General features: G+C 46.9%; 1 non-coding gene across 1 annotated transcript; it reads right to left on the reverse strand.

The window, feature by feature from the left end:
* Positions 1-28,841: 28,841 nt before the first annotated feature.
* LOC123163337 (small nucleolar RNA R71) lies at positions 28,842-28,945 on the reverse strand. Its single transcript, XR_006481855.1, has one exon. It is a non-coding gene; the product is annotated as a small nucleolar RNA R71 (small nucleolar RNA).
* Between the last annotated feature and the right edge of the window lie 43,144 nt (positions 28,946-72,089).

The raw sequence follows: 72,089 nt of genomic DNA on the forward strand, positions 1-72,089 counted from the left end.
ACCCCGCTCGACTTCTTATTCACCCTAGCTCTCTGTCCAGGAGTTGCAAGTAGTTTCTGGTGTTTGTAGCCTACTGGAGGCCGTGGACAGCGCTGACCGTAGGGGTGGGCTGTGATGCGGTAGGTACGTGGCACGGTGTACCGAATACCCGTTAGGTATCTCGGGAACCCTGTTCACATCGTTCGGGGCCGTATGGGAAACCTCGGCCGGACTCCCTGCGGATGGAACCTGAATAGGCGATAAACCTGGACTAGAGGCTTAAGTGTTTAGGTAGGTCGTGGTCTACACCCACGTCGGCTTTCGCTTGAAGTCTGCCGAGCACATGTCGTGTGCAGACGCTAAGTGGTGGAAACATGTATGAAGAAGTACACCCCTGCAGGGTTATCATAATCTATTCGAATAGCCGCGTCCGCGGTAAAGGACTACTTGGTTGCCTATACAGTTCATAGACAAGTAAATGGAAACTACTAAAAGCCTCAAGATAAGTGTGAGTGCCGAGGATGGCTCTTCCGTAGGAAGACGGAGGTGGATCCTCGGTAGTGTATTGAAGTGGTGAGTAGTGGACTCGTGTGCGCAAAACCATTTCAAGTTGGAGTATCGTAGGATAGCCTAGCCAAGAGTCAAAGCTGGCTTGCTGCAATAACTCCACCAACCCTTCTTGATACTATGCATGTATGTAGGATCTGATGTAAGTCTTGCTGAGTACCTTTGTACTCATGTTGCTATAATCTACATTTTTACAGAAGACGCTGCAACCCCTTCTGATGGGTTCTATGTAGACGTTGACATCAACGAGTAGGCTAAAGACCCAGGTGGTGACCCTGAGCTTGTGAAGGACCACGTAGTATAGCTAGGCTTTCCAAGCCTCTTTTATTTTACTAGTTGTCTGTACTCAGACAAGTTACTTCCGCTGCTGGTTTGTATGACTGTATGACTTGTATGTTGGGTCGTGAGACCCGTACCTTTGTGTATGTTATGTATGGCTCCCTGAGCCTTAAATAAAGTACTTGTGTCATAGAGTCATGTTGTGATGCTTCGTTGTATTTGCACATATCGAGCATATTGTGTGTATGATTGAAATGCTTGGTATGTGTGGGATCTGACTATCTAGTTGTTTATCTTTAGTAGCCTCTCTTACCGGGAAATGTCTCCTAGTGTTACCGCTGAGCCATGGTAGCTTGCTACTGCTCTGGAACACTTAGGCTGGCCGGCATGTGTCCTTCTTCGTTCCTGTGTCTGTCCCTTCGGGGAAATGTCACGCTTTGAGTACCGGAGTCCTGTTAGCCCGCTACAGCCCGGTTTACCGGAGTCCTGCTAGCCCAGTGCTACAGCCCGGACCCACTTGCTGATGACCGACACGTTCGAAGCTGGGTCATGGATGCCTGTCCCTGTAAGTCTGTGCCACTTTGGGTTTACGACTAGTCATGTCAGCCCGGGCTCCTTATCATATGGATGCTAGCGACACTATCATATACGTGAGCCAAAAGGCGCAAACGGTCCCGGGAAAAGGTAAGACGACACCCGTGGGGATACCGTGCGTGAGGCCGCAAAGTGATATGAGGTGTTACCGGCTAGATCGATGTGACATCGAGTCGGGGTCCTGACAGCGTTGGCATCAGAGCCGGACTGCCTGTAGGTTCTCCAAGCCAAACTGGTCGATGTTGAGTCTAGAAATTCTTTAGTTATATGTAGGGGAATTGTTTGTGGGTTGGAACGTAAGGCTCTTTTTACTCCTTATACCTTATGACATTCTGATCTGAGTCAGTCCATTCTTCCACCGGGGGTTAAGGAATTAGGATCTGTTCTCTCTATCAGGATCACGTGTTACTAATCAGTAGTACCTTATAAGTTTGATGGTTACAAGCCTAGTTCAGTTCTACTACCACATTATGTTGTTAGAATGGTTTCAGAACTTTGATATGATGATGTTGAGTGTGTACGAAATCCTTTGTCAAATGTCTCAAAATCCTTTTTGAGCATTTACAGCTGTTATGCTGCCGAAATTTTGCTAGAAATTCTAATGCCTTTGCATTATGATTGTGCTTTCAGATGGCCACTCGCGACCTCAATCAAGTGGTTCGCCTGACTCGATGCCTAGATGTACCCGGCCATACTGCTAAGTTGGTCAGGGTAATGACTGAGGCTGGATACCGCTGGTATCCCGAGTACACGGTCGAAGAGCAATTCCGAGACTTTAATCAAAGCCAGTATCTCTGCACTGTCAGGATATTTCCATCTTATCCTGGATCCACCGAGCCTCTTCACTGCTCCTATGGACTCGGGGTTACTATTGAGATGGCTGTGCAGGACGCCGCCTACTCTATGATGACCATTATGCGAGTCAGATCTGGTTTATTTCGGGACTCTGATTTCCGGTATATGCCAGGATCACTTCCGGGAGCACAAGGGTATCTCCAGGCTATCTATGCTGACTCCACTCAGGAGGATTCACGGACTCGCACCACTGCTGAGATGCTCGAGGATAAGGACCGTGAAAATCGGGCCTTAAGGTTAGAGCTCTTCAATACCCGTGCTGACCACTGGGCCACTTTGACTCGGTTCGCACCGGCGGTGCAAGCTGGATATTCAGATATGCGCGATCTCTATCCTGTGAGATCTGCTCTGCCAGACGTGATGGTTTGGCGTGATGTAGGAGGCATCACCCCACCTCGCGGTCCCCGCAGGCCACCGTTTGTTGGTCCAAGGCCTCATCCTAGCCCCTATGGTCCACAAGCTCCGCGAGACCGTCTGTTTCCGGATGATCATGTTGAGCTTCCAGGCTATGGAGGTGACTTCTACGAGGACTACTACGGATCGGTCTGAGTTAGTGGTAGTATCACTAGTTCGCACTAGCTGTGTCGTCTATCGTCCCGCGTGACTCGTGGGATATGACCTAGTTTGTACTCTTTCCGGAGGTGTAGAAAAATAATGTATAGGAGCTTGGAATGCCTCCGATGAGATGTAATCCTCTTTTCACCGTAATAGTACTTTGTTTGGTCTTGTACTAAACCCTGTATGGTGTGTATGACGATGGAATAAAAGAAGCAGTTTCTGTATCTACCATGTCATACGGATGATCATCTTGCATTCCGATTTATTCCTTACATTATGTATCCTATGTCGGAATTTTACCATCCTGACTAAATCATTGTCTTGTTTACCTAGGATGGTCAACACGCGCGCTAACCCTGCTTCCCAAGAGCAGGCCGAAGGCAGTGAAGCCAGGGATGCAAATCTGCCTCATCCTCCTTCACTAGCCGAGGTTATGATGGAAGCTGAGAGAAACAAGCGGGAGACCAACCGTTTGTTGGAGCGTATTGAACAGAATACAGCACACCATCAGAGGGCTAACGTGGTGTCACTCAGTGATTTTATCAAATTGCATCCACCCACGTTCCACCACTCCGTCGAGCCTCTCGACGCTGATGACTGGCTTCGCAGTATCTCTCACAAACTGCGTTCCGCGCTGGTAGCGGAGGCTGACAAGGTCACCTTTGCTGCATATCATCTTGAAGGCCCCGCCAGTCTATGGTGGGAGAATTATGGAGCTATGCGCCCAGCGGGCCATGTCACTACTTGGGCTGAGTTCAGCGAGGCTTTCCGTGAACATCACATTCCGGAGGGTCTCATGGACCGTAAACGTGAAGAATTTTGCAGTTTCACCCAAGGCCGACTTTCTGTGGATGCTTACAGCAGGGAGTTTGGTAATCTTGCACGATATGCAACTGAGGAAGTGTCTACTGACGCCAAGAAGCAAGCAAGGTTCCGTAAGGGCCTTAGTCCTGAGCTTCGCCGCGACCTCCGTCTGCATGAGTGCACATCTTTTTCGAAACTTGTCAACAAAGCCATCAGTGCTGAAACTGGTCAGACTGACTATGACGCAACACGCAAGCATGGACGTGACATGGGTTCCTCATCCGGTGCTGGTCCTCAGAAGCGTCGCGTGTGGGTACCCAACACCGCCCTGCCACCCAGGTTCACACCGAGGCCATCTTTCCAGGCGCCTCGCCCCGTTCAACAGTCTGCTCCAGCCAAGCCCTATGGGGGTCCAACCAATAATGCTCCTCCACGTACCAGTTCCGTGACTTGTTTCAAGTGTGGGGAATCTGGTCACTATATGCGTGAGTGTCCCCAGACCAACCCCAATCAATCTGCTAAAGCTGTTGGCCGTGGCAAGCCGACAGGAAAAATATTCCACGCCAAGCCGGTCACCGCTTCACGTGGCCATGTCAACTGTATCTCTGCCGAAGAAGCTCAAGAGGATCCCAACGTCGTTCTCGGTACGCTTCTTGTTAATTGCCACCCGGCATCTGTTCTTTTCGATACAGGAGCCTCTCATTCTTTTATATCTGAAAACTATGCTCGCTTGCATAACGTCGCATTCGGTGATATGCCAACCTCTATGGTAATTCAAACTCCGGGATCCAAATGGCAAACTTCTAGAGTAAGCCATGGAAATGAAATCCAAGTCGACAGACTTGTTTTTCTCGCATCTTTGATAGCCCTTAAATCTTCAGATATTAATATCATTTTGGGTATGGACTGGATGTCAGCTCATCAAGCCAAAATTGATTGCTTCTCTAGGACTGTTCAACTCACCCATCCTTCGGGGAAGATAGTCAATGTCTTGACCCGAATAGCCAAGCGACAATTATATTCTCTTAACGCCAGCCCTTTGCCAGACCTTGAGGACGTTCCGGTAGTCCGTGACTTCCCGGATGTCTTTCCAGAGGAATTGCCAGGTGTTCCACCTGACAGGGATGTTGAGTTCGTAATAGACCTCATCCCAGGAACCGTTCCGATTGCTAGAAGACCCTATAAGATGGCACCCCTAGAACTAGCCGAGCTTAAGAAACAACTCGATGAGTCCTTGAAAAAGGGTTTCATCCGACCTAGTTCATCTCCGTGGGCTTGCCCCGTCCTATTCGTCAAGAAGAAGGATGGTACGGACCGGATGGTTGTAGATTACCGACCTGTCAATTTGGTCACAATCAAGAACAAATATCCACTTCCCAGGATCAACGACCTGTATGATCAGCTCGCTGGATCCTCAGTCTTCTCCAAGATGGATTTGAGGTTGGGCTACCATCAAATCAAAATCAGAAACGGGGACATTCCTAAAACGGCCTTTGTTACTCGTTATGGCCAATACGAGTACACCGTCATGTCCTTCGGTTTAACCAACGCTCCAGCCACCTTTTCTCGGTTAATGAACTCAATCTTCATGGAGTATTTGGATAAATTCGTCGTAGTTTATCTCGATGATATACTCATCTACTCCAAGAACGAGGAAGAACATGCCGAACATTTAAGGCTAGTGTTGAAGAAACTTCGAGAGCATCGCCTTTATGCCAAATTTTCTAAATGTGAATTCTGGTTGTCAGAAGTGACCTATCTGGGTCATGTAATATCTGGTAAAGGTATTGCTGTTAACCCTGAGCGAGTTCAAGCCGTCCTTAATTGGACTCCACCTGAATCGGTCAAGCAAGTTCGGAGTTTTCTAGGCTTAGCGAGCTATTGCCGTCGCTTTGTCGAGAACTTCTCCAAAGTTGCTAAACCTCTAACCGAACTCCTCAAGAAAGATAAGAAGTTCGAATGGACTCCACAATGTGAGCACAGCTTTCAGGAACTGAAAAGACGCCTGACCTCTGCTCCCGTGCTGGTACCGCCAGACTTCTCCAAGGACTTCGTTATCTACTGCGACGCCTCGCGACAAGGACTAGGTTGCATTCTCATGCAAGATCGACACGTAATTGCTTACGCTTCACGGCAATTGCACCCACATGAGGAGAATTATCCTACTCATGATCTAGAGCTTGCAGCCGTAGTCTATGCACTTAAGACCTGGCGACATTACCTCCTCGGTAATCGTTGCGAAATATTCACTGATCACCAAAGTCTGAAGTACATTTTCACCCAACCGGATTTGAATCTCAGGCAGAGACGTTGGGTTGAATTGATCACAGACTTCGACTTAGGAATAACCTACACCCCAGGGAAAGCCAACGTCATGGCTGATGCGCTAAGTCGTAAATCTTATTGTAACAACCTGATGTTACAACAAAGTCAACCGCTTCTCCATGAGGAATTTCGGAAGCTTAACCTTCACATTGTACCTCAAGGTTTTCTTTCCACCTTGGTAGCAAAACCTACTCTTACGGATCAAATCATCGCTGCCCAAAAGCGAGATAAGGGAATATCTAAAATCAAAGAGAACATTGCTAGCGGAGGTGCTAGTTGTTTCTCCACCAATGATCATGGTGTTGTGTACTTTGAGAACCGTCTAGTGGTTCCCAAGAACCAGCATCTACGGCAGTTGATCCTTAAGGAGGCTCATGAATCTCCTCTCACCATTCATCCCGGTAGCACTAAAATGTATCAGGACCTACGCCAGAGGTTCTGGTGGACTAGGATGAAGAGAGAAATTGCTCAGTATATTGCAAATTGCGACGTCTGTCGTCGTGTAAAAGCAGAGCATCAACGGCCTGCTGGCACCCTTCAACCCTTAGCTATTCCTGAATGGAAATGGGATAAAATTGGTATGGATTTCATTACCGGTTTTCCCAGGACCAAGAGAGGGAATAATGCTATTTTCGTCGTGGTCGATCGTCTTTCCAAAGTAGCCCATTTCTTACCTGTTCGTGAGAGTATAACCGCTAGTCAGCTGGCAGACTTATACATCTCCCGAATAGTGTCTCTCCATGGTGTTCCTTTGGAAATTAACTCGGATCGAGGAAGTCTTTTCACCTCTCGATTTTGGGAAAGTTTCCAAAATGCTATGGGAACTCGTCTCTCCTTTAGCACCGCTTTCCACCCTCAGTCGAGTGGTCAAGTGGAACGCGTCAATCAGATTCTAGAAGACATGCTTCGAGCCTCTGTTATCTCTTTCGGAATGGACTGGGAGAAGTGCCTTCCATTTGCCGAATTCGCTTACAACAACAGCTATCAATCTAGCTTGGGTAAAGCCCCTTTTGAAGTTCTCTATGGACGACGATGTCGAACACCCCTTAACTGGTCAGAGACCGGGGAAAGACAATTCTTTGGCCCGGATATGATTCAGGAAGCAGAAGAACAAGTTCGTATCGTTCGTGAAAAGTTGAAAACAGCCCAATCCCGTCAAAAGAGTCAATATGACCGAAAGCATAAGGCTATGACTTTCGAGGTTGACGAGAAGGCTTATCTTCGGGTCACCCCTCTGAAGGGAACCCATCGTTTCGGTATCAAAGGCAAATTGGCTCCTCGTTACATTGGACCTTTTCGCATTCTCGCCAAACGAGGAGAAGTTGCCTACCAGTTGGAACTACCTCCGCACCTCTCCAGAGTCCACGATGTCTTCCACGTTTCTCAACTCAGGCGTTGCTTCTCGGATCCTATCCGTGGAGTGGACCACGAAACGCTTGATCTCCAAGATGATCTTACATATCGAGAGTACCCCATTCGTATCCTCGATCAAGCCGAACGTACCACGCGACGTCATAATATCAAGTTTCTCAAAGTTCAATGGTCGCACCATTCTGAGGATGAAGCAACTTGGGAAAGGGAGGATCGTCTTCGACTTGAGTATCCCGCCTTCTTCCCGGAGGAACCCAAATCTCGGGACGAGATTCTTTTGAGTGGGGGTGAGTTGTCACACCCTAGCTAGTCATGCATTAGAGTGTTGCATCATGTTTACTTTTCATCAGAAACTTGAAATGGGGATGACAGAACCCCCAGTCCCCTCTGAAACCAACTAGGGTTACTAAAATAATTTTTCAATGAACCTGAAATGCCCTTCTAAAATGCCCATCATTTTTGTCTTGGTTCAGAACCTCTGCCAAAAGTGGTGCACATTTTCCTAGGCCATCCTAGGGTTTTTGAATTAAATCATAAATATTTGAATTTGGGCATTTAAAATAATATAAAATATTTAAATGCTCAAATATCTCCAAACTAAAATGTTTCATGTTGGAAATAATCCAACTATGGGCCAGGAGCATAGTTTGGTGATTTTTGAAGTTGCCTAGGTATTTTATTAAATTCAACAAAGTTGCAGATATATTAAATAAAAAACAGAAACAGAAAAGAAGGGAAAAACTTACCTGGCGCCACCGCAGGCCCACCAGCCAGCCCACCTGGCCGGCCCAGCCCGGCCACCGCTCCAGCGAGCTGCTTGGCTCGCCAGGCAGGCAGCCAAGGTGCTCGGCGGCGGCACCGCAGCTCGCCACGCAGCTGCTCGCCGCCTCGCCGCCTCCCTCGCCCGGCTAACGCCGTGAACCGGCCTCCCTCTCTCCCCCGAACCCCCCAGACACCCCCTCTCCTCTCCAGCTCCTCCCCCTCGCACGCCTCAGCCATGGCCGACGCCACCGTCGCCGCACCACCGTCGTAGCCGTGTTCCCCGTCGTCTCCACGCCGCGCCACCCTGTCCAGAAGCTCCGCCGTCCTCTACTCCTTCGAGCTAGCCGAGCCCCGAGCGCTCGCGTGCCCCGAAGCCGCCGCACCGACCTCGCCCGAGCTCGCCGTCGCCGGAGATCCCTTTCAACGCCGTCGCTGCCTCAGCTCGTCCCCGACCCCGCCGGTGGCCTCTACGGGAGCGCTGTGAGCCTAGCTACTCCTCCGACCCTCTCTCTCTCATTCCCGAGCCGTGTAGCCACCGCACGAGGATCACACGCCCGCACCGTCGCGGACCTCGTCGCCGACGTGCTTCCGGCCACACTCCGGCCACAAGATGGTGTCCATCTTACTCACCGAGTTCCGCAGCACCTAGCTAGCCACTCCCCGAGCCTCACCGACCCCTCTAGCGCCAAGTTCATCCTTCGACCGAACCCCGGTGGCCGCCAAAGTCGTCGCCGGCGCCAACTCCGGCCACCCCGACCCCAACGGGCTCCGCCAAGAGCTGCGGGTTGTCCTCAGCTCCACTCCGGTGGCCTCCGCGGTCCATTTGGTGGCCGAAATGGCCAAAACCACTCCCGCCGCCGCGTCGGGCTCGCCGGCGACTAAACGCCGGCAGCCGACTTTGACTTTGACCACGGGTGGGCCCTGGTTGACTCCCCTGAGTCAATGACAGGTGGGGCCCAGCCCTGTTAATTAAACAGGATTAGTTTTAATTAAATTTTAATTAAAATAATCACCCTGACATGCGGGACCCACTGTCAGGTTTGACCCAGACCTGTTCCGTTGACCTGCTGACGTCACACTGACGTCAGGCTGACGCAGTAATTGATTTTCTGGATTTAAATTAAATCAGGAAATTCCAGAATATTATTTAAACTTCAAAAATTCATAACTTTTATTCTGTAACTCCAAATTGGACAAATTATATATGAAAAATGATCAGAAAAATCCAATCTATCCATCTGTACTATTTTCATGCATGATCAAACAAGTTAAATTGATGTTTTAAGCAGAACAAGGAAAAGGCACTTTAAAAGGCCATATTTGAATTTGAAATTTGAATCTTTGATTCAAATTTGTTCAAACCCTTCTGGTTTAGTTGCATTAGCCCAACACACTCATATTGCCATGTTTCATGCATGCATCATATTGTTGCACATTGTTTGGTGATGCTTGTGTATCGATGTCCTTTGCGACAGGTTCTGTCCCCGAGGAGTACCGTGATTACCCTAACGAAGAACCGTATCAGTGCATCGAACCATCAGGCAAGCAACCAACCAATTGATCATATCGATACAATCCCATGTTCTCGCTCCTGCTCTCTTTTACTGCATTAAGACAACGCGATTCAAACTGCTGTGTGCTACGGTAGTTGAACCCATTTCCTCTGCATGACCTGTCATTGCCACAGTAACTAGATGAAACCCACTAGCATGTGTAGGAGTTGATTGAGCCCTATGTGTGTGCTGTTCCTACCTTGCTATGCCTGCTATGCTTAGAGTCGTGTCAGGTCTGGTTCATCTGGGTGATGGGCTAGAGTGAAATGATTATGTCGGTAATAAGAGTGGTGTGGTGAACACGATTTGGTAAAGGTATCGATGAGAGGCCATGTAGGAGTACATGGTGGGTTGTTTCATTGAAGCCGACCTTAAGCACTGAGATCTGTATGTGTGATTTAAGAATCAGCTACTACCATACATTGGGCCCTGAAATATGACCCCGCTCGACTTCTTATTCACCCTAGCTCTCTGTCCAGGAGTTGCAAGTAGTTTCTGGTGTTTGTAGCCTACTGGAGGCCGTGGACAGCGCTGACCGTAGGGGTGGGCTGTGATGCGGTAGGTACGTGGCACGGTGTACCGAATACCCGTTAGGTATCTCGGGAACCCTGTTCACATCGTTCGGGGCCGTATGGGAAACCTCGGCCGGACTCCCTGCGGATGGAACCTGAATAGGCGATAAACCTGGACTAGAGGCTTAAGTGTTTAGGTAGGTCGTGGTCTACACCCACGTCGGCTTTCGCTTGAAGTCTGCCGAGCACATGTCGTGTGCAGACGCTAAGTGGTGGAAACATGTATGAAGAAGTACACCCCTGCAGGGTTATCATAATCTATTCGAATAGCCGCGTCCGCGGTAAAGGACTACTTGGTTGCCTATACAGTTCATAGACAAGTAAATGGAAACTACTAAAAGCCTCAAGATAAGTGTGAGTGCCGAGGATGGCTCTTCCGTAGGAAGACGGAGGTGGATCCTCGGTAGTGTATTGAAGTGGTGAGTAGTGGACTCGTGTGCGCAAAACCATTTCAAGTTGGAGTATCGTAGGATAGTCTAGCCAAGAGTCAAAGCTGGCTTGCTGCAATAACTCCACCAACCCTTCTTGATACTATGCATGTATGTAGGATCTGATGTAAGTCTTGCTGAGTACCTTTGTACTCATGTTGCTATAATCTACATTTTTACGGAAGACGCTGCAACCCCTTCTGATGGGTTCTATGTAGACGTTGACATCAACGAGTAGGCTAAGGACCCAGGTGGTGACCCTGAGCTTGTGGAGGACCACGTAGTATAGCTAGGCTTTCCAAGCCTCTTTTATTTTACTAGTTGTCTGTACTCAGACAAGTTACTTCCGCTGTTGGCTTGTATGACTGTATGACTTGTGTGTTGGGTCGTGAGACCCGTACCTTTGTGTATGTTATGTATGGCTCCCTGAGCCCTAAATAAAGTACTTGTGTCATAGAGTCATGTTGTGATGCTTCGTTGTATTTGCACATATCGAGCATATTGTGTGTATGATTGAAATGCTTGGTATGTGTGGGATCTGACTATCTAGTTGTTTATCCTTAGTAGCCACTCTTACCGGGAAATGTCTCCTAGTGTTACCGCTGAGCCATGGTAGCTTGCTACTGCTCTGGAACACTTAGGCTGGCCGGCATGTGTCCTTCTTCGTTCCTGTGTCTGTCCCTTCGGGGAAATGTCACGCTTTGAGTACCGGAGTCCTGCTAGCCCGCTACAGCCCGGTTTACCGGAGTCCTGCTAGCCCAGTGCTACAGCCCGGACCCACTTGCTGATGACCGACACGTTCGAAGCTGGGTCATGGATGCCTGTCCCTGTAAGTCTGTGCCACTTTGGGTTTACGACTAGTCATGTCAGCCCGGGCTCCTTATCATATGGATGCTAGCGACACTATCATATACGTGAGCCAAAAGGCGCAAACGGTCCCGGGCAAAGGTAAGACGACACCCGTGGGGATACCGTGCGTGAGGCCGCAAAGTGATATGAGGTGTTACCGGCTAGATCAATGTGACATCGAGTCGGGGTCCTGACACCATGGGCGTCACGCCCATAAAATGTTGGAGGGCTCGCGGTCCTACTGTATTAAATTCCCACAGGCGGAGGGGGCGACGTTTGCAGGGCAGTATGCGGTGAATCAACATAACCTGCGTCACTTTGGCCAGATTGGTATCTCTTTCTAGGAGATCTCGAATGCGGCCCTGCAATAAGGGCACGTCCTTGGACGGCCCCCATTTAAGCCTTTTATTGGCCCATGACGCTAGTTGTGGTGGGGGACCTGAGCGAAAGGCAGGTGGTGCCACCCATTTGGTGCCCCTGGGAACTGTGATATAAAACCACTCTCGTTGCCATAAGCTGAACTCCTCTTGAAAGGTGCCCTCGGGCCACGGATCGTCGGCAATCTTGCTTATAACAGCACATCCGCACTCCGCGTGCTGCCCCTCGATCATCTTCGGCTCTACTTTGAAGGTTTTAATCCACAATCCAAAGTGAGGAGTAATATGGAGGAAGGCCTCGCACACGACAATGAACGATGAGATATGGAGGATGGACTCCTGAGCTAAGTCATGAAATTCCAGCCCGTAATAAAACATGAGCCCCCTCACAAAGGGGTCAATCGGGAATCCTAGCCCCCGAAGGAAGTGAGACGCGAACACCACGCTCTCACCGAACTTGGGAGTGGGAATAACATGCCCTTGAGCAGGCAGCCTATGCGAGATTTCGCCGGTTAGATACCTGGCATCTCTTAGCTTTAACACGTCTTCTTCTATAATGGAGGAGGTCATCCACCGGCCTCAAAGGTTGGAGCCGGACATCATCGGAGGTCCGAAGCGCTTGAATCTGGAGCTTTGGGTGTTGGATCTCAAGGCGAGAGGTGGAGTTGATTGAGATTGAAATAAAGGAGTCGAGCCTTAGTCTCTTTATAAAGAGGTTGAATACCAAGAGCCCTCCCCGTGACCGTTTGGGACTCGCCTTTGATTGAAGAAATATACCAACAGGCACGGTTGGGTTACCCACGCCCGTATTGATGAGAACCCCGGAATAAGGGGACACGATCTCTGCTTTGACAAGACGTGCCAAGGAAACCGCCTCGCTAAACGCGCTGAGGTGGGACAGTAAAGCGATTCGAATAAAGGCTTGGTCGTGGCATGATGTCACGCTGCGGAATACGTCAGCAGATTAGATTTGTACAAATATTATTCTCTCTACGGTGGTATGTGGAACTTATTTTGCAGAGCCGGACACTATCCTTGTTCCAAATCTTCTATGAAGTATTCGGAGGAGGAACCCGCCTTGCAATTCCGAAGACAATATGCGCACCGGACTCATCGTCATTGAAGCCTGGATCAGGGGCTACTGAGGGAGTCCTGGATTAGGGGGTGTTCGGATGACCGGACTATGACCTTTGGCCGGACTCCTGGACTATGAAGATACAAGATTGAAGACTTCATCCCGTGTCTGGATGGGACTTTCGTTGGCGTGGAAGGCAAGCTTGGCGATACGGATATGTAGATCTACTCCCATTGTAACCGACTCTGTGTAACCCTAGCCCTCTCCGGTGTCTATATAAACCAGAGGGTTTTAGTCTGTAGGACAAACAACAATCATACCATAGGCTAGCTTCTAGGGTTTAGCCTCGCTGATCTCGTGGTAGATTTACTCTTGTACTACCCATATCATCAATATTATAAAGCAGGAGTAGGGTTTTACCTCCATCGAGAGGGCCCGAACCTGGGTAAAAACATCGTGTCCCTTGTCTCCTGTTACCATCTGCCTAGACGCACAGTTCGGGACCCCCTACCCGAGATCCGCCAATTTTGACACCGACAGCCGCATTGGTCCTCGACCCCATCATTGACGGATTCCACCTCACAAGAGTCCTTATGGACGGTGGCAGCTGCCTGAACCTGCTTTATCAGGATGTAGTGCGCAAAATGGGTATCGAGCCCTCAAGGATCAAACCCACCAAAACCACATTTAAAGGTGTCATACCAGGTGGAGAGGCCTGTTCTACGGGCTCAATCACACTGGAAGTAGTATTCGGATCTCCGGACAACTTCCAAAGCGAGGAGTTAATCTTCAACATCGTCCCATTCCGTAGTGGTTATCATGCACTACTAGGACGAAGCGCATTTGCTCGATTCAATGAGGTACCACACTATGCATACCTCAAGCTCAAGATGCCAGGACCTCGCGGGGTAATAACAGTCAATGGAAACACAAAGCGCTCCCTCCGTGCAAAAGAGCACACTGCGGTCCTCGCAGCAAAAGTACAGAGAAGCCTTCTTAGGCAGACCTCTAATTTGGCAATAAAGCCTCCGGACACCGCTAAGCGTGTCTGGAGTACTCTACAACAGGATCATCTGGCACGCCTTGAGCTCGCCTAGCAGTTCAGCCTCCGCCCTATTCCCAGTAAAGCGGAGAAATTCGTGTCGTGCATACATAATTACGCACTTAAAATACCATGGGCATAGGCGGAGGCACAACTATAATGCGGTCCACAATGCGGCTAACCCGCCCAAGGACCTTCATCATTTTCTTCCTTTCAGGTCCCTATTTTCGGGAGGCTCTTTCGATAGTCTGACTATCGGACACACAACGGGACAGAAACACCAAGGAGACAAGAAGCTTCGACGTACAAGGGAATCCCCAAGTGGTTTCTGATATCAATCACTATAACTGTTTTACATACCCACATGCAGCTCGCTCTTGTTTAAGGACATGTCAAACAGTCCTATTTTGCTTATCGCACCACTTGTACACATACGCCTTGACATATTATTCAAATAACAATAGAAAATAATGTACAACGTTAGCTTACTATTACATTAATCTATCCTTTTCCTTGAATGCCTATTTATTACAAATTGCACCCGTACATTTTGGTACGTCCAGCTCGCCAGGGGCTTCAGTGTACCCCATAACACGGCAAGAAAAGTACGAACATTTTCGACAGTGCGGCACCCCGAACTTATAGCATTATATGCATTAGCTCTGAATGACTTCTTGGGTCAATAGTTGGGTTTGCCCGGCTCCGATGTTTTGGTGCCGTACGTTCCGCTATATCGGCTAAGGTAGCACAGGGAGAACTACTACGATTGTGTCCCGGTTCTTCCGGACGAGCACCTCAGTAGAGAAAGCCAAAAACTGATTTTCATGATGAGGCGAGAGTTGGTCGCTGTTCGAGAGGTCTCAAATCCTTAAAGATTTTTTCCTCTTTGGGCGAGGAATCGGCCTAGTCCAATTTCGGCATGCATAGCGCCCCAAGTTCGGCCTTCCGAATACAAGGGGCTACGCCAAAATTTAAAATTATAGACTTCTATGCCTAAGTGAGAGTGATAAAGTTGTATAGTATGATTGCCTTGTTCGTTGCTCTAAACACCTCCTTAAGGACCAAAAATTTGGATAAAGAGTGTTTATATTTATCCCGAACACCCCAGTACCAGTTACATGGGGGAAGAAGCCGACGACTGGCCAACTCTCAGATTTTATAAACGGCCGCACAGAAGGTAATATTTTAAATCAACAAGCGTTATATAGCGCACATGAACTCGTTTTCATACTACAGGATCAAATGAGTACATTCATTCAAATATTACATCCTTAGCACATTCCTCCGACACAAGGCGGGCGCCCTTCATGTCACCGTCATAATACTTTTCGGGGTGGCGGTGCTCCTTGACCTTCAGTGGCCCCTCCGTCACCAGCTTCTCGGCGTCCATCTTCGCCCAGTGCACTTTCGCGCCGGCAAAGGACCTTCGTGCACCCTCAATGCAGACTGGCCGCTTTATAACTTCGAGTCCTGGACAGGCAGACACAAGCCGCTTCACCAGGCCGAAATAGCTGCTGGGCAGGGGCTCGGCAGGCAACATCCGGATTATGGGATCCTTCATGGCCAGTTCGGGCGCCCTGTGTAGTTCGGCCAGTTGCTTCAGCTAGTCACTCAGGGGCATCGGGTGTTCGGCCCCAATATACTAGGACCAGAACTACTTCTCCGTTGAGCTCCCTTCCTCAGCTCGGTAGAACTCTGTGGCATCAGAGATGCTGCGTGGCTAATCTGTGAATGCTCCTCGAGAGCTCCAAATTTGGGTAAGTAAAAAGAAAGTCTCCTTCACATGCTTGCTTTGCATATTGAATGCCTTACCCGCCACAACATTCTTGGCCGCTTGAACCTCTTGGAGGGCCTTTTGGGCTTCATCTTTGGCATCATGTGTGCTCTAGTAGGCCTTCGCAAGCTTGGACTCTTGCGTCTTAGTGTCATGCTCCAAGGACTCGTATTTTTTGACGAAGTCCTGGAGCTCTTGCTGGACCTCGTCAACCCGGGCCTCTTGTTTCTTGCGCTCAGTGTGCTCCTTGGCCGCTCTGTCTTCAGCCTCGGACAGCGCCTTCTTAAGGGCCGCCACCGGTCATGGCCCCTATTAAAATTCATGACGCTTCTATTAGCATCAACAACTTTTCCTTTATATGACATACAGACGGGGTATTATGTACCTTTGTTTTCCTCGAGCTGCCTCTTCACGAGGCCGAGCTCTTCCTCGTTCCGCTCCAGGTCCCGCTTCAGTCTGGAGACCTGTGGAGTACGAGCGGCAGCGGCCAGCAGCGACACCTTCTTATTCACATAGACATACTATGATTAGACTCCTGTGGACGTTATTTGATCCTCTGTTCGGCCCTTCTTTCCGAACACCAAACATAGCATCAGGGGCTACTGTCTACACTGTGATATTCTCTCATAATTTGATTACTCACCTCAAAGCCTGTTAGGAGGCTTGCGTAGGCATCGGTCAATCCGCTTTTGGCGGACTGAACCTTCTCGATCACCCCACTCATGATGGTGTGGTGCTCTTCGTCAATGGAAGCGCCGCGAAGCATTTCCAGCAAGTTGTCTGATGCCTCTGGATAGACAGAGGTCAGTGGCACAGGTGGCTCGCCCCCCTTAGTAAGGGGCTGCCTACCTAAATCCAGAACCACTGGAGGTTCCGGCGCAGTATCCGACTGGGGGCCAGACTTGCTGCGGCCCCCGTCATCAGAATCCATGGGGGTCTTCCCCCCATGTGCCCGGCGTCTGGGACTTCGCCTTGGGGCGTCTCCAGAACTGTCTCCGCCTGGTCCGGTATCCTCTGAGACAACACCTCGGTGTTGTCCGCGGGGCGGGGGGTGGTGTTCGTTGGGAGTGAATAGTTGTTCATTGCCGATTGGCTCAAAGATCCATCTGAGGAGGACAGGTCGATGTGGGCTTTGGATGGACTACACAATCATATTTGACATGATAAGAAGCAATAAAGCAAAATATACCGGGAGTATTCTAGTGTCCGGACACTTACGACTTTGCCAGGGGCTTGTCCCTGGGCAATCACTCCTTGTCGTTGTAGGCGGCTGTTGTGGAGTGGTCCAGAGGGAGGGTCTTTCCCTTCTTGAACCTTTCGGACTCCCCAGATGGGGTGGCCTTCCTTTTCTTCCCCCCTGGTTGGGGGGGAGGGCTTCCTCTTCCTCCTCCTCGTTTTCGCTGGAGGAGCGCGCCTCGGTGTCTTCGTACGATGAGTCTGACACAACCTTATGCCGGAAACCTTTCCTGGTCCCCATGGCCTTCTTCTTGGCCTTCTTCTCCGGCACCTCATAGGGCGCCGAAAATAGCATCTCCGTTAAGAGAGCCGTTGCTGGATCCTCATGTAGTACAGCTGGACAGTCGATCCTCTCCGCTATCGCTAGCCAGTCCTGTTAAATTGGCGTGGGGGCTTAGATTCCTCCCACGAATATACCGGGGAAAGGAACATTTTGTAAAGTATAGAAAGCTTACCGGATTGGCGGGGCGCTTTGCGCTGAGTCCGCGATCCTCGGCAATGGGAGGAGGTACCTCGGTGGCCTTGAACAACACCTTCAACGTCTTTGTGCGTCGTGTCGAAGAGCTCTCGCAGCGTCTGGTGTTCAGCCGGGTCAAACTCCCACATATTGAATGCCCGTCTTTGACACGGAAGGATCCGGTGGAAGAGCATGACCTAGACCATGTTGACAAGCTTGATTTTCTTGCTTATCATATTCTTGACATAGGTCTGGAGTCCGATCAGCTCCACCGGCGAACCCCAGGATAAGCCCTTCTCTTTCCAGGAGGTGAGCCGCATGGGGATGCCAGATCGAAATTCGGGGGCCGCCGCCCAGTTGGTGTAGCGCGGCTCGGTGATGTAGAACCACCCTGATTGCCACCCCTTCACGGTCTCCACGTAGGAGCCTTCAACCCAGGTAACGTTGGGCATCTTGCCCACCATGGCGCCTCTGCACTCCGCTTGCTGGCCGACCACTACTTTCGGCTTCACATTGAAGGTCTTCAGCCAGAGGCCGAAGTGTGGCTTGATGCGGAGGAAGGCCTCGCACACGATGATAAACAACAAGATGTTGAGGATAAAATTGGGGGCCAGATCATGGAAGTCCAGCCCGTAGTAAAACATGAGCCCGCGAACAAATGGGTGGAGGGGGAATCCCAGTCCGTGGACAAAGTGAGAGAGAAACACTACCCTCTCCTGGGGCTTCGGGGTAGGAACGATCTGCCCTTCGGCAGGGAGCCGGTGCGCGATGTCTACGGCCAGGTATCCAGCCTCCCGTAGCTTCGTGATGTCCTCCTCCTTAATGGAGGAGGCCATCCACTTGCCTCCCGCTCCGTACATGCTTGGAATGGCTTTGCGGAGAAGGTGAGAACTTGGGCGCTGGAGCTCGACCATGCGAGAATGGATGAGCAAGGGAAGAAGAAGGCGTGGGTGAAAAACAGGAGTCCTTATCTCTTTATAAAGGCATTAGAAATTGTACGCCTACCACTTGCCCCGTAAGATCGTTTATTCCCCAAGCGCCACGATTGATGGCGCGGTTGGGTTATCCACACCCGTATTGATGAAGAATCCCATGATAAGGGGACACGATCTCTACTTCGACAAGACGTGCCAAGGAAACCGCCTCGCAACACGTGCAGCAGCTAGGTTGAGAAAAACGGTTCGAATAATGACCGGGCCATGGCGTGATGTCACGCTGTGAAAAGTTGTCGGCAGATTAGATTTGTGGAATATTGTACTCTCTATGGTGGTATCTGGAAATTGTTTTGCAGAGCGGGACACAATCCTTGTGTTCAAAATCTTCTATGGAGTATTCGGAGAAGGAACCCGCCTTGCAATGCCGAAGACAATCTACGCGCCGGACTCATCGTCATTGAAGCCTGGTTCAGGGGCTACTGAGGAAGTCCTGGATTAGGGGGTCCTTGGAGAACCGGACTATATACTTTGGCCAGACTGTTGGTCTATGAAGATACAAGATTGAAGACTTCGTCATGTGTCCGGGTGGGATTCTCCTTTGCGTGGAAGGCAAGCTTGGCAATTTGGATATGTAGATCTCCTTCTCTGTAACCGCTCTGTGTAACCCTAGCCCCCTTCGGTGTCTATATAAACCGGAGGGTTTAGTCCGTAGGACAACAACAATCATAATCATAGGCTAGCTTCTAGGGTTTAGCCTCTATGATCTCATGGTAGACCAACTCTTGTAATACTCATATCATCAAGGTCAATCAAGCAGGAAGTACGGTATTACCTCCATCGAGAGGGCCTGAACAAGGGTAAACATTGTGTCTCCCGCATCCTGTTACCATTAGCCTTAGACGCACAGTTCAGGACCCCCTACCCGAGATCCGCCGGTTTTGACATCGACACCTGCATCTACTACTATTACTCCACACATCGACCGCTATCCAGCATGCATCTAGAGTATTAAGTTCATAAAGAACAAAGTAACGCATTAAGAAAGATGACATTATGTAGAGGGATAAACTCATGCAATATGATATAAACCTCATCTTTTTATCCCCGATGGCAACAATACAATACGTCCCTTGCTACCACTGCTGTCACTGGGAAAGGACATCGCAAGATTGAACCCAAAGCTAAGCACTTCTCCCATTGCAAGAAAGATCAATCTAGTAGGTCAAATCAAACTGATAATTCGAAGAGACTTCCAAAGATAACTTAATCACACATAAAAGAATTCAGAGGAGATTCAAATATTTCTCATAGATAAACTTGATCATAAACCCACAATTCATCGGATCTCGACAAACACACCGCAAAAAGAGTTACATCGAATACATCTCCAAGAAGATCGAGGAGAACATGGTATTGAGATTCAAAGAGAGAGAAGAAGCCACCTGGCTAATAACTATTGACCTGAAGGTCTGTGGTAAACTACTCACAACTTATAGGAGAGGCTATGGTGTTGATGTAGAAGCCCTCCATGTTTGATTCCCCCTCCGACGGAGCACCGGCGAAGGCTCCAAGATGGGATCTCGCGGATACAGAAGGTTACGGTGGTGGAAATAGTTTTTCATGGTCGCCTTTGATGTTCTCGGGGTACGTGGGTATATATAGGAGGAAGAAGTAGGTCGGTGGACGCCCGAGGGGCCCATGAGATAGGGGCACGCCTAGTAGGGGGGCGCGCCCTCCACCCTTGTGGCCTCCTTGATTGCTTCTTGACTTGCAATCCAAGTCCTCTGGATCACGTTTGTTCCAAAAAGATCGCCCCCGAAGGTTTCATTCCTTTTGGACTCCGTCTGATATTCCTTTTCTTCGAAACACTGAAATAGGCAAAACAACAGCAATACGGGTTGGGCCTCCGGTTAGTAGGTTAGTCCCAAAAATGATATAAAACTGTAAAGTAAAGCCCATAAACATCCAAAATAAGTAATATAATAGCATGGAACAATCAAAAATTATAGATATGTTGGAGACGTATCAGTTAGCTGCTGAGATGTCGTATCATCCATGCACCACGTGCATCCGCAATATCCATGGCACACCTGGCCTACGACATACCTGTAACCAAGATAGTCATGCACGGTCGTGATCAGCGTGGCTCTCATGTAGAAATACTCGCCTTTGCTGGCGTCCCATGTCTTGGCCGGTGTTTTCCATAACGTGTCTAACTCCTCTTGAAGTTGCCCCAGATACAGATTAATATTATTTCCTGGTTGTTTCACCCCTTGAATCAGCATGCTCATGTGAATGTACTTCAACTTCATGCACAACCAGGGGGGAGGTTGTACATCCATACAAACACGGGCCATGTGCTATGGTTGGTGTTCTCGTTGCCGAATGGATTCATGCCATTGGTACACGCGCCAAGAACGATATTCCTTGCATCACATTTGAAATACCGATAGAAGCCGTTCAACGCTCTCCACTGGCTTCCATCCTTGACGTGTCTCAGCTTTGGATCATCTCCATCATCGGGCTTCTTCCTCTCTGTGTGCCAGCGCATTAGCTTTTCTTCCTTGGGATCTATGAAATACCGCTAGAGACGGGGAGTGATCGGTAAGTACCATACAACTTTCTGGGGACATTTTTTCCCGGCCTTCTTGTATCGAGAAGCATTGCACACCAGACAGCTTGTTTTTTTCCTTGTGCTCCTTCCGATAAATTATGCAATCATTAATGCATGGATGGTATCTAACGTGCGGCAGATCAAGAGGGCACACGATCTTCTTGGCCTCATCAACACTAGTAGGACATAGATTCCCTGTGGGAAGAACATCCTTTAGGTACTTGAGATGCTCATCAAGGCTAGTGTTGGTCCATTTTTTTTAGCCTTTGTCTTCAGGAGTTGGAGCATGAAACTCTAGCGGGTCACCTCAGGATTGCAACCATCATACAATGGAGTGTTCGAATCTACCACCAGTTGCTGCAGCTTAGCCTCCTCTCTAGAAGCAGCTCTCTCAGTACTCATCTCCTTGCGAAGCAGTGCTTGAACATGAGGGTCCCGCATGGAGTCCATGTTCTCTCCACCGCCATGTCCGGCCCCTTATCCTCCGCCATGTCCGGCCCCTTCTCTGCCGCCACATCCGGCCTCTTCCCTGCCGCCATTATCGATCATCTCTTCGTCTTGCCCCGTGTTGTCAATGCCTGCCCCGCCGACATCCTCAACATCATGATCCTCATATTCAATTATCCACCGAGTATGGCCATCCATGAAACCAGTCATGAGAAAGTGCGCTTCAACACGACCATCGTCATAGGGGTCGAGCCAAACTATTCCTTTGCATTTTCGACACGGGCATAAAACCTCTGTCAGGTTATTTTCTTTCATGTCCTACACTGCCGACCGCAACCACCTGTCCACCATCGTTCCACTGACAATCGTGAATGTCTGCACGGTAATAATAAACAAATTAACTATAAAAATGTGTGCATGCATTCATCAAAGTCATACAAAAATTCGGCATGACCTTCCCTAAAAATTGGACATATAGATCTAGAGTTTGCCCAGAATTCACCGAAACGGAAATAAATCGACATTTCGGCAACATAGGCAACTCAAAAGCACAATTCGGCATCAACTCATGTCGCACACACAATTTCCATCATATCGCCCAATTATCATATCACACACACATACACATATTTCCATTCTTGCAAAATCATGGAATTTTAATCACCTCTCGAGATTGAGCACACGGTGGAGATGATGATGTACGGAGATCAAAAGTGCACAACGCTCTCCTTGACAAAGATAGATCTAGTTAGGGGGAAAATAGGTCACTTAACTAAATGCTACATCTACCTAGCTAGCTAGTTTGGGAGGAGACAACTTCAACTAGTGGAGGGGAAAGGAAAAAGAGAAAGGAGATGCATTAATGGAGGTGGTGTGTAGTTAGCTTGGAGTAATGAAGAGAGAGAAAGGTAGGTAGAAGAGGGAGAGTAATGGGGGGAGAAGTATTGAGGAAGAAGAAAAGTGAGAGAGAGAGGATGTGGGAGGTAGGGGAAAGGGAAGAGAGGAGATGGGGGAGGGGGGGACGGGGAGGGGAGGACGAGGAGGGCAAAAAGGTGGTGATGTGTTGCGTCTTAGCAGTAGCGCGAGCGGGAAAACGCGCTACTGATAAGAGCGTAGCAGCAACGCGCTTTACACACATGCGCTACTGCTAAGTGGGGCCAACCATGTGCCCAATTTCAAAATTAGCAGCAGCGACCAGAGTAAAAAGCGTGCTAGTCCTATTGCATTAGCAGTAGCGTGTGTCGTGACACTACACTGCTGCTAAACTTAGGTTGGTGGGTACTATCGGTCGATTTTTGTAGTAGCGCGGTTTCGCCCACACGCGCTAGTTCTAACTTTGTATCAGTAGCGATTGTTTTGGACCCGCGCTACTGCTAATTAGCAATAGCGCCTCTTTTTGTGCCGCGCTGCTGCTAAGATTCTGTGTATAAGGTTTTCCCTAGTAGTGCTCATTTGCCCTAGGTTGTGAAGCAACCCATATTTCTGTCCATCCAAAAATTCCAAAATAATTCTCATAAATTGTTTGGGTCATATGTTGCTCAAATATGTAAAAATACTTCCTTGGCCAGTGCAAAAATATTCCTCCAATATTCATTCTTCTATTCTGTCCTGAATGGCATTTTGTGAAGGAAGTGCCCTTCATCTTATCTTGTTTGCTCCAAAACTTTTTGGGTATTTTTATATGTCCAAATCATTGCATCATGCCAAAATTCAACTTCATTTGCCCAGCCAATCTTCCTTAGTGATTTTTCAAAGCCATTGTGAAGGAAGTACTAGCTAGAAGTATCCAAACGAGTTGAAATTTGGCATGCCTCTTAATGTGCTCATATCATTGCCCTCCTCCAATTTTCAGCCCTATTATGTGAGTACAGGATCAAATTTTTGATTCTGGCAATATTTTCAGGTTGTGAAGCAAGTGTATTTATATTGCTTTTCATTAATTCTGAGAAATTACCAGATCATGCTCCTACCTATATCACATCTCTCCACCAAATTTGGGACCATTTCCTTAAGCCATTTTCCCTCCAAAATTATTGCAAGTTTCTGGTCAATGGAGATGTTTGTGAAGCAAGTATCCCTTTGGCAAGTCCATTTGGTATGAAACTTTTACAGCATCTTCATATGACCAAATAACCTTGCCTTGCCAAATTTCAGCCCAAATTCCTTCTCTATGTGAGTGTATCATCCAAATCCATTTTCTGGACCAAATATGCACTTACAAAGCAACTATATTTATTCTTGGTCCATTTGTTCTCAAAACCTCTAGGATTATAGTCCTTCCTTAGCTTAACACCCTAGACATCATCTTTGTCTCATATCTCCTCCTTGTTGATCACTGCATCATGATTCAGATTGATGCAGCAAAGTTTCAGTGAACCCTCACATCTCTCCAGAGCCGCTTTACTTGATCTTTCACCTCCCTCAGCCTCAGTGATGTAGGGACTAATCACTAGACATGTGCATGCAGTCACTCTTGTCTTCTTCTTGCCAATGCCCGTGGTGACTGCCGCCCTGGCATACCAGTTCACGTGCTCTGGCATCATCCAACGTGTTCTACGTAACGTGCAGCTCAGCATTGATGGTTTTCTCGCGTCCGCTGGTGCCGACCTGACCCCCCTTCCTCTCCCGTCACCCTCGAACCTTTCCCCCTCCAGGAACTGCCTCGCCAGAGCTAGCTGACGCACGGCCATGGGAGCACTATGCTCGGTTTGGCTCCGAGCTCCTCCCATCCGTTTACTCTGCTCCCCCTTTGTCGTGGAATTTTCACGTCAGATGTCCTAGTGAAAGGACTTAGTCGTGGAGCCATCATAACTAGGAATCTTAAAGGGGTTAATCGGGACAAAGGACACGAGGTTTATACTGGTTCGGCCCCTTACGGTGAAGGTAAAAGCCTACGATCCAGTTTTGAGTGGGATTGCTTATAACTCGATAACTAGGGAGTAGAATCGTTTGACCTAGCTCTCGATCTGATGTTACTTGCCCTGAACCGCCGCCGGGTCGTCCCTTTATATATAGAGGTCAACGCCCAGCGGCTCATAGACTCCCGGCCGGCTCATAAACAGTGTCCTTCTTGGTCTCTTAACTATTCTTGCCTTACAATATAAGTCACTTACATATGGCAGTTTATCACTACGGGCCATAAGTCGCCTCTGGGCTTTGGGCCCTTAACTGAACTGCCATCTTCAGCCTTGGTCTTGGGCTTCAAGAATACTTGTGGGTATAACCCAACCCCTCCTGGGCGGGTCATACCAATAGTTATATCCCCAACATTAGCCCCAGATTGATTTGGACTGGTTCATGTCAATCTTCAATACTTAAGAAAAATCTTCTGCTCTTTACTTACGAAAATTTTGCAACCCGCCATGACGTCATCCTCTGGATTTGTGGAACCCGCCATGACGTCACCTGCCATAAATGCACGTTTTGTTCAATGTATCCCAACGGATCTTTATCTTGATGACCATCCCAAAAATCGAGGCGTCCTTGTAGTTGGATAACTTATGTTTTCGGCCTCCTCGTTTTTCATGCTCTTTTAGTGGTCCTTCCTTATAAATAGACCCGACCAGGTCTTTCTTCATTCTTCCCTTTCCTCATATTCTTCCTCTTGCCCCCCTATTGTCGCTCGAGCTCCGCTGCCGCTGTAGTGCACCTTCGTCTCCATCGAATTTGGCCACTGTATCAACCTGAATCCATCCAGAGAAACGGCGGCTCCCCTCCGCAACAGATCTACCGCCGTAAGGTTTCCCCTTTCCGCATCTTACATCCATGCTAGGGTTAGCGAGTTCCTCTGTACAGTTCGTAGTTCTTCTCAGTTCTTCGTGTTTCTTTTGTCGTGGCTTCTTTTGATCCAACAGTAGCATAGATCTCATGTTGTAGCTGTTCCGCATCCATTTTAGGCACTAGCAGATCCTCTTTCTTTGTGAAGAATCCTCATTAGAACGCATGAACTCCTCTGTACGATGCTTTTAGGTCTAGAAATTTTTCTTTTCTGAACAGCCATTTGTTCCAAAATAATAGTTGTAGTTTGTGAAACTTGTTTATGCAACACTTAGGCAAAAATTTGTACTTGTTAGATCCATCTAGCCATGGCGACTCTTATCACCGGTTTAAAATAGGCAATGCTCAATTGATAACCTTGACCACTCATGGCGATTTAAACAGCTTTAATGACTTATAGAGCCTATGGCGGCTTAAATAATCTTGACATAATTATCCTTATACCATTAGGCCCCTTCATAGGCCGCCATAGTTTTGAATATGCACCGTAATGTTTTTTCTTCTCCGGCTTAGTTTTGAACCGGTACTTTTTACTCTATTTTAGGCTTTCATCACAATGGCATCGAAAGCACCCACTTCCTGCAACTGGGTCAAATCCATTGTCACAGACAGCACACTTGACGATTTTGTGAAGACCGGTTACCTGCCGAAGAAGGAGATCATGTCCTATCGTGCTCCTAACCCAGAAGAGGAATTTCCTCAGCCGAAAACGGGAGAGGTTATTGTTTTCACGGATCACATGACCCGGGGTTTCTCTCCACCCGACTCAGAATTCTTCAGAGATGTGTTGCACTTCTTTAACCTTCACCCACAAGACATCGGACCCAATTCCGTGTCTAACATCTGTAACTTCAAAGTATTCAGTGAACTATATGTTAGATAAGAACCCAACAACTTACTCTTCAGAGAGCTATTCTACTGGAACCGCCAAAATGAATGCGCCAGCGGCCAGAGCTTGGAACTTGGTGGTGTATCGATTAAACGCGTAGGGACGTAATGTTTCCTTATGCCAACCCACCGAGTCATCCCAAAGACTGGAATCGGACATGGTTTTACTGCCAAGACACCTCTTCGGCTGGTGAGAACCCTCTACCCGGCTTTCGTGCTCTACGTCTTGGGCCCTACTACCAGCTTCCTGACAAGATTACAGCCGCTGAACGCAAAACACTCGCCCCCACCTTAGCTAAGATCAAAGCTCTTGTGGGGAACGGGTTAACTGGCATCGACTTAGTCTTGGTTTGGCTCGCCTGGCGGGTCATTCCATTGAGCCGCCGCCCCGGCTTGATGTGCACCTACACAGGTAAAAAGGATGACCCTGTACGACACAGCCCTGAAGACTTACGTGAAGATGTCATCAATGATATGACGAAGTCCATTTTGAATGAGAGCCTAGTGATAAGCACATTTCATATATATAATTTTGGCATACAAATATACCATTTGTTGAGTTCTGACATTAATTTTTGCTATGAAATACTGAATATTTGGATGATAATCATATAAGAGCATGTTGACTAGTGAATTATTTCTTTTGCAGAAAAGTGCGAGAAGGCACTATAAACTTCAAGATTCAGTCGATTGCCAAATGCGATGAGACTTGGGGCTGGAACGAGAGAACGAGGGACCCGAGCGAGAAGAAAAGAAGTATCCAGGGGCAAGCTAATGTTGGAGGATCATCTTGAGAAGAAAGGAAGTAGGAGGGCCAAAGTGAAAAAATGGCAGATCACCGGAGGTCAAAATCCCTAGACGCCTTGATTCCCAAATCGGGCCTGGCATCTCACCTCTCTCCCTCACCCTTCCTTCTCCACCTCCGGCCACCGTCGCGGCCAGGCCAGCGTAGCGGTGCGCCACCCAGCCATCCATCCATTCCATCTCCACCACGCACCACCAGCACCATCTCCTTCTCCTCCCTGAATCCATCCATCTATCCATCCACCACGCCATCACATCACCAGCACCCCTCACTCCTAGCACCATTACTCCACTTCCTCTACTTCCTTTCTTTTCTGAACCACAACGCCTTCTGTTGCTGCTCCCTCTCTCAACGCCTCCTGTTGCTGCTCTTCTTGCGACCCTGCTTCTGCTCCTTCTTCCCTTACCTCGCTGTTGTTCTTCTCTTTCTCTCTGTACCTTGCTGATGTCCCATCTCTCCTAGCGCCGCTGCTGCACTTCTTCTGAAGACCTCTCACCACGTCCCTGCTGCTGCATCTTCCTTCTTCTCTGAACCCAAACTGCTGCTGCTTCTCTTCTCTCTTTACTTCTTGCAAAATTCTGTAAACTGCTAGGTGAACTTGTGTACTGTTCTGATTACTTAACTTTCTGTAAGGTTTAGACTTTGTAAAATTCAGAATTGAGATGTGTATGGTGTGTAATGTTCAGATTTGACTAGTGTAAGCATCTTGTTATTTGTTCAGTTTGGTACTGGTATAATATAGTACTTGTTATGTTGGATCCGATTAGTTGAGGCCTTGTTAATTTGAGAGATTATTGATCTATTAGAATTTGCTTCTGTGAATTAGTATTCTGTTAGCATATGAATGTGTTCACCCCTTGTGTGTTTGTTCCTTACTGAAATTTATTCCATTGTCCATGTGTTAGCTCTAGTACATGTGCTATATAAATACATGTGTGTTTGTGGTGTAAACCATCTATATTGAGTCTTATAATCTTGTTTCTCCCATCTCTTACATGTTAGATAGTCATTTGTGTTCACTTCCCTTTTGTCGATAATGTCCGTGTTAGTATTTTAATTTCTCAAGCATTACAAAAATACCAAAAAGATTGTTGAAGATAATCTGAACCTTTCTATACTTTATTTTGCATTTTCTTTGTCGACGATCTCTGGGAACGACCTTGTTAGTTTAGGTTTTATTTTCTGCATTCATCTCTTAAAATTGTGTTACCTAGATTTAGCCGAGCATAGTCGTTGTCGCCTAGTCCCTGTGGAGAACACGACACTCGTAGTTTGGGCGTAAAAACCCTGCTATATTACAAACGATCATTTTGGCGCCGTTGCCGGGGAACTAGTGTCAAGTGACCGTGTTAGGCTATAGACTAGGTTTATTTTAGTTCCGTGTTTAATTCGTCGTATATTTCATTTTCTGCGTTTCTTTTACATATTTTTTTCCTTGCTGTTGCTTCGGCTTATTAGGATACTAACATTCTGACTAGTATTTACTGTTTATGAGTGTGCGTAGGAAATCTGAACTATTTACAGGTTGATTGATAGTTACACTTGGTGGAGATATGGCGATGCTTCGTGATGTTTGGATACCAAGCAGCCAATGCTATTTCACAGGGCCACTTTGGCCGTCTTTTGAGGCAGAAAATTTTGAGCTAAAGCCTGGTATTATTGCTTTGGTTCAACAACAACAGTTTGGAGGTCTATTCACTGAGGATCCCTATGAGAACTTATACCGAGTCATGGAGTATTCAGGTACAGTATGTACCATGGAGTTCCTCAAGATGCTATCAAGTGCATGCTGTTCTCATTCTCTCTCCGGGATGATGCTCGTGCTTGGTATCGATCCTTGCCATCAAGATCATTCAGTTGGAACGAGATATCACAAGCTTTCTTGGATAAATATTTCCCAATACACAAGCAGTCAGCAATTCGAGATGAGATCCTCAGCTTCGTTCAGCGTGAAGGCGAGAGCTTGTATGATGCTTGGGAGAGATAAATGGCTTTATTCAGGAGATGTCCTAACCACGGGCTCGAGAGATGGTTAGAGCTGCAGATATTCTATAGAGGATTGACTTCGAACACTCGAGCTTATGTCGATATGGCAGCGGGTGGAGCTATTACAAACAAGACACTTGATGAAGCTTTTCTGCTGATTGAGAGCATAGCTTTCCACCAACTTCAGTGGTACAATAAGAAGCCCACATCTGATTCATTGGTTTGCTTGCAACAAAACACTACACCCAAACCACCAATTCTTACACAAAAGCATGAGCCTCTATCTCAGTGTGACAAGGTTGAGCTTGCATGGATTATATTTGATGATGATGACACCATTCTAGTTGACACACACGCTACAGATCATCTGGATACTAGTGTTGGAGATTCAGTTTTGCATTGTGATGATTCTAACATGGATCAGCCAGAGCTGCAGTTCGTTGCTTTTGATATTGAGGAGCCACCTTTAGTTGATATTGATCATGTGCTGCTAGAGCCAGATATGGAGAAGTTCGCCTTTGATGATGTTAGCTGCATTGATTCTTCAACACTTGATCCTGAGATGGAGAGCTTCATGGTTGATTATGGTGAGGTGGATTCAGATGTCAAGGAGTCAAGCTCTATTTCACTTGTTGACACGAATCCGGTGGAAATTTCTACTACCACACCTCACTTGGTATCTTCAATGGAGGTAGTCCTGAAGCTTCTTCCTAACTATCTCAGGTATGATCTCAGCTTTCTCAACAAGATATGCCATATCATGGATACTGCCTATGCACCATGTGACTTGTTGTTGATACATGTTCCTGACTTGCTCAATAGATATACTTATATGATAGGGTACTCTATTGATGACTTAGAGGGCATTCTCTCTGTCACTTGTATTGGCTTGGTTGTTGAGTGTTCTTTCAGGTTGATGCTTGTGTACCATTTACTGTGAGTTGACCGAGTTCGAGATGACATTCCCTGGGATCCTGGTGGACTCGGAGCATGGGGATGAGGAGAAGCAAGGGGGCACACACGAGGAAGGGATAAGCTGGAGCGGGCATGAGGATAGAGAAGCAAAAGGAGAGGAGCTACAGTTGGTGAGGTGATCGAGCGAGTGCTACATCATCAAAGCCTGGTGAGCTGTTTCATGACCCATTTCGAGTATATCATCCATTGATACATGCTGAAATCAAATGTTATTTTGGTTGCTTAAGCCATTTCTTAAATGTCGTCCCACTGAATTTTACCTTTGACATATGATGCTTGATGTGAATATGTGAACTGAATCCTGAATGCCTTGTAAACTAGTGATCTACATACTGCTTTTTTTGCTCAAACTAGTGAAAGTTATTAGTTTTGAGTGCTCAAATCCCTAGTACACTAGAAAACTTAATCATTTTCTGCTTTTACCTCGATACACCTAGATCATTAAGAGTCAGATGCTGAGTTTGTGCCTAATGTGTTCCCATTGAGAGCAATCATCTAACCACTATGGATTAGTATGCTATGTTCCCTGGATCGGTAGCATGTGAACCAGACATGGAGAAGTGATGATTCCTATTTTTGTGCTTATGCGTTGTTCATTTAAGATAAGTAATAATGAATAAATAAGTCTGACTACCTACAGTAGCATGTCATGTTCCTGGGATCGGTGGCATGTGAAATCAGGTTAGCTTGGGCAGTAATTAATAATAAAAAAATGTAATTGTCGAACCAGGTGTATACCATGTTCTCGCGATCGGTGGTATGTTCCTTTGGGGAGACAAACAAAAAAACTAAACTAATAATTGGTCGATCCAGGTGTATACCATGTTCTCGGGATCGGTGGTATGTTCCTTTGGTGAGATCGATAAAATATTATCATTGCTTTACTTCTGTAAATAAGTGATTTGATCACAAGTTTATGTTCTTTTTTGTGCTCGGGATCATGCTCTCTTTAGGAACCTTTGGCACAATCATCATTTGAACTTGTTGATCCACTTTTATCATTGTAAAAGTTTAATATGATTGAGTCTACTAGTATCCTATTGCTTTGTAGCACTCTTGACCATTGATTTGCACTAGTTAAATTCAAAGCATGCATTGTTTAGAGATCTACTTCACTTGGCATTCTCTAGTCAGCTCACTATTCACTGTCTAGCTATTTTCATATGCCTTTACTTGACGACAAGTAAAGATTTAAGTGTGGGGGAACTTGATAAGCACATTTCATATACATAATTTTGGCATACAAATATACCATTTGTTGAGTTCTGACATTAATTTTTGCTATGAAATACTGAATATTTCAATGATAATCATATAAGAGCATGTTGACTAGTGAATTGTTTCTTTTGCAGAAAAGTGCGAGAAGGCACTATAAACTTCAAGATTCAGTCGATTGCCAAACGCGATGAGACTTGGGGCTGGAACGAGAGAATGAGGGACCCGAGCGAGAAGAAAAGAAGTATCCAGGGGCAAGCTAATGTTGGAGGATCATCTTGAGAAGAAAGGAAGCAGGAGGGCCAAAGTGAAAAAATGGCAGATCATAGGAGGTCAAAATCCCTAGACGCCCTGATTCCCAAATCGGGCCTGGCATCTCACCTCTCCCCCTCACCCTTCCTTCTCCACCTCCGGCCGCCACCGCGGCCAGGCCGGCGTAGCGGTGCGCCACCCATCCATCCATCCATTCCATCTCCACCACGCACCACCAGCACCATCTCCTTCTCCTCCCCGAATCCATCCATCTATCCATCCACCACGCCATCACATCACCAGCACCCCTCACTCCTAGCACCATTACTCCACTTCCTCTGCTTCCCTTCTTTTCTAAACCTCAACGCCTTCTGTTGTTGCTCCCTCTCTCAACGCCTCCTGTTGCTGCTCTTCTTGCGACCCTGCTGCTGCTCCTTCTTCCCTTACCTCGCTGTTGTTCTTCTCTTTCTCTCTGTACCTTGCTGATGTCCCATCTCTCCTAGCGCCGCTGCTGCACTTCTTCTGAAGACCTCTCACCATGTCCCTGCTGCTGCATCTTCCTTCTTCTCTGAACCCAAACTGCTGCTGCTTCTCTTCTCTCTTTACTTCTTGCAAAATTCTGTAAACTGCTAGGTGAACTTGTGTACTGTTCTGATTACTTAACTTTCTGTAAGGTTTAGACTTTGTAAAATTCAGAATTGAGATGTGTATGGTGTGTAATGTTCAGATTTGACTAGTGTAAGCATCTTGTTATTTGTTCAGTTTGGTATTGGTATAATATAGTACTTGTTATGTTGGATCTGACTAGTGGAGGCCTTGTTAATTTGAGAGAATATTGATCTATTAGAATTTGCTTCTGTGAATTAGTATTCTGTTAGCATATGAATGTGTTCACCCCTTGTGTGTTTGTTCCTTACTGAAATTTATTCCATTGTCCATGTGTTAGCTCTAGTACATGTGCTATATAAATACATGTGAGTTTGTGGTGTAAACCATCTATATTGAGTCTTATAATCTTGTTTCTCCCATCTCTTACATGTTAGATAGTCATTTGTGTTCACTTCCCTTTTGTCGATAATGTCCGTGTTAGTATTTTTATTTCTCAAGCATTACGAAAATACCAAAAAGATTGTTGAAGATAATCTGAACCTTTCTATACTTTATTTTGCATTTTCTTTGTCGACAATCTTTATGAACGACCTTGTTAGTTTAGGTTTTATTTTCTGCATTCATCTCTTAAAATTGTGTTACCTAGATTTAGCCGAGCATAGTCGCCGTCGCCTAGTCCCTGTGGAGAACACGACACTCGTAGTTTGGGCGTAAAAACCCTGCTATGTTACAAACGATCACCTAGCAGATTGTGGTTAGGTGGGCCTAGCCCCCTTCTGCTAAACTAACCCGGCTCCAAAGGTAAGCCGCCCATGTGAACAAATTACTTTGATTTTTCGATGTTTCACCCATACTCATACCTCTGCTAACTCAAGCGGGTGATAGATTCTGGAAGGTCAAATATGACCTTGAGGCTGCAAAGAAAGCCAGGAAGGAGAAGAAAGCCGCCAGGAAAGAGGTTGCCAAGAAGAAGGGCAAGAAAGCCACCGCCTCTGACTTGCTTTGGCTAGAAGATTCTTCTGAGTCGGACGTAGCTGTTGACTCTCTTGGCTCCTTTTTTAACCATCTTATGGACACCGATTATCAGCAGGAGGACACAGGAGCCAGTCGTAACAAGGCTGAAGAGGTAACTATCATTTCCTCCGACTCCGAGCCTTTGCCAAGATAGAAAATTCATAGAGTAACCTAGAAAGTAAGATTTTCACATCCCTTAGCTGATCAAGATCATCAATTTCTTTTGAAGCGGCAGATTCATGAGAGCCGGAGGCAGACCCGGACTAACAAGGATGCGTAGCTCTCCTCCGGCTTGCCAAACACCCCAAAGAAGCGCCGGAACGAGGTCACCTCTGATTTAAATCTCTTTTATCCTTTGGCGGTTCTCACTCGTCAACCACTCAATTCTTCTGACTCGGATAATCAGGAAACTTCCCCTTCCTCCGGCGACTCAATGCAGTCCAACCTGCCGGCTTTCAAGACCGCACTAGGGTAATGATAATCGACTTATCCTATATTCATTTAAATTCATTGCATTTGTACTAACCTTTTGATTTTATGCAGTGGACAAGCCAAACCGAGCAAAGGGATCAAGAAGAACAAGCCGGCTGAAGACACGGTCGTGACCGAGCCAGTACTTGGAACAGCCGCACCTGAATCGTCAACTCATGAGCTGCCACCTGAACCTGCTCATGATATACCAACTCCAATTGCTGACACGCCTACTGAGCGAGCCGTTGATGGCTCAAAAAACCCGGAAGCTCCTAGCCCGGTCAGGACGGATGATCCTCAAAATACTGATGTCGAGATCACCAGAACCGGCTTTGTTGAGCCAGGAAGGCCAACTGTACTGGCCAAGTGCTCCGCCAAGTAAGAGCTTCTGGAACACCGCCGGGTCAAACTTGATGTCACTGACTATACACACCTGAGTATTGAAGAGGTCTTTTCCGGCTATATGAGTCAAGTGCACAGTAGCAATGATATTGAAATTAACATGGTGAAGCAGATGCACCAGAAATTTGAGGTACAACCCTTTCTCTGTACTTAGTTGTCTTTACTATGCCAGCCCCCAAGTCTATTGCTTATAATGAATACGGTTGTAGACTTTAGAAACAAATTTAGTGACATTAGTAACATATATGGACAAGATATGTAAGAAATCCGGCTTACTCCGTAGTTCCCGAGGGGCGGCTTAACCAGTATGGTTGAACCGGTCCTTCATATGGTCGTATTTAACATAACATTTGAAACTTATAAACAGCAATATGCATTAGCCCCCAAGTGCCAAGTACTCTTCCTTGCAAAGTGCTTGGGACTTACTGTCACGAACCGCCACGTTAAGTAAGATTCTTCGGTAGACATTAGCCCTCAAGTGTCAAGTGTTGTTGCTTGCAAAAGGCTTGGGACTTAATATTGCATAATGTTTGTCCTGATTCTTGACCCGGTATTTGTATAGGCCGCCACGAGTCAACTTGAATCGGAAGTGTCTGATCTGAAGAACCGCCTTGAGGCACAAGAGACGAAAAACCAAAGAGCTGACTCCAAGTTTAAATTCAGCGTTTCTGAACAAGAAAAGTTGAAGAAAGAATTTGAAATGGAGAAAAAGGCCTGGGCTGATGAAAAAATTGCGTTGATTAATCGAGCTGAGAAGGTGGAGGCAGCTCTTGAAGAAGCAACCGGTGAATTATCCGGGTTAAAACGCCATGTCTCTCAGATGGTCTCAGCGATCTTTGGTAAGTCCCCCTGCAAGTGTTAAATTCTTGAACCTTTCAATTGATCATACAAATTGGAACTGACTCACCTGACAATGTTATGCATGCCCCAGAAGTTCAAATCTGAACCAAGATATGTTGATCAAGCTGAAAGCGGTTTATACGCTGGTGGAACAACAGTACACCGGATCTCAGCGTGCCTTAGCCACTGTGGCTTTGTCAAATGAAGTGCCTACCCTCCTTGGCGGACGTACTAAAGAAGCTTTCCGTGCTACCCCAACGGTTCCATGAACTAAGGCGGCCAGCTGCAAGAGCCGGAGCGGTGAATGCTTTAAGCCGGGCCAAGGCTTGGCTACCAGAGTTAGACCCGGCCGACATCGCTATTGGATATCCAAGCCCGATGGAGGATGGTACTTCATTTGAACAGGAAGACTTTGCCACTTGTGTGAAGGAGGTACGCCCCGTGGCCACCCTGATAGCTGACGAAGTGGATCTCACCATGTACCAGGCGGGTTATGACGCAGAGAACCAGAGAATTCCAACGCCCCACTATAAAGTGACAAGTCTGATCCCCCCACTCTGTAAGCATACCTTCGCCCCTAAAGTTGACCCTGCCAGACTAGTTGATGATGAAGCTGAATTTGAAGCTTTGAACAACATTGACTGGTCATCATCAACCTTCCAGGAAAGGGAACAGGACGAAGAAGCGGAGAGGGATAACCCGAATGCTTTAGGCCAACATGAGAGTTAATCTGCCGTGGCAGCTCATTCCTTTGGTGTGCTGAAAAACAATATGAAGCATTTGGACTCGGGGAGTCCTGTAATAGAATAGAAATAACTTTGATTTGGCCGTGCCATCGTGTACGTTTTTGGTGCTTAGTACTATTAAGCCACCATGTTATATTCACCCGTGTTATACTTTTCATCTGTTTCCTTATGCTTTGACCAAGTCTTGTAACTGCCTTGCACATAGAAATAGATCACAAGATCCCTTGGCGGCTTAACCTAAGGCGGGTCATAATAACTTGATATTTTTAAGATAGAAAAAAATCACATATAATCTTGTCGTAACATATAATGTTGAAACACAACTATAATCTTATACCTGTGACCTTTTTGAATTTTCCCTGCCGACTTATATGACCCAGTCAGTAAGGGTGATAACCCAATCTTCGGAAACCAGTATTTCCAAAGGTATAATGATTCTCATATATCGGCGACTTACCAGCCAATATCAAGCCTGGTTAAAATTAACCACACTTGTACTTTTTACACCTCAAAAAAGTCTCAATTCAAATAAAGGTTGCTTTCAAAGAAAAGTTAAACCAAATAGAGTATAGAAAAGTTAAGTCTTCTGATTCGAATACGATTAGTAAACCGTTCCAAAGGGGTTAAGCTAGGATTCGAATACGACCATGTAGCCGCCAGTGGCTTTGGTGTTGCGCCGATCAAGAGGGTACCGACAACTATGTTCTCTTTGGTTCAAATACGACCTATGTTTGAACAAGAAGCCCCCTAATGACCTTGAGAGTTTTTTAACGACTCTAATTCGAATACGATCAACGTCGGTTCCCAAAAGGGGTTGAGCTATGATTCGGATAGGATCAAGAAGCCCCCTAGTGAGCTCGGCAGTGCGCTAATCAGAAGGGTACCGACAACTATGTTCTCTTTGGTTCAAATACGACCTATGTTCGAACAGGAAGCCCCCTAGTGATCATAAGGTTTAACGGCTAGATTCGAATACGATCATAAACCGGGTCAAACGGGATAAGCGAGATTCAAATACGATCAGCCCCCAAGTGATCATGTGAGATAACAATGATAATAACAATCACATATTTACCTTTGTGGATGAAAAAAGGACAGAGGTCCTGTTTTATTATTTATCATAATATATACAACATCAAAATATGTACATCATGAGAGCCGGTGGCTCAAGTGTAGTAAGGCCGAAGATGAGCGATATTCCACGGCCGATGGGTCTCCTCCTCCGACTTATGTGAGTCTTTGTGCTCTCGAACATCGATATGGTAGTATAACCCATTGTTCAAGTTCTTGCTGACCACAAAGGTCCCTTCCCAAGGTGGGGATAACTTGTGTGCATCAGTTTGATCCTGGATGAGCCGGAGCACCAAATCACCTTCCTGAAAGGTTCTGGACTTAACCCGGCGGCTGTGATAGCGGCGCAGGTCCAGTTGGTAAATCACCGAGCGAGCTGCTGCCAAGTCACGCTTTTCATCTAACAGGTCAAGGGCATCCTAACGCGCCTGTTCATTGTCCACCTCAACAAAAGCCGCCACACGGGGCGAGTCGTGACGGATGTCACTAGGGAGAACTGCCTCAGCTCCATAAATCATGAAGAAAGGCGTATAACCCATAGATCTATGAGGAGTAGTATTGATGCTCCATATCACAGAGGGTAACTCCTCAACCCAACAACTCGGCGTCCGTTGCAAGGGGACTAAAAGCTGGGGTTTGATGCCTTTCAAGATTTCCTGATTGGCTTTTTCAGCTTGACCATTGGACTGGGGGTGAGCCACTGACGAAACATCAAGCCGAATATGCTCACGTTGGCAAAATTCTTCCATGGCGCCTTTAGACAGATTAGTACCATTGTCAGTTATAATGCTGTGTGGAAAACCAAAGTGAAATATCACCTTCTTCATGAACTGAACTATCGTGGCTGCATCACACTTACTAACTGGCTCTGCCTCAACCCACTTTGTGAATTTGTCAACCGCCACCAAAAGGTGGGTCTTTTTATCTTTGGACCTTTTGAAAGGCCCAACCATGTCAAGCCCCCAGACTGCAAATGGCCAAGTAATTGGAAACATCCTCAACTCTTGAGCCGGCACGTGAGCACGTCGTGAGAACTTCTAACGGCCATCACATTTACTGATCAGGTCCTCTGCATCAGCATGAGCCGTCAGCCAATAAAATCCATGACGGAAAGCCTTGGCCACAAGGGATTTTGACCCAGCATGATGGCCACAATCCCCTTCATGAATCTCACGTAGAATTTCTTGGCCTTCTTCAGGGGAGACACAGTGGTGAAACGCCCCGGAGACACTGCGATGATGCAACTCACTGATGTCTACTACACAACCTTCTTCTTGTAGACGTTGTTGGGCCTCCAAGTGCAGAGGTTTGTAGGACAGTAGAAAATTTCCCTCAAGTGGATGACCTAAGGTTTATCAATCCGTGGGAGGCGTAGGATGAAGATGGTCTCTCTGAAGCAACCCTGCAACCAAATAACAAAGAGTCTCTGGTTTCCCCAACACACCCAATACAATGGTAAATTGTATAGGTTCACTAGTTCGGCGAAGAGATGGTGATACAAGTGCAATATGGATAGTAGATATAGGTTTTTATAATCTGAAAATATAAAAACAGCAAGGTAACTTATGATAAAAGTGAGCATAAACGGTATTGCAATGGTAGGAAACAAGGCATAGGGTTTATACTTTCACTAGTGCAAGTTCTCTCAACAATAATAACATAATTGGAGCATATAACTATCCCTCAACATGCAACAAAGAGTCACTCCAAAGCCACTAATAGCGGAGAACAAATGAAGAGATTATGGTAGGGTACGAAACCACGTCAAAGTTATCCTTTCTGTTCTATCTATTCAAGAGTCTGTAGTAAAATAACATGAAGCTATTCTTTCCGTTCAATTTATCATAAAGTTCATACTAGAATAACACCTTAAGACACAAATCAACCAAAACCCTAATGTCACCTAGATACTCCATTGTCGCCTCAAGTATCCGTGGGCATGATTATACATATGCATCACACAATCTCAGATTCATCTATTCAACCAACACAAAGTACTTCAAAGAGTGCCCCAAAGTTTCTACCGGAGAGTCAAGATGAAAATGTGCGCCAACCCCTATGCATAAGTTCATGGGCGGAACCCGCAAGTTGATCACCAAAACATACATCAACTGGATCACGTGATATCCCATTGTCACCACAGATAAGCACGGCAAGACAAACATCAAGTGTTCTCAAATCCTTAAAGACTCAATCCGATAAGATAACTTCAAAGGGAAAACTCAATCCATAAAAAGAGAGTAGAGGGGGAGAAACATCATAAGATCCAATGATCAAACACATAGCTACTGGTACATACCCTCAGCCCCGAGGGTGAACTACTCCCTCCTCATCATAGAGAGCGCCGGGATGATGAAGATGGCCACCGGTGAGGGATCCACCCCCCCTCTGGCAGGGTGCCGGAATGGGCTCCCGAGAGGTTTTTGGTGGCTACAGAGGCTTGCGGCGGCAGAACTCCCGATTTATTGTTCGCTTCGATGTTTTTAGGGTATATGGGAATATATAGGCGAAAGAAGTCGGTCGGGGGAGCCACGAGGGGCCCACGAGATAGGGGGCGCGCCCAGAAGGGGGGCGCTCCCCCACCCTCGTGGCCACCTCGAAGCTTCCTTGACTTCAACTCCAAGTCTCCTGGATCACGTTCGTTCCAAAAATCACGCTACCAAAAGTTCCATTCCGTTTGGACTCTGTTTGATATTCCTTTTCTTCGAAACACTGAAATAGGCAAGAAAACAGCAATATGGGTTGGGCTTCTGGTTAATAGGTTAGTCCCAAAAATAATATAGAAGTGTATAATAAAGCCCATAAACATTCAAAACAGATAATAAAATAACATGAATGCTTCATAAATTATAGATACATTGGAGACGTATCACTCACCATTGTTAATTGTCATTGACTTAGACTGTCGGTTTATCTGCCTGGCCAAGGTTTCATCCTCAGGCAACTCGCCCCGGGTCATGTAAGCCAGATATGGCACTGTCCAATCTGGGATGGCGTGAAGAGCCGCCACCAATTGTGCTTCTGGGTCAGGAACAACCAAGTCTTCCTCTGTAGGTAACTTGACAGAAGGGTTATGCAGAATATCCAAGAAAGTATTAGGCGGCACCGGCTTACGCTGAGAGCCCAGCCAGCTCAAGGAATCAGCCACCTCGTTCTTTCTGCGGTCGATGTGCTCCACCTGGTAACCCTTGAAATGTCCAGCAATGGCATCAACTTCACGACGATAAGCCGCCATGAGAGGATCCTTGGAATCGCACTTGCCTGATACTTGTCGAGCCACCAAATCCGAGTCACCAAAACACCTTACCCGGCTTAAGCTCATCTCCTTAGCCATTTGAAGACCATGGAGTAAGGCCTCGTACTCAGTTGCATTGTTAGTATAGGGAAACATCAACCGTAGCACATAACAAAATTTGTCACCTAGAGGGGAAGCTAAAACAACTCCAGCCCCTAAGCCCTCCAATTGCTTGGACCCATCAAAGTGAATAGTCCAATACGTGTTGCCTGGCTTCTCTTCAGGCATCTGTAGTTCTATCCAATCGTTGATGAAATCCACAAGTGCTTGAGACTTGATAGCTGTGTGTGGTACATACTTTAAACCATGAGGCCCAAGATCAATGGCCCACTTGGCGACTCGTCCTGTGGCCTCTCTATTTTGGATGATATCTCCTAAAGGAGCAGAACTGACCACACTGATGGGGTGACCCTGGAAATATTGCTTAAGCTTCCGGCTTGCCCCCATAAACAAGTTTCTGCCAATGTGGATACCTATGCTTGGACTCAATCAGCACCTCACTGATATAATAAACCGGCCATTGAATCGGATGCTCTTTGCTAGCGTCCTTGCGCTCCACCACAATGGCCACACTGTCAGCCTGTGTGTTAGCAGTCACATATAATAATAATGACTCCTTATGAATGGGAGCAGCCATATTCGGCGGCTCAGCTAGCTGTCTCTTCAAATCTTCAAAGGCGGCATTGGTAGCGTCACTCCAAACAAAGTCATCTGTCTTCTTCATCATTTGATACAGTGGTATGGCATTCTCACCTAACCGGCTTATGAACCGGCTTAAAGCGGCGATACGACCCGCCAAACGTTGAACATCATTGATGCACGCCGTCTTAGCCAGAGAGATGATTACCTTGATCTTCTCCGGGTTAGCCTCGATGCCCCTATTAGAAACCAGAAAACCCAAAAGCTTGCATGCAGGCGCGCCAAAAACACACTTCGTCGAGTTAAGCATCATCTTGTAAACCCGAAGATTGTCAAAGGTATCTTTCAGATTGTCTATCAAGGTTTCCTTCTCTCTAGATTTTACCACAATGTCGTCCACATAAGCATGAACATTGCGACCAATTTGATTATGAAGACAATTCTGCACACACTGCTGGTAAGTCGCCTGGGCACTCTTGAGCCCAAAAGGTATAGACACATAGCAGAAGGCTCCAAACGGAGTAATGAACGATGTATTCTTCTGGTCCTTAACTGCCATCTTGATCTGATGGTTACCAGAATAAGCATCCAAAACTCTCAAATGCGCACAACCTGTTGTAGCATCAATAATTTGATCAATATGAGGGAGAGCAAAAGGATCAGCCGGACAAGCTTTGTTTAAATCCGTATAATCCACACACATACGCCAAGTGCCATTTTTCTTAAGCACAAGCACTGGGTTAGCCAACCAGTCTGGATGAAAAACTTCGATGATGAACCCGGTCGCCAAGAGCCGGGATACCTCCTCACAAATGGCCTTAAGCCTTTCCTCATTGAATCGTCGAAGAAACTGCTTGACCAGCTTAAACTTCGGATCAACATTAAAAGTGTGCTCAGCGAGTTCTCTCGGTACACCCGGCATGTCAGAAGGCTTCCACGCAAAGATGTCCCAGTTCACACGGATGAACTCGATAAGCGCGCTTTCCAATTTGGGATCCAGATTGGCACAGATACTGAACTGCTTAGAAGAATTGCCTGGAACAAAGTCAACAAGTTTAGTATCATCGGCCGACTTAAACTTCATTACCGGCTCATGCTCTGTGGTTGGCTTTTTCAAAGATTTCATATCTGCTAGGTCAACATTGTCCTTATAGAACTTCAATTCTTCTGTCGTCCAAACAGATTCAGCATAAGCGGCATCGCCTTCCTCACATTCCAAGGCTATCTTCCTACTCCCATGCACTATGATGGTGCCTTTATGACCCGGCATCTTGCGCTGCAAATAAACATAACATGGCCTCGCCATGAAATTGGCGTAAGCCGACCGCCTAAAGAGGGCGTGATATGGGCTTCTGATTTTAACCACCTCAAAGGTTAGCTTCTCCGCCCTAGAATCATGCTCATCTCCAAAGGCCACTTCCAGCTCAATCTTACCAACTAGGTATGCCGAATTACCAGGGACCACTCCATGTAAAACAGTGTTGGAAGTCTTGAGATTTTTGTCTGTCAAACCCATGCGGCAGAAGGTCTCGTAATAAAGGATATTAATGTTGCTGCCTCCGTCCATGAGCACTTTAGTGAACTTGTATCCACCAACCTGAGGCGCTACCACCAAGGCCAAGTGACCCGGATTATCAACCCGGGGAGGGTGATCCTCCCTACTCCATAGAATAGGCTGCTCAGACCATCTCAAATAACGAGGAATTGCCGGCTCAACAGCGTTCACAGGCTTCTTATGAAGCTTCTGGTCTCGTTTACACAAACTGGTGGTAAACACATGATATTGCCCACTATTCGGCTGCTTTGGATGGCTCTGGTATCAAACCTCCTATTGTTGCTACTGACCACCCTGGCCAGATTGCTAGTTATGACCACCTTGATTACCCTAAGAGTTGTGAAACTTGGAGCTTGAACCGCCACCCGGGCCATGAAAACCGCTGTCGCCTGAGCCGCCGCCCTGCCCGTGATTACCATCAAACATGTTGGAATTCTTCAAAGCCTTCATGATCGTACAGTCCTTCCATAAATGAGTGTTCAGCTTCTGCTGAGTGCCATGCCTTGGACAGGGCTCATTAAGTAATTTCTCAAGTGTTGGGCTTGACCCGCCGGACCAGGGAGGTGGTCTCCCCTTACGTCGTTGATTGTTACCCTGCGCATTGGTGTTAGCCACAAATTCCAAGCTACCATCAGCCTTACGTTTATTACCTCCTTGATTTGCCGGGTTATGCTGAGGGCCCTTGCCGTTGCCATTCTTCTTTCCCTTCCCTGTCTTTTCATCATCAGACTCAGGAACCTTGGTACTGTCAGAGTCGGTGTGCTTGACCAGAGCCGCCAGCAGCGTATCCATATCATTGAAATCATGCTTGAGCCGCCCAAGCTTCATCTTCAAAGGCTGAAAATGGCAATTTTTCTCCAACATTAAGACTGCAGAGCCAGCATCCATCTTATCAGACGAATGTATTATGGCCTTGACCCGGCGCACCCAATGGGTTGTAGACTCGCCCTCCTCCTGCTTGCAATTAGTCAAATCTACAATTGACATGGGCTGCTTGCATGTATCTTTGAAGTTCTGAATGAACCGGGCTTTTAACTCTGCCCATGACCCGATGGAATTAGGCGGTAGCCCCTTCAACCAACTGCGGACAGTCCCATCCAACATCATGGTAAAGTACTTGGCCATCGCTGCGTCAATAACCTCCAGTAACTCCATAGCCATCTCGTAGCTTTCAATCCATGCCCCAGGCTGTAAGTCGGCCGTGTAATTAGGCACCTTCCTAGGTCCTTTGAAATCCTTGGGCAGACGCTCGTTACGCAGAGCCGGCACCAGACAGGGGACACCTCCGGTCCTGGTGGCCACGCCTGCTTCAATAGAAGTCGTCGGATAAACCGGAAAAGGCTGGTAAGCCGTCAGCTGACCCGCCCGCTCAGCCTCTTGACGTATTCTGTCCTGATCCACCAAGTTAAAGGCTCCATTGCGCGCCGGTTCATGCCCGCCTGGCTGGTTACGACGTCGGGCGTTGCTTGACACGGTCGTCGAATCCATGTGCCTGCTGTAACTCGGGCTCCGGCTTGGACGAGGGGTTGAATGAATCCTGTCCCGGCTATATGAGTATGCCTCCTGCTGTGCTAAGGCCGTCTGAAGAAGTTCTTTGACACGACGGGTTTCAACCACTGTCGGAGAGTCGCCCTCCATCGAGAGAGCCGCGAGTCGTGCCGCCGCCGCGATCATGTTCTCCAACGGGTTAGAATAATGACCCGGTGGTGTCGGTACATACTGAGGTGGAGCAGTATTCATAAGGGGAGGCCCCATCACCTGTGGTTGAACCGGTGTCACAACCCGGGTGCCGCAACCTGGTCTGTCTCCAGTGGATTACTAGGCCCTGCACCAGGTGTATGGAAGAGGTTTTGAGGATCATAAACTGGAGGGAGCCAAGACTGAGTCTTCTGGTATCTTCTCCTCATGACCTCATTGGACGTGTTCTGATCCATTGTGAGCCGGAAACTTTGCGCCTGAATTCGCTGAGTCTGAGCATCCAGAGCCGCCCGCTCTGCGGTCATCCTGACATCTTCCGCTGCCAGATCTTCCTTAGCCTGCACTATATCTAGTTTCAACTGCGCCACTTCTGCATCATGTTGAGCTTGATCCTCCGGGTTGACCGAGGAGGTTAACAGAGTGGTCATCTTATCCGTGAGATCCATCAACACTTGAGCCGGCGAGCGCACAGGGCTTCCTACCCCGGTTGCTGCTGACCCAGAGGTTATTGCTGCCGTAGTTGTGGAGTCTTGAATAGGTTGCATGCCGGCCATGAATATTCCGACCCTGCCCGGCGGCTTAAGGAGATCCAGAATACTGCTGCCATCGGAATAGACCCCAAGCCCGCCGTCTTGTATTTGATATAATGAATCAGTCTCGCCTGTGGATGACTCATCATCAGAATAGATGGTCGTCTCACCGCCAGATGCAGATCCTTTAGAGAGTCCTCCCATGAAGGCATGCTTCATAGCAGGCAGAGCCCGGGCCGGTCTCGCATGCTGAGCCGTCTCGATGAGGTCGGTGCAGATGTCCGGCTCAGGGCCCGTCTCGCCGATCTTGCCGATGAAGACGTGGATTCCACCGAAGGGGACCCAGTACCCGTACTCAATTGAGCCAGCGTCGGGGCCCCAGACTGCGTCATCGATGTAGAGCTTGCCGTGACGACTCTTGGTCATCCGGCCCACAACGTATCCCTTGAGCCCTTTGAAGCTGCCCTTCAAGAACTCAAATCCGCCTTGCGCTGGCCCCATGGTGGGCGCCAACTGTCGTGGAATTATCACGTTAGATGTCCTAGTGAAAGAACTTAGTCGTGGAGCCATCGCAACTAGGAAGCTTAAAGGGGTTAATCGGGACAAAGGACCCTAGGTTTATACTGGTTCGGCCCCTTACGGTGAAGGTAAAAGCCTAGGTTCCAAATTTTAGTGGGATTTCTTATGACTCGATAACTAGGGAGCGGAATCGCTCGACCTAGTTCTCGACCTGATGTTACTTGCCCTAAACCGCCGCCGGGTCGTCCCTTTATATACAGAGGTTGACGCCCAGTGGCTCACAGAGTCCCGGCCGGCTCATAAATAGTGTCCGGCTCGGTCTCTTAACTATTCTTGCCTTACAATACAAGTCACGTACATATGGCGGTTTATCACTATGGGCCTTAAGTCGCCTCTGGGCTTTGGGCCCTTAACTGAACTACCATCTTCAGCCTTGGTCTTGGGCTTCAAGAATACTTCTGGGTATAACCCGGCCCCTCCTGGGCAGGTCATACCAATAGTTATATCCCCAACACCCTTGGCTCCTGCTACTTCTTGAACCTATCCTCTGTCTCACCCGTCTCTTCCCTTGCCTCGTGACGCTCTTGCACATCGCCAACGCCGATCCGTGCGTCCACGATGGCATCTAGCCCTGCCTCCTCCCCTTCACCTATTTAAGCCGTGCCCCGAGCCTCTCTGAGCACTTCATCGCCCTCACCTCCCTCCTAGAGCCCTCCCTAGCCTCTTCTTCGAGCTCTAGAAACTCTCCTCGACCACCACAGCCACCATGGCCGCCGCTTTGGCTCGCCTAAATTGGTACTACCCCGAGCTCCTCTCCTCATCCTTTCACCTCCTGGAGAACCATCAAAGACACGGAGCCACCCCCTTCCATCTCCCCTCCTCTCCTTGACCGTAGCCACGCGCCCAAATCAGGCCAAAGTCGCCGTCTGCCGCAAGAGAAGCTCCGATCGCTTCCGACTTCTCTCGCGACCGCGCCACCCATAGGTGGGTCCGCCTCCGTCTCCTGAGCACACATGTGGGTCGGGCATCACCGATGGTGGCCGGCTCTGCGAGAGCTGTCGCCGGCACCGGCCTTGTCATCTGCCCGCGCAGGCGAGTGGGAGGATGGAGATGAAGCCAGGCCAGGTGGGCCCCACCTCCTCGCGGGCCCCACCAGTCAGCCACTCCGAGTGTTGACTTCGCACTACTAGGGAAAAGCCTATACATAGACGTATAGTAGTAGCACCGGTTAAAATAGGGCGCTACTGCTAATTTGTAGTAGCGGGTTCGTGCAAAGCGCGCTATAGCTTAAGCTATAGCAGTAGCGCATGTTCAGAAACAAGCGCTACCACTATAATTTCCACCGTGTTCGCGATAGGCTAGGAGTAGTAGTAGCGATTCCGAGTAAAGTGCGCTACCACTATGGTCATTGTTGCAGCGCGTTTCCTGCGTACAGCGCTACTACTAAGAAAGAAAAGAAAAATGAAAAAAAAATTAGAAAAATAAATGAAATTGATAGAAGTAGGAAACAGATAAATGAAAAAAAGAAAATGTAAGGATAAAAAAAAGAAATTACTACTTCCTATAGCAGCAATGTGTTTTTATAAAACGCGCTATAGCTAACTTAGCTATAGCGCGTTTACGAAACAGTGCTACTGCTAGTTCGACTTAACCACACGCGGGCTCAAAATTTTGCTAAGTCCTCTCCTTTCCCCCCACTCCCCCCGGCCCTGTTCCCCCAACTCCTCTGTCGCCGCCGCTCGAGCCTGCCCTCACCGCCGCCGCCCTCCCTCAACCTCAGCGCCGCACCCCGCCACTCGAGCCTGCCCTCACCGCACGCCGCCGCTCCCGACCTCACCGCCACCGCCCTCGACCTCACCGCCGCCTCCCAAGCCCGCCCAGCACCGCCGCCTCCCGATCTCGAGCCCGTCCTCACCGCCCCTACCTCTCCGTCACCGAGCACCTCCCCGCCACCGTCTCTCCCCTCTCTGTAAGCCCCCCACCCCTCCCCTGCCCCCTTTCTCTCTGCTTAGTTAGTATTAGATGTTTTTTAGTAGTAGTAGATGTTAATTTAGGGTTCATAGATAATGATTTTTAGTAGTTGAACTAGTTTAGTTTTAGTTGAACTAGTTTAGTTTTAGTTGAACTAGTTTAGTAAGTAAATTAATAAACTATTTGAACTAGTTGAATTAATAGAACTAATGTATTTTTAGTAAGTAAATTAATAAACTAGTTGAACTACTTTAGTTTTAGTTGAACTACTTTAGTAAATAAATTAATATAACTAGTTGAACTACTTTATTTTTAGAAAGAACTAGTTTTTTCTATTTATAGTAAGTTTATATTCAGTAAGAACTAGTTGAATTAATAGAACTAGTTGACCATGTGATATTTGTTGTTATTTTTTTAGTTTAAGCAATTATTCGGGATGTATTATGATAACTTATAGGGTTTTTGCTTTTGCAGAAATCAAGGAGCCCCCTCCAGCATCCCCGCCGTCGTCCCCGTCACCGACCCCCTCTGACCTCGAGGTGAGACCTGCCAAATCTCCATGTATATCTTGTGTTGCTCATATAGGATATGTGGTTGCCCAAGTGGCCGGTCATGTTTAGGTTACACCTCCGAGTGGCCTATGTTTTGCCGGAGTGTTGATTAATTTCCGTTCTGGCAAATTTCAGGCGCTCGATATGTCCTTTTTTAGAAAAGGTCATGCCGGATTTTTCCGTGAATTCTGGCATGACTTGTGCTAGAATATGTAGGAAATATCGAGTGGCCTGGATTTTTTCGAAAAATAATAACCTAATTTAGGTTTTTTAGTACATATATTAAATTGTACAAGTTTAATCTTTGAATTATGAACGTAGGAAATGTCGTACTCGGACGATGACAGTCTCCCGGGAGAGTGCAGCTGGTGCCACGATGATCCAGGTATGTGCGACAGGTTCGTTGAGCTGGACGAAGATCAGCGCTTCAGCATTAAGCTTGAGGAGACCTTCGATGTTGAAACGGTACGCAACAACGACAAGTATTTTTTTCGTAATTAAGCACGACTTCAACTATTTCAACGTCTAATTTTCATCTTTTACAATTCGACTAGCTTATCCCATGCCATGCAAGACGCTATGTCTTGGAGAGGATGGGTTTTGAAGACCATGAAAATTTTGAAACAATGAAAATACACCTAAGGACCCATCATGATATGGATTTTGAAGTAAATCTGTGCAATGCTCAGAGCATAACCCATTTTGGTTGCCAAAATTGGGAAGCACTTTGCAAAATGTATGGTTTTATGAGGGTATGATTGTCACCATGGATCTTGGTGATCCTGACATTGAGCAAGACAATATGGACATTTGGGTCCTTGTTGATACGCTTCCGATTCTACCGCAATGTGAGTTTCTCAAACATAGTTATTAACTAATTTATATTGTTTATTTCAAAATGGTTGACAGCTTATTTCCATTGACAACTTATTTTGATTCTTCAAAGAATGTGCGGAAGATGGTAGACAAAACCCACTACACCAATGGCTCCAAATTAACTTATAAGGAGAAAAGTCATCTGATCGCTGTACTTATCTTGAGAATTACAATACCTATTATCGAACTCCTCCAAATTATGGTGAATACGTGCCACTAGTGCACACGTTGAACCACGGTAACTTCTATGGAGATGCCCTAGTAAGATTTTTTACTATTACGACATCCGTGCATCTTTTGCATAGTTCTAAAACTAGTACATCATTGCTAACTACGAAGTTATTATTATGTTTTTCCACAGAAAATCCTGATGGATTGTGTGCCTCATCTGATGTATCTGAATAGTCGCCTTAGAGTTCTGAACATACTACCAGGTTAATCTAGGGAGCTCACCTGTGCATATCGGATTTCTAAAACCAGTGAACACATGCTCATCAAAGAATGGAAAAATGTTTGGACATTCGCAAGGAGGTTCTTGGAAGTAACATTAAGCAAAAGGCAAGAATTGGAGACAGGATAATCTCCATTCTCCATAATGTAGAGTCAGGGGCTATCTTGTTTTTTGCTATTTTACCTTAGAGAATGTAGTAGGTCCTAAGAGAATGTAGTAGGTCCAATGAGGTACAATATGTTTATTATGTGGTACAATGTGTTAGAGTTGATGATGAGTACTTGTGATTACGACTAGTGAACAATTTGCTATGTGATGTCATTGATGAAAATGATGATCTTGAGGAGGTGTTATATGACAATGATGTATTATGATGATAAGTTGTTAATGATATGATGATGATCATATTTATTATATCATTGGGTGAAAGAACCGCGGATTAGTTTCAAGTGGATGGACATCCACTTGAAACTTGTCCACGGTTCTTTCACCCCGTGATGTAATAACTCATTATGATGTAAAAACAATCTCTAAATTTTTGTTGTATGAAAACTTGTGTAAAGGTGTATGAATACAACATGAAATAAAAAAGAAATAAAATACGAAATAATAGTAGTAGCGCGGGCAGGGAGAAGCGCTACTACTAATTACCAGTAGCGCTCCTCTGGGGAGCGCTACTACTAAGTCGATTTAGCAGTAGCGTGGGTTGAGGCACGCTACTGCTAAGCTTTAGCTGTAGCGCCGTACCAGTAGCGCTCCAGCCTGCACTACTGATAGGCCTAAAACCCGCGCTGCTGCTAGGCTTTTCCCTGGTAGTGTGGACCCAGTGACATGGATACGTGAAAACGCCTTGCTTGTTTATGTTTTCTGTAGTCGAAAGCGTATTATCCGGCGGTTTATAACCAAAGTATGTTTTCTCTGCAGAAAAGCATATTTCCACAAAGCTCTTTCTCTTTTTCCGGCTGCCTGCCGAAAACCTTATATTGTGAACATTCATCAGTTAAGAGTAGAAATGAATAAGTTTTTATTTGTTTTCTGCCTAATGAATGAACGTCTGTATCTTTTTGATCCTAACTCCAAATGAGGTGATTCCAAAGCCCACTTCTTCATTTCATCGAGCCCGTTCCGATGGAATCACTTTCACCATGTTTCAACATTCTGAAAATTACCATTTTGCCCCTGCCTTTTTCAGCCCCCTCCGAGAGAGAACGTTTTCCGGCGATTCTTTCTGCGAGCCACACCCTCCACTTGGATGACTGCAATGCAGTGACATGCACTACTGGAATCAGCTACTTTGCCATCTACCAGCTCTTTGCCGTCTTCTAGTAGATGGCAAAGAAGCTGTTTGCCATCAGCTACCCAAAAGCAGACGGCAAAGAACTGGCTGATGGTAAAGAAAGACTTTGCCATCAGCCAGTTCTTTGCCGTCGGCTAGCAGACGGCAAAGATTATTTATCGTCGGCTAGCAGTTGGAAAAGAGGGAGGGGGCCCCACTGAGGAGCTGCTTAAAAAATACTTAACGGGCTCCCTTCTTTGTCGTCTGCTAGCGGACGGCAAAGAGCAAAAAAGCGGACGGCAAAGAGGGCGGACGGCAAACATTTAACATATCTAACGGCGCGCCCCACCCCGCCTCTCTCTCTCTCTGTTTATCTCCCTGCTCCCACACGCGCGTCGCCGCCCCCACCACTCGCCGCCGCCCGGTCGCCCCACCGCCCCGCCGCCCCAACGACCCCCCGCCCCGTCGCCCCACCGGCCCCCCGCCCCGCCGCCCTGCCGTCTCAGCGCCGCCGCGCCCCGGCCCCCGGTCGCCCCGGCCCTCCCGCGCCCCACCGCCCCAGGCCGCCCCGCCCCCCTCCTCCACCGCCCCCCCCCCCCGCCTCGTCGCCACTGCCGCCCGGCGCCGTCGCCCCACCGGCCCCTCGCCCCGTCGCCCCCGCCGCCCTGCCGTCTCGGCACTACCGGGCCCCCCCCCTGCACCCCACTGCCCCGGGCCCGGCACCGCCGCCCCAGGCCGCCCCACCCCCCTCCTCCACCGGCCACCTCCTCCACCGGCCCAGGTGAGCTCTACCTCCTCTGTTTTTCCTTTTTTTCTGTTTTTTTAGTTTTAGGTTTATGTTTAGTTTAGATTTAGTTTTAGTTTTAGTTTGAGGTTTAGTTTTAGGTTTAGGTTTTGTTTTAGTTTTGTTTTAGGTTTAGATTCAGTTTTTTCCTTTTTTCTGTTTTTTTAGTTTTAGGTTTATGTTTAGTTTAGATTTAGTTTTAGTTATAATTTTAGTTTTAGATTTAGGTTTAGTTTTAGGTTTAGTTTTAGGTTTAGTTCAGTTTTAGGAAAGAAGAAGAAGAAAAAAAAAACAGGAGAGGAGGAGAAGAAGAAGAGGAAAAAGGAAAGGAAGAAGAAGAAGAGGAGGAGGAGAAGAAAAAAGAAGAAGAGGAAGAAGAAGAAGAAAAAAGAGGAGAAGAGGAGAAGAAGAAGAGGAAAAAGGAAAGGAGGAGGAGGAGGAAGAAGAAGAAGAAGAAGAAGAAGAAGAAGAAGAAGAAGAAGAAGAAGAAGAAGAAGAAGAAGAAGAAGAAGAAGAAGAAGAAGAAGAAGAAGAAGAATAAGAAGAAGAAGAAGGAAAAAAAGGAAGAAAAGGAAGAAAAGGAAGAAGAGGAAGAAGAAGAAAAGGAAAAAAGAGGAAAAAACCTGACTCGACACGGCACCCCGACCCCGACCCGGCACCCCGACACAACACCCCGACCCGGAGACCCCGACCCCGAGACCCCGACCCCGACCCCGACCCCGACACCGACACCCTGACCCCGAGCATGACCCGACTCCCCGACACCGACACTGACATGGCACCCCGACCCCGACCCGACACCCCGACCCCGAGACCCCGACCCCGACACCCCGACCCCGACCCCGCTCCGACACCCCGACCCCGAGCCTGACCCGACACCCCGACCCCGACACCGACACGGCACCCCGACCCGACACCTCAACCCCGAGACCCCGACCCCGACCCCGACACGGCACCCCGACAGCGGGGAGGTGCTGCCGAAATTTTGCGTCGGATCCGGAGCCTATAGCATGGGAAAATGAACCCAATCTACACATACACGGGTGGGATTAGGACCTATCATTACCTATTAGAGTGTAGGTTGCATGCCAATGAACCCTATGAGCCGATCATTGATTATAGTGATGATGATGATTATGCATTTATTGATGATACTGATCGAGATTATTAGTAGTGTCAGGTATTCAATTTTTTATGTTGTACTTGATGATGATACACTTAAGTGATATACATATTATTAACCATGTCGGTACTTTTTTTATGTTGTACTAATTTCGTTTATTCTTTGTCATGGCAGGTGTTGAAAGATGGTGGGCGCTGGTCGGGAGCGCGCCGAGGCCCCTTCTTTGTCGACGCGTGGTGCGAGGTCTTCCATTCCACACGCACCTCTCCGCCGAGCGTTGCTGGATAGTATGGCGACACCGCCGGGCCCTTCTTCGTCGACCGCGGTGCCCAGCAGGGGACGAGGTAAGAAGAAGAGAGGAGGTGGAGCACGTGGTCGCGGGAGAGGAGGTAGGGTGACTCTTAGGACGCCTTCCTCGCCGCCGCCCCCAGCTGTTTCACCCGAGCACGTGACTGCTAGAGTGGACTCGTCTAAGGAGGAGGCTCCACGGACTCCGGTCCACGGGTCTTCGGCCGACGAGCCTCGGGTCGACGGGCCTTCAGCCCACGAGAGTTGGGCCCACGAGACCCCGGAGGAGCACACGTCTAGATGGGGTATTTGGTCGGGTCAGCCTGAGGAGCCGAGTGGCCATGTTGATGATGGCGGGGAGCCGAGTGGCCATGCTGATGATGGCGGGGATCCGACTGATTCTGAGGTGGAGGGGGAGGAGGGGGGCAACGTCTACCAGCATGGTGCTACACGGCTCCCGTCCGTGCCGGCGACCCGCGAGCAGAGGTGGTTGATTTTCCCTGATGGGGAGAGGTAAGTGCATTTAATCTTTTTGTACCTTCTGCATTCAAGTTTCTTCAAATAACTAATGCATTGGCCTTGTCATGCTGCAGGGGTTGGGACCACCATGAAAGTGTTCGCCGGCCCAACTCCGTCCTTGGAGTTCTGATTCGGCAAAACTTTCCGGGGTTTGTCACGTTGCCTGGTGAGGGTCGGCTTCCAGAGGCTGGATTGAGTTGGGAGCACTACTTGGCTGCCCGGCCCCGCCGGGTGAGATTATCGACGGTGTCTTGTGCAAGACGAGGGCAGATGTGGTGATCAGAAAGTTCTGGGTAATTTCTCCTTTACACAATTAAAAATCTTCAACTAGCTAGTTATTAATTGTACTAATCAATATTGTCTCATTTGATTGCAGACATTCTACAGGTGTGAGGATGGATACAAGGAAGAGGCGGCAGATGTTATCCACAAGGAGTGCAAGCGCCTACTTCAGAACTTACGGCATGAGGCTCGGGTGCAGGCTGTTCGAGACTACTACGCCGGGCGTGGTATCAAGAAGCGCAAGCAGGAGTGCCGCGATAAGTTCTTGAGTAAGGAGCAGTACACGAAGGTAATTCTTAAGGCCATGTACTTACTTCCTTCATTTAGTAATTCATAGTCATATCGCTGAAGTTTCTATTTGCTAACTTAGGCACCTCCGAGATGGTGTGCGGATCGGATGGATTGTTGGGAGGTGTTGGTCAATGCGTGGTGCTCAAAAGAATAGCGGGCCACCCACAACGAGGCCAAGGACAAACGTGCCCAAATGGTAGGTGTGCCACACCACCAAGGCAGCTCCAACTTATTTCAGTACGGGCGGAACTCGGTATGTGGTTTGCTTCATGATTCATGCAATTCATTCATCATGCTAGCTTTAGCCCTTTAATTACTAATTTACTTTGTTTCTCTCTTTCACGCATGCTACAATAAGGTGGATAAGGTGCCAGAGGTGTACGACCTGTATGCCATGGCCCACACTGGCCCTTACAAGAAAGTCAAGGCATTCTCTGCGTCTGACCTTGATGATCCAAAGAACTTCACCAACATCTCCGCCCACGACAAGCTCGTGCAATATAGAGATCAGGGGAAGGCGAGGAAAGGGGAGGACTTTAACCCGAGCCAGGGTCCCATTGATACAGAGTTGCTGATGATATATGGTGGCGGGAGGTCCCATGGCTCCATAGCCATGGGAGATGGACTTATCCGTTGTCCTAGCACTCTCCCGGAGATCAAGGCGCGCCAGTCGAGCTCCGCTCCTAAGATAAGGCCTCGTGAGCGGCCAGTCCAACTCGCCTTCAAGGTTAGTTATACGTACTCAGCTATCTTTCTCCATTACATTGTGTGCTCTTCCATCAATGATTACAAATGGTCATGTGAGTGGTGTTGCAGGCTGCTATACAGAGTGAGAGAGATAGAGCGGAGAAACTTCTGGCGGAGGCGGCGGAGAGGCAGCGGGAGTTGGAGGAGAGGACGACAAAGAGTTGGAGGAGGAGAGGGCACAGAATGACATGCAGGCAAGGGCCATGTACGAGCTCCTTGTGGTAAGTTTCTTCTGCAGATTACTTGCTAGTCTTAACATTTGAGTCTCATTACTAACTAGTATGACTGTGTTCTGAAAACAAAATGTGCAGTCTGTGTGCGAGAAGTCCGGTCAGACCGCTCCGCCGAAGCCAGTGATTGCTCCTCGGAGCACGGTGAGTTTAATTTGAATGGACATTACTTGCTAGTCTTAACATTTGAGTGGCATAATGCTAACGAGACATTGGAAATGATCTTTGGTGCAGCTTAACTCCAGAAACGCATCGCACGATCCTTCTCCAGCTACCGGCACGAGCCAGCCCGCTCCTACACCTCCCTGATCACGGTAAGTTTCTCTAGACTTAGACTTAGCTTTATTTCCTCCAATATGCTTACCATAATGACCTAGAGTTAGCTTCTTTTCCTTCAAAATGACTTAATAAGCTTACTTATGTCAAAAATTGCATGATTAGCTTAGTTAGCTCATAAACGATCCATTTTACCTAAATTAGCTCTAAAATGACTCATTTTACCTTAGTTAGCTTACAAGTGATCCAATTTATCCAAGTTAGCTCTAAAATGACCCATTTTACGTAGATTAGCTCCTAAATGATCCATTTTACCTACGTTAGCTTTAAAATGACCCATTTCACCTAGGTTAGCTCCAAAATGACCCATTTCACCTAGGTTAGCTCCAAAATGACCCATTTCACCTAAGTTAGCTCAAAAACGATCCATTTCACCTTAGTTAGCTCAAAAACATGGCATTTCACCTTAGTTAGCTCATAAACGACCCATTTCAACTAAGTTAGCTCCAAAATGATCCATTTCACCTAGGTTAGCTCATAAATGATGCATTTGACCTAGGTTACCTCATAAAAGACCCATTTCACCTAGGTTAGCTCATAAACGACCTATTTCACCTAGGTTAGCTCCTAAACTACCCATTTCACCTAGGTTAGCTCATAAACAACCCATTTCACCTTGGTTATCTCATAAACGACCCATTTCACCTAGGTTAGCTCATAACGACCTATTTCACCTAGGTTTGCTCATAAACGACCCATTTCACCTAACTTAGCTCATAAATGATCCATTTCACCTAACTTAGCTCATAAACGATCCATTTCACCTAACTTAGCTCATAAACGATCCATTTCAACTAATTTAGCTCATAAATGATCCAGTTCACCTAAGTTAGCTAATAAATGGCATATACTTCTTCTTCTAGTCTTCTTCTTCTTCTTCTATTCTTTTTCTAACTTTCTTATTTGTCATTTTGCAGGTTTCATTCACTTCACGGAAGCCAGCATCCTATGATGGATTGCTTGTTTTTTCCTTTGATGCACTTCTTGTACTCTGCTCGCTTGCTATGATGAAACTAGATTGCTATGATGAAACTTTGCATATTGTAATATGTATGGATTGATGGGACTATGTGCAACCTACTATATATGTATGGATGGATATATATGTGCTGGATATTTATTATGTTGGATATATATGTGCTGGATATTTATGTGATGGATATATATGTGCTGTGATATATTTGCTGTGATAATTGTTGGATATAAGAAAAACAGAATAAAAAAGAGGCAGTAAAGGCTCTTTGCCATCCGCGGCAGACGGTAAAGCACAGCGGGTGCTGATGCATTGCTGACGTCAACTGACGGACGGCAAAGAGGCGCTCAAATTTGCCGTCCGTTGGCTGACGGCAAAGGCCGCCGTTAGCCGCCTAACGGACTAACGCTGGCGGACATCCAGTATTTTGCTGTCACTCCTCTTTGCCGTCCGCCACTGTAGGCAAAGCACTCTTTGCCGTCCGCCATAAAAAGCAGACGGCAAAGGGCCTGTTTGCCGACCCTGTCTTTGCCGTCACTGTTTGCCGTCTGCCGCTGACGGCAAAGCATTTTGCCGTCCGCCGTCCCTGGCTTTGCCGTCCGCTGTGGCAGATGGCAAAGTAGCTGATTCCTGTAGTGATGGTTTCTTTATTTGAACTTATTTAAAATATTGCATTAGCTACATGTGACTTAATCATGGCATTTCTCAGAGTTGTTTTTGATCTTGCTATTGCCATGATGTTGCTTGGAGTTCTAGGACTAATATTTTGCAGCCTATGTGGATGACATGTTGCCATTGGATGTTGGGAAACGTACCATGACATTTCAAAAATGTTCCTACGCTCACGCAAGATCTATATAGGAGATGCATAGCAACAAGAGGGGGAGAGTGTGTCCACGTACCCTCGTAGACCAAAAGCGGAAGCGTTTGACAACACGGTTGATGTAGTCGAACTTCTTCTCGTTCCGACCGATCATGCACTGAACATAGGGCAACTCCGAATTCTACACATGTTCAGCTCGACGACGTCCCTCGAACTCTTGATCCAGCAAAGTGTCGTGGGAGAGTTACGTTAGCTCGACGGTGTAGTGACGGTGATGGTGAAGTGATCCGTGCAGGGCTTCGCCTAAGCACTGCGTGAAAATATGACCAGTGGCGTAAACTGTGGAGGGGGCGCCTCACACGGCTAGGAATCAACGTTGTGTGTTCTAGCGGTGCCCCCCCCCATATATATAGGTGGGATGGAGAGGGGGCAGCCAAGTGGGCACCCCAAGTAGGAGGAATCCTACTTGGGGCCCTAAACCTATTCGCCCCCCTACCATAACTCCCGAAGGGGGGAGGAAGGAGGAGGGGGGAGAGAAGGAAGGGGGAGGCCGAATCCCTCCACTTCCTTTCTCTCTTCTCCTCGTTACTTCCCCACTATATGGTCCTACATGGGGCGCACCAGCCCCTTAGGTGCTGGTCTGTCCCACTCTTGGCCCATTAGGTCCACGTAATTGCCGGGGGCATGCCCGGAACCCCTTCCGGTGACCCGATACATACCTGATACCCCAGAAATACTTCCGATGTCCGAATACTATCGTATTATATATCAATATCTACCTCTCGACCATTTCGAGACTCCTCGTCATGTCCGTGATCTCGTCCAGGACTCCGAACAACATTTGGTCACGAAATTACATAACTCATATAATACAAATCGTCATCGAACGTTAAGCGTGCGGACCCTACGGGTTCGAGAACTATGTAGACATGATCGAGACACATCTCCGGTCAATAACCAATAGAAGAACCTAGATGCTCATATTGGCTCCCACATATTCTACAAAGATCTTCATCGGTCGAACCGTTATGACAACATACGTTATTCCCTTTGTCATCGGTATGTTACTTGCCCGACATTCGATCGTCGGTATCTTCATACCTAGTTCAATCTCGTTACCGGAAAGTCTCATTACTCGTTCCATAATGCATCATCCCGCAACTAATTCATTAGTCACTTTGCTTGCAAGGCTTCTTATGATGTGCATTACCGAGAGGGCCCAGAGATACCTCTCCGATACTCGGATTAACAAACCTTAATCTTGATCTATGCCAACCCAACAAACACCTTCGGAGATACCTGTAGAGCATCTTTATAATCACCCAGTTATGTTGTAATGTTTGATAGCACACAAGGCATTCCTCCGGTATCCGGGAGTTGCATAATCTCATAGTCAGAGGAATATGTATTTGACATGAAGAAAGTAGTAGCAATAAAACTGAACGATCATAATGCTCAGCTAATGAATGGGTCTTGTCCATCACATCATTCTCCTAATGATGTGATCCCGTTCATCAAATGACAACACATGTCTATGGCTAGGAAACTTAACCATCTTTGATTAACGAGCTAGTCAAGTAGAGGCATACTAGGGACACGGTGCTTTGTCTATGTATCCACACATGTATCAAGTTTACGGTTAATACAATTCTAGCATGAATAATAAACATTTATCATGAAATAAGGAAATATAAAATAACAACTTTATTATTGCCTCTAGGGCATATTTCCTTCAGTCTCCCACTTGCACTAGAGTCCATAATCTAGATTACATAATAATGATTCTAACACCCATGGAGTGTTGGTCTTGATCATGTTTTGCTCGTGGAAGAGGCTTAGTCAACGGGTCTGCCACATTTAGATTTGTATGTATTTTGCCAATCACTATGTCTCCCTCCTTGACTAGATCACGAGTGGAGTTGAAGCGTCTCTTGATGTGTTTGATCTTTTTGTGAAATCTGAATTCCTTCACCAAGGCAATTGCTCCAGTATTGTCACAAAAGATTTTCACTGGACCCGATGCACTAGGTATTACACCTAGATTGGATATGAACTCCTTCATCCACACTCCTTCATTTGTTGCTTCCGGAGCAGCTATGTACTCCGCTTCACACGTAGATCCCACCACGAGGCTCTGCTTGGAACTCCATCAACTGACAGCTCCACCGTTCAATAAAAATACGTATCCGGTTTGTGATTTAGAGTCAACCGGATCAGTGTCAAAGCTAGCATTGACGTAACCATTTACGATGAACTCTTTGTCACCTCCATAAACGAGAAACATATCCTTACTCCTTTTTAGGTACTTCAGGATGTTCTTGACTGTTGTCCAGTGATCCACTCCCGAATTACTTTGGTACCTCCCTGCTAAACTTATAGTAAGGCACACATCAGGCCTGGTACACAACATAGCATATATGATAGAACCTATGGCTGAGGCATAGGGAATGACTTTCATTTTCTCTCTATCTTCTGAAGTGGTCAGGCATTGAGTCTGACTCAACTTCACACCTTGTAAGACAGGCAAGAACCCTTTCTTTAGAAAGTAAAGTACTTTTCTTTTCTAATTATTCTTTTCTGTGTTATCAAATACTATAGTTGCATACAATTTTTAAATTTTCTAATACTTATTATTATCTGCATTTTACAAATATTTAGAGCATCTGTAGCCAATTTTTTAAAATTTAGGCTCTCATATGCCTCGAACTTTAAAGCCATATATTGTCAGGAGTTAAAGAAGTGTGGTACCTAGCCGAAATCTTAGAAGTCTCCAACTTTTTTTCACACAATTTCATTCAAATGAAAACTGAAATTAGTCGATTTGAACACATATTTCGATTCAAACTACATCGCATAACACGAAATTAAACTACATTGCATAAACTACTTGTTTCGAAGGAAACAAAAACTAAAAAAAATAACCATCATGGTTCATGAGCTCGTCCCAATTCACGTTGTGGTCGGAGCCGTCAAAGTAGTCGTTGTTGCTGCACATGAAGTCGAGGTCGCTAAAGCAAAGGTCAAGGATTGCCGCAGTGGAAGGCCTGGCCTCGTGAGTAGCTCACTTCTTGTGCAGCTCGAGATGTTGGCACTCCTTGGCGACGACCTCTGAATGATTCCGACAGACCTCGGCCATGTACTCCTAATCAACCCATGCCTCCTCGAGCCACTCGAAGGCCACCTAATTCTCCCGCACCTCATGGCAGGAGACCACCTGGGGGTCAATGGTGATGAACTCTAGCACCTTGTGGCTACTAATGTAAAGGCTCACCGCCTTCAAGTCGTAGGCCCTCGCCGCCAGCTCCGCCGATTGGAAGGAGCCAAGCTAGTACGGACGACTAGTGTCTCAATCTTTTTTTCCGAAACCAACGCCCCCAGCACCACTACCGCATGCTGGGGTACTTCCTCTTTGGTGGCGGCGGCAGCGGCAGTAGCTTGGCGTGGGAGTGGGAGGGTGGTGCACTCCTCGTGCTCAGGTTGGTTGTGTGCCGCGGCGCGGATCCGCGCTTTTAATCGGTTGCAACGACCTCTGACTGCTAGATCCCACCATTTCAGGGGAGTCTACTCCGGCTCCAGTCGAATATATGTACCAGAGCCGGGGGGGGGGGGGGGGGGGGGCGCGGTGGATTTGGACGGTACCGGCGTAGATGCGGTGCGGGGGAAGGGGACATTTTATCCTCAGACTTAGCCGCGGCTGAGTAAATTTAAGAGGAGTTAAACCAGATAGGGGTTTGGCTAGGTCCCATTTAACTCCTCAAAACAAACAATTTACTCCTGATTTTGAGGGATTGGCTAGAGATGTCCTTACATTGGTATTATACTAACTTGCAACTATGTCTTCAAGCTAAGCTTTTCAAGTACTGTACACGAACAAAACATTGTAACGCATACTGCCTTTTTTTTAAGAATTGATGTCTACTGTCTTGGTAATATAATGATCTTTCCAATGAATGTGTCGAAAGTGTGGTACATCAGCTCCCAATTGGAATAACAGCCTACTATATCAAACCGGCAAGGAGGAGGAATCGGCGGTGTCACTCTTCGGCTCCGGGCCCTTCGCGGTGATCTCCGCTTCACTTTTGCCGTTGACTATGGCCGCCGGTCTGCTCATCTCACTCCCCTTGCCCCACAGCACCATGTACAGCCCGCCAACAATGAGAGCAGACCCAATAGCACTGCAGCGACAGAAGAGAAAAAACGTCAGGACTCTCAGAAGAAGAAATGCTGAACAATGTCGTCAGGATGAAGGAACGTACCTTCCGACGTGCAGCTGCTCGTCGAGGAGAGCCCACCCGAGAACGGCGACGACGACGAGCACCACCGGGTTGAACATGGAGACGAAGAGCTGGATGCGCGCCTGGATGCACCACGTCATCACCGCGAAGGTGACACCCCAGCCGACGATCCCCTAAAGATGCAAGTTCTTGTTAACTGGACTACTGGTGACTGGTGGTGAGTGAGACGATGATCGGCGTAGTAGTTACCATGTAGAGCAACTATATGAGTTTTCGGCAATTAGTCACAGCCTAATAAACATTTCTTCGATCGTTAGGGGGGGGGCCAGGCCCCTGCTCGCCCCCGCCCCCCCCCCCCCCCCCCCCCCCCCCCCCCCCCCCCCCCCCCCCCCCCCCCCTGGCTCCGCCACTGCCCACGAAGAAGAGCACCTCGCTCACCGCCATGCTGCGCGTGCGTGCCCGCCCAAGTAACACACGGCAGCTGGTCAATCATCTTAATCCATTCTGGACTAATCCCTCGAGTTCACTGCTACCAAAAATCGAACGGACGGCCAGCCACGAAGCACGGTAGAGATCCAACCGCCAAAGTCACCCGCGTCTGAAGCAATTGTGTGTCTTGTTATTGGGCTAAGGCCCAGCGTGCTCGCCTGGCCGGCCCAACCAACACGACTGCATCTACCGGTGCTGCTGAATATTTGTCCCAGGTCTTACTGATTAGTCCCATACCGCTTATGCAAACTTCTTTACAAATGTTTATAATGTTGATTGTTGGTGCAATTGACACCAAGTGGTCATCTTGGTAAGCTACCAACAAAATTGCAATCAATGATAAATGATTCCTCTCTTAGCACACCGACATGGTGTGTTCAGCTTTTTTTTAAATATGTCTTATTTTTTTTAGAAGGCTAGCCGGGCTAGTGCAGCGCGCAAAGAAATCTGACTATTTTTTTTGGTAAAACCGCAACAGAATAAGCTTTCCTCCCTCCCATCTACTAGAAGATTATAAATATATTTTTTTCTATTTTGGCAGTCCAAGTCTTTGTCTTCTTAGCAGCTCTTTGAGCCCTTGTTATTAATGTTTCAAAGCGAGAACGAAAAGCGTTTTTTATATACTCTCTCTGCCCCAATATTCTTGTCTTAGATTTGTCTAAATGCGGATATATCAAGTCACGTTTTAGTATTAGATACATCCGTATCTACAAATCTAAGACAAGAATTTTGGGACGGAGGAAGTACAAAATAATAATAATGAGTGAATGAAGAAAAACCAGCGAGAAACAGTTTGTTGGGTGTCCCAAAGAACTCGCGACAAAAAAATATTATTTTATGTAGTTTACCATGCTACGATGAGTCTTAATCTTGTTTTAATCATAATGTAGTTTACCAGCGAGAAACAATTTGTTTACCATGTCTGTATGGTCGTATCATCATCAGCATCTTGTCTTTGCCTTTGGGTCATTGTTGTATAGGAAGGTGGGAGAGGTTAGCCTGAGAGCTATCAAGGTAGAGCCCGAGCACGTCCATGGCAACACAGCCACCAAGACCAGAGCAGGCCCATGGCGCTAGAACAATCAACAGGAGCTGAAGCAAGACCATGGCCCTCGGGACGCTAAGGCTGAACTGATGTAAAAATCATAGAACTCCAACCAAACTCGAGGTGCCTGAAGTGGACCCTCAAGCTCATATTAGGGCCGCCGGTCTTCTTCTTTTCTTATTGGCATGGGGCTGGCTAGGCATCTTGTGAGCCCGCCGGGGAAGGAAGGGACAGTCAGCAGAGAAGTGTGGAAAAGATCATAGTTTTAAATAGCGCGCTAAGCCTCTTAGCGGCGGACCTTTTCTAAATGCTATAGCATGCTATAGTGAAGCTATAACGAGCTATTTAAAATGTTTGTTCATTTGTTTGGATCAAAGTCACTTAGCGCAAGACCTTCTGTAAATGCTATAACGTGCTATAGCGAAGCTATAGCGGGCTATTTAAAACAGTGGAAAAGATAGTGTGGAGTCGGAGTGGGGATGGGAGGGGATGAACAATTGAGTGTGGGTGAGCCAAAGGGGTAAGTTTCGAACCAGGAGCTGGGCCTTTTATGGTTTTGGGGACTTATTTGAGCTTATTCCGAAAGACTTTGGGCAAGAATCATCTGTGACGATGGACTATCCCAAATATTAATTGGTCCATCCCAAATATTAATTACATCTCATCTCTTTAGGGATGTTATTCCATCAGTTAAAATTTTGAACCATCATCTCAAAAAATAATATCTAAACAAGCTCGGGAAGTGCTCAAGTCTGCAATATAAAATCCGCTTTAGGACGCAAAGGATGATCGGGCAAGCCATTTGGGTTGACCAGTCTTTGGTTTGTAAGTGTCCGTGCTGTGTGGTGATGCAGACCTAGCAATACTAGCAGGTAGTACGCGGCGGCACGCCGCACCACATGGACTAATCAGCTATTTAGATATTTTGTAATTTTTGGTAAGTCGTCCCAAATTTGATTGTGGTAAATTACTTCATACAAGTGGGTGGTACATCAAGTTGGTACATAGATAGGAGAAATTGTGGCAAAGTAGTTTATACAGGGAAACGGTTCATCTAGTTGGTACATACATAGAGTATTTATAGTACGTAGTAATATAGTGGGTACTGGGCGCATAGAGATGTTGATCCTCAGGCTGGATTTGTCTATGTAATGTAGTGGTAAAGAGACGAAGCTAGTTGTTTTGCTCTTGTTTGTGGTGGTTTCTTTCGAGTGAAAAAAATGTTCAGTAGTTGGATGCATGTCCTGGCTTTCGACAGATCGGTAAGATGTCTTGAAATTGGAGACAAACTTTCTCGAGGATCCTTTCCTTGTTCATGTTGATTTGTCTTGCTGAAAACTTGCTTTTTGTTGTTTCTGTATTTCTAACTCTTCATCCTTGGTCCTGCTCTATTCTTATGCGGCCGAGTAGCGCCAGTACATTAATTGTCTTCAAAGCATTGTAGTTGTGCTCATTGATGATTATGTTGTGAAGGCACGCCGCGCCATACTGATTGTTGTGTGTTGATTTTCTTTTTAAAGTTTCTAATGTTCTGTGCCCAATCTACTCCAGTATGAAATTTTGTAGGAAATACCAAGAAATGTATCCGCGGTGAAGAAAATATAGTCCAAACTAAAATCCATCCAAAAACCTTTTTTCTATGCATAGTATTTTTATTTTTATTTTTGCCGCGGATACGGTGTTACAAATCCTCTTCCCAAGACTGTGCCCCTACCATCTGCAGAATGCGCTACAATGGGCTCTGCCCAACACTACCAAATTTATAAAGAGATGGTCAAAGAAATGGCCCCAATTCTTTTTAGTTATGTCTAGTAATTAATGAACATACTGGTATTTTTTAGCAGTACGTAAACTAAGGAAAAGAAACCGTCTGAATCCCCTTTATAATCCCGGAGACAAAAAGTGCAGCAGGTTACACTTACACACGAGTTGACCAAATTAGGAAGTAGGTTTTACTGTCTTCTATGACATCTCCCTACAAAAGAGATACAGATGATTAAGGAAAGAATGACACGGGAACTGGAAGCCCTCCACTGTTTTTCTTAAAGACACTTGCTCACCAAAAGGAGATTCAAACAATATACGATTGTTCGCAGTTTACCATTTGGCACTGCCTCAGAAATGTAGTAGCTACTCCATCCATAATCCATCTAATTTTCCTACACTTCCTCCGTGATTAGATCAGACCAAAGAAAGCTACGCTTGGCAAGCTTGAACTTTCTCTTGACCGGCACCGAAATTTAGTGCCAAGATGGAGGTTTGGTTTCCATGGCGAAGAATGGTTCTAGGTTAGTTAAGCCCCTAAACCTGTAGAGAAAACATATCGGTGCTCTAGTGAAAAATGCAAAACTGATAGAAAGATAGCTCACATTATTACCCAGAGAATTGCCTGGTGAATGGTGCCATACATTCGGTATTGAACATGAAAATGCTAACAATCAGCTCACACGATTCTCTTTCCGTCCTGCCGATCATTCACTTCAATTATCCACACTGAAGTTAAAAGAGCAACTCCTCCAGAAAAAGGATCCAATTGGCAAAGAAGAATCAATTAGGTAATCTAGATAAACGGAGAGACACCACTGCAACTCAACCAGTGAAGTTGAGCTACTGCCTCAAGATGCAACTTGTTCCATCAGGTTTTCTGCTGACTTCACGCCAACATTAACATCGCCCTTATCTGATGAACTCTCTGAATTTGAGGCCTTGAGAACATTTGGGTTCTTGAAGTCCTCCATGATGTTTACGCTCATTCAGAAAGCTGCTTCACAGATGCCTCAAATGTAACAACCTAGGCATGTGTACAATAACAGCCTGCCTCTCAAACTATTCATAAGAAATCACTATGAGATGCAGAGTCAACGAGTGGAAGGCAAAAAAAATCCGACAGTGCATAGAAATTTCAAATTATTCACAAGAAAGCACTATATATAGATAAATTAAACAAAATTCAGCAAACATATAACTTCATTCTCAAGTTTGTATTCCTGTCGATTTGATTTCTACTCCAAGGCACTAAAACAAACAACTAATGTGCATGGAAAGAGATGTGACAATTTTTTGTACAACCACACTTCAGAACATCAGCTCGAGGCGTGAATACAAACAAAAGAAGCACAATAAAAAAGAAGAGAATTAGGGAGAGAGAATAATTTCTGAAATATCAAGTTCTAGCTAGAGAATCGGAGGAGCGGGAGAGAGACCATACACATCAGCCACACCGGCCTCGACATTGCCTGCAACGCAACGTCCACTTCTCTGTCGGCGTGGTGTCAACATGCCGTCTTCTGTGAGCTGCACCTGCTTTTATTCAGGCAAGGAAGCGGAGGCCGCCCGGCAGTGGTGCGCGAGGTAGAACTCGCCCGGTGAGACAGCCAGTTGCCGGACCGAAGCAGCCGGCTAGAGCATGGCCCCGTGCTAAGTGAGACGGCCAACAGAGGAGGAGGATCAACGTCAGGTGGTAGCCCGGCGGAGCATCCCTTCCGCGGCTGCGCCGTCGGTGGCCCCTTGTCCTCAACATCTGCGGCGGCTTCCGTGACGGTCCATGAGCGTACGCCGAGACGCCGAGGTGGATGACCACGATGTGCGCCGCGGGCCATCTTGTTCTTTGCATGCCTCCGCGCCGGTGGCGCTGTGCCAACGCCCTGCCGCCAAACTGGATGCGCGAGCTGCGCGCCCTGCCGCCGCACCTAACGCCTGAGCAGCATCCCTCCTAGCCAAAGCTGCTCTCGCAGTACCCCAGAGCACTAGGCCGTGGCCTTCCCATTCCGTCGTAGTACCCTCCACCACAGCGCCGCCTAACCCTCTCGCAAGGGCCCACGACGACGGCGACGGGAACGACACGCCGTCACGGCCTAGACGCACTACTTCCATACTGTGTGCGACGGCACGTCAGCCACGTGAAGAGGAGATGGGGGTCCTACATGGGAGTTGGGAGGGAGATATGGAGGCCTGGTGGTGGCATACAGCCGGCGGTAAGGTGAGGCGTGGGAGCCGCTCTTGTTTGGTAGCCGGACGATGGAGAGGTGAGGTCGCCGTAGCGAGCACTTTTATACACGGTGAGCGGCGTGAAGGGAGACTTCGAGAGAGATCACAAAGGCCAGCTACTAACACAAACCGATCTAAAACTGAAACGTGGCGATGAAAGAAACAACCTGTCAAAATCACATGGTAAAGTGGTCACATGCACGAGCCATGCAAAGGCGCGTGAAACAACACCAATCCAGGTACCTCTAGAACAGCCACAATTCAACTATCCCAGCATATAGTGAATCAAACTTTTTTAAAAGAAAATAGGAACCTTCCAGAAGACCACACAGCACACGCGTCAATAAACAAGAGCACACAACATGTCAATGTCAACAGTGTGACCACAAGAAAAATAAACTCGATGACACCCTAGGAGGCCATCACGCACACGCGTCAATCATAGAAACACAGTCAAAAAACTCCGGAAAAACCAGAAAAATTAAACCCTTACAGGCCTAGTATTCTTAGTATTCAGCTGGCACATGTGGGTGTAGGCCGGCAACAGCAAACAGAGAAAGGATGGGCAGGAGCAAAACACAAAGACGCGCGTTCCCTTTCTTTCGCCAAACACAAAGATGCGCGTTCCCTCACTCTCAGATGTATCACATTTTTACTAGACTAGACTTGCCCATGCAGCCATATTAGGCTATTTTGTCCTTTGATGATACTCCCTCCATTCCTAAATATTTGTGTTTTTAGAGATTTTAAATAGACTACCATACACGGATGTATACAGGTATATTTTAAAGTGTAGATTTATTCATTTTGCTCCGTATGTAGTCACTTGTTAAAATCTCTAAAAAACAAATATTTAGAAACGGAGGGAGTAGTTTCCTAGAGATCATTGCTGCAACAGGGAGAAACAAGTGCCGTGCAGGGAGAAATAATTATTACCTTGCTGAAATGATACGTGTACATACATACCCGAGAGTGGATGAAATGAGTATCTGGATAATTACTTTCTTGGTGATCATCGCCCATTTATTCCTGCATCAAGTGCTTACCTTGATTATCTAACTTAGATCGAATAGAACATTTTAAAGTAAGTGAAAACAGTTAGTACTCCCTCCATTCCCTTATACAAGGCCACAAACTCATATTACAGGTACTAAGATAAAATTTAATGACTCATTTGCAAGTCATTTTTTTTCGTTAATCGAAATCATTAATACATCACAAGCGTGCAACAAATGAATGGGAAGGAAGTGGCTGAGTGTCATTATAACTACATGCATGTAAGTATTAAAAAGTTGCTAGTACGAAAAAACATTATTAATTTTTGCCTCGATTACTGTTGGTGGCCTTGTATTGATGCAGAAAGTATTTTTGATAGTGGTCTTGTATAAGGGAATGGAGGAAGTAACATAATTACTTTCATGGTGATCATCGTCCATTTATAGTATACATGTATCCTACTATGGCAAGCAAAAGTAAATGGAAAACTAGCAGACCCGTGAACTAATGTTTGTAAGTTGAACGCTCTGTTGTAAGAACTACCAAAGCCGTCTGGAGTGATTGTTTCCATGAGAAACTCTCAACTTGTCAATTGTTGTACAGTAGATACTATGGAAATAAGTCGACAAGCAGGCACATATATACCTCTGGAAGTAGACGGCGAAGGGTGCGAGGAAGACGGCACGCTCCGGCAGGAGATGAGGACGTATGGGCTGGCTTGTCGAAGGTCCTCGCCGCCAGCACCGCCGGATGGAAGGAGCCAAGCTAGTACCGATGACTAGTGTCTCGGTCCTTTATTTCCGAAAGCAACGCCCCCACCGCCACTACGACACGTCGTGGTACTTTCTCTTCGGCGGCGGCAACAGCAGGTTAGTGAAGGAGCGGGAGGGTGGCGCACCACCTTGTGCTCGGGTCGGCTGTGTGTCGCGGCACGGATCTGCGCTTTAAATCGGTTGCAACAACGTCTGACGGCTAGATCCCACCATTTCAGGGGAGTTTGGGGTGACACCGGTCGAATATATGTGCCAGAGGGGGGTGCGGGGTGGATTTTGGACGGTATCAGCGTCGATGCGGTGCTGGCGAGGCAGAGCGTCAGCGTAGGGGGGAGGGGAAATTTTATCCTTAGACTGAGCCGCCGACGATAAAATATAAGCGACAGATAATGCGAGGAATAAAATTTGTTAGGAGTTAAACTCCCTCAACCAGTTTTGTGGATTGGCTAGAGATGTTCATACATTGGTATTACTAACTTGCAATTATGTCTTCAAGTTAAGGTTTTCAAGTAGTATACACGACCAAAAGATTGTTAACCTAATGAACCTAATTAACCTAGCCAACCTAGTTAACCTAATGAACCTAATTAACCTAGCTAGTTAACCTAGTTAATCTAGATAATTAACCTAATGAAACTAGTTAACCTAGCTAGCTAACCTAGTTAACCTAGCTAGTTAGGGAGGAATGAAGAGGAGGGACAAATAATTATAGAAGATAATATATACCACGTCCGAATCATAGACATGACGAGGACTGATGGAGGCGGATATCAAAATCATTGCACTATATTAACAAACAATACTAAAAGTAAGAAACAAGTAAGAATTTTTTTTTCTTTTAGAAAGAAGATAACGACAAGAGGCTCACCACAATGGTGCCGGTGACGAGATCGGTGCGGGCGATCTACGGCGGTGAGGACGGGATGGGACAGGACGGACCGCCAAACCTAGACAAATCTTGAGGGAAATGGAGTTTGGACAAGGAGCTTGGAGAGGAGAAAGCTTAAGTGTGGCTCGGGCATTTCATTGAACACCTCATGTGCATAGGAGGTGAGCTAGAGCACCACAAAGCTCTCCCGTGGCCGGCCAAAAAAACAAAGCAGTGGCTCTGCTCGCGGGCCGGGGTAGGGGTATATATAGGCCTCTCTTTAGTCCTGGTTTGTGGCCAAAACCGGGACTAAAGGACAATCTTTGGTCCCGGTTCAAGCCACAAACCGGAACTAATGGTGATGGGCCAGGAGCGAGGCCCATTTGTCCCGGTTCATGTTTGGAACCAGGACCAAAGGGGTCAGACAAACCGGGACCAATGGCACCCGAGGCCCGGCCGACGTCCTGGCCTCACGAACCAGGACTGATGCCCCCTTAATTTGGTCTCGATTCGTGAATGAACTGGGATTAATGCCCTTACCCAGGCCTCAACCAAAGCCATGTTTTCTACTAGTGGAAATAACTTAGGTAGTAACATAACGCAAACAAGACATATATGCGTATGTGGTATGAAGTTAATGAGGAGAGAGGTGCTTGTGGTAACATAATATGTTACAATAACATAACGCAACCCAATGCAAAATGAGTCTACAACATAATAAATGAAGGCTTGTGTGACACTATACTTATATTACTACCCACTATGTTGGTAGTAACATAGACTAGTAACATATGCATGTTACTAATCTAAGTTACCACCCACTTTGACTAACCATGAGAAGTGGTAACATAAGGCTGCTGCCAATGCATGTGTGCTTAGATGAGGTGCTAAGCACATTAAATAGCTTAGCAACTATAGTGCCCAGTGCATAGGTGCTTAGCTTATACTCCCTCCGTTTCAAAATATAAGTCTTTTTAGCAAATGGATTACAACATACTGATGTATGTAGACATATTTTGAGTGTAGATTCACTCATTTTGCTTCGTATGTAGTCACTTGTTGCAATCTATAGAAAGACTTATATTTGGGAACGAAGGGAGTAGTTGCTAAGCTTGCTTCATTTAATGATTTAGCAACTAAAGCTCTTCATGTATTGGTGGGCTTCCTTCCTTTAAATGTTTTGCCTAGGTTCACGCGCTTAGCATTGTTTCTTCCTGGGTCACCACACTCATCTCTCTCCTCTTAAATAATTTGTCATGTCAGATTTTTTGCCTACTTGAAAGGCTTAGCACCTGTACAAAGTAGAGCATTGGAAGGGGCCTAATATGTTACTGTAACATAGCTCTTTCTAAGATAAGATGAGTCTACAAGCTGATAAATGAAATCATCTATGACACTACTATTATGTTACTTAGACTAGTGTTGTATGCATGGCACTAGTATAAATTACTCCCTACTACGACAAGCGAACTGTGAATCCAACGAATGATAAAGAAGCTACTTCTCATGTCCAAAGTTGACTCAGAATTTACGCTGTTTCAGTCGTTTCCAATAACTAGCCGATCAAAGCTCTAAGCGCATAGCCGAACCAAAGAAAAGTACTAGACATTGTCCAAGCCCAGCCAGTCAATTCTCAGAAGAAAAATAAAGCCCAACCAGTCAAACGGGCGCCCCTATGTCTCGCCTTGAGCGAGATGTGTAGGAAGGTGAGACCGAGTTGGGCCAGCCCAGGAGCGCGTGAGCCACCAGCCTCCTGTTTTCCGTTTTCTTACGTTTCCTGATTCTTTTTTTGCTTTATTGTTTCAATTTTGTTTATACTTTAAAATATTCTAAATATATGTATTACAAAAAAATATAAAAACATATGAAAAATATTGACCAAGTATTTGGAAAATGTTAAATATGTACAGAAAAAATATTTATCATGTATACGAAAAATGTATAACTTATTTGATCATGTATTAAATATGTTAATCAAGCCTTTGAAAAAATGTGGAATAAGTATTTGACAATTGGTGATCAAGCATTTGAAAAATGTTAAATGTGTATAGAAAAAATATTGACTATGTATTAAAAAATGATGATTTTTTTATCATTTATATAAACATGTTAATCAAGCATTTGAAAAAATGTTGAATAAATATTTGAAAAATGGTGATCAAGCATTTGAAAAATGTTATTGTGTATAAAAAATGTCGATGATGTATTAAAAATGATGATTTTTTATCATGTATATATACATGTTAATCAAGCAATTGAAAAATGATAATGAACCGTGTGTCACCAATGTGGGCGGCAGACAGACGGACGGACGGCTGTCGTGTCGTTTCAATGCGCAGCAATTGTCTGGACTGGGAAGCAGTGGCGCGCCGCCCGGCCGACGCTTCAATGCCGACGCCAGTGAGCGGTCGCGTCCGCTCTGGGCGGTCATGAATGCAGGCGCTCACGCTATGGAGCAGTGCTAACCGAAAAGCACGCGCGGATGGAGGAGGGATTTTGGATGGGTCAGGGCCGGCGGTCAGAAGCAGGCGTGGTATGGGTCCGGACTCTCGCAAATCGCCCCATGTTTGTCTTCAGTTTGCGAGAGAAAATACGTCAAGATGCGGCGCGGAACGATATAGGATCGTGTTAAATGACTTTCACGGTCTGAACATTAGAAAACTAATGCATGCGAAAGATTTCTTGGTCGACCTTGGAGATGTTGTAAGACCCGGAGAGCGAGCAGGGGAGAGTTGCCTACCAGAAGGGACGCAGACTCCCTTCACTCTAGTGACGCATCGGGCTGTGATCAGCCCGACAACAAACTTGGCTGTGTTCAAAAATAAAATAAAATTGGCCAGGTGCGAAGGAACCAAACCAGAGCAGATGAAACCGTGTGCTCTGCTGTTTCCATTGAGGGACGCCACGCCGAAAAACACGAGCTCCCGTGCCTACCGATACACCCGCTCGCTCTCCCTCCCCCGCGCTTTTATCTACGTACCAGACAAGACCACAGATCATCATCATACTCGCATCGCATACAACAGCAGCACAAGGAAGGCCAAAGCGAAAACCTAGCAAGGGGAGGAATCACATCCTACCTACGTACTAGAGTACGTACGTGCTTGTGCTCACCGGCAATGTGCAGAGGGACGGTGGACGACCTCCGCCCGCTCGGCCCCGGCGGCTCCACGTGCGCGCCTTCTACCTCCGCCTCTCCTCCTCCTCCTCCCACTCATCCACGCCGCCGCTGCCCGCGGAGCTCACGCTTGTCTACCGCCCGGCCATCGGCGGCGCCACGCTGGAGCTGGCTGGCCGCGCGCTCCCTCCGGCGTGCCCCGCCGAGGTCACCCTCCTGCGCGTCCGTAGCGTGGCTGACGGCGCGGACAATGCGCGGCGTACGTGAGCGCCGACCGCGTCTCGGCCGCCGAGGGCGCGCGCTTCGAGGTGTACGCC

Source organism: Triticum aestivum, chromosome 7B (assembly GCF_018294505.1).
Source record: "Triticum aestivum cultivar Chinese Spring chromosome 7B, IWGSC CS RefSeq v2.1, whole genome shotgun sequence".
NCBI lineage: Eukaryota > Viridiplantae > Streptophyta > Magnoliopsida > Poales > Poaceae > Triticum > Triticum aestivum.